The sequence below is a fragment of the Prunus persica genome, chromosome G2 (assembly GCF_000346465.2).
Source record: "Prunus persica cultivar Lovell chromosome G2, Prunus_persica_NCBIv2, whole genome shotgun sequence".
Taxonomy (NCBI): Eukaryota; Viridiplantae; Streptophyta; class Magnoliopsida; order Rosales; family Rosaceae; genus Prunus; species Prunus persica.
Window position 1 is genome coordinate 12,221,576 of NC_034010.1, and position 72,089 is coordinate 12,293,664.

The 72,089-nt window shown below is 38.2% G+C and overlaps 4 protein-coding genes across 6 annotated transcripts; 3 read left to right on the plus strand and 1 right to left on the minus strand.

Annotated features, from left to right (window-relative positions):
• Positions 10,155–14,024, plus strand: LOC18780739. The gene is made up of 9 exons (XM_007211904.2): positions 10,155–10,656; positions 10,739–10,836; positions 11,038–11,278; positions 11,404–11,501; positions 11,585–11,650; positions 12,960–13,049; positions 13,322–13,390; positions 13,478–13,584; positions 13,749–14,024. The coding sequence occupies exons 1-9, from the start codon at positions 10,301–10,303 to the stop codon at positions 13,836–13,838; spliced, it is 1,215 nt and encodes a 404-aa protein (XP_007211966.1). The 5' UTR covers positions 10,155–10,300; the 3' UTR covers positions 13,839–14,024.
• On the plus strand, positions 14,887–17,483 carry LOC18780908 (GDSL esterase/lipase At5g03610). The gene is made up of 5 exons (XM_007213946.2): positions 14,887–14,979; positions 15,117–15,323; positions 15,876–16,150; positions 16,652–16,958; positions 17,168–17,483. The coding sequence occupies exons 1-5, from the start codon at positions 14,916–14,918 to the stop codon at positions 17,383–17,385; spliced, it is 1,071 nt and encodes a 356-aa protein (XP_007214008.2). The 5' UTR covers positions 14,887–14,915; the 3' UTR covers positions 17,386–17,483.
• Positions 23,191–25,810, plus strand: LOC18781089 (GDSL esterase/lipase At5g03610). Its single transcript, XM_020557727.1, has 5 exons — positions 23,191–23,251; positions 23,364–23,570; positions 24,101–24,381; positions 25,043–25,349; positions 25,580–25,810. The coding sequence occupies exons 1-5, from the start codon at positions 23,191–23,193 to the stop codon at positions 25,795–25,797; spliced, it is 1,074 nt and encodes a 357-aa protein (XP_020413316.1). The 3' UTR covers positions 25,798–25,810.
• Positions 40,038–54,579, minus strand: LOC18780760. Of its 3 annotated transcripts, XM_020557729.1 has the most exons (8): positions 54,143–54,579; positions 53,303–53,785; positions 52,985–53,134; positions 47,763–47,858; positions 47,527–47,574; positions 47,171–47,386; positions 46,959–47,038; positions 40,038–40,792 (listed from the first exon to the last, which is right to left on the minus strand). In XM_020557729.1, exons 1-8 carry the CDS (start codon positions 54,513–54,515, stop codon positions 40,181–40,183), a joined length of 2,058 nt encoding a protein of 685 aa, XP_020413318.1. In that variant the 5' UTR covers positions 54,516–54,579; the 3' UTR covers positions 40,038–40,180. The 3 variants fall into 3 exon arrangements, with proteins under 3 accessions (XP_020413318.1, XP_020413317.1, XP_007212683.2); XM_020557728.1 differs by having other exon boundaries at positions 46,959–47,386; XM_007212621.2 differs by lacking the exon at positions 47,527–47,574 and having other exon boundaries at positions 46,959–47,386.

A 72,089-nucleotide genomic window follows, 5' to 3' on the forward strand; every position in this document is an offset into this window, starting at 1 on the left:
AAATTATAATTTTGCCCTTAGGATAGGGTCACGTTAGTCACTTTTCGATCCATAAGGATTTTTGGGATTTGAGTGGCACTATTGTGTAGAGTTCGTTCTCACGAGTTCGCACACATGTAGTAGACTCAAATTGGAGTTTTAACGAAGAAGTTGTGGTGAACGGAAGTGCAGTGGCACAACTGTTAATTTTTCAAAGTTGAATTTTAAAAACTAACCAACTCTCTCTCTCTGGCACAACTGTTAATTTTTCAAAGTTGAATTTTAAAAACTAACCAACTCTCTCTCTCTGGCACAACTGTTAATTTTTCAAAGTTGAATTTTAAAAACTAACCAACTCTCTCTCTCTGTCTCTCTCTCTCTCTTTCTCCGTTGCGACACGCCGGATTTCAGACGGCATTTCAGGCCCCATCCGACCACAGTTTCTGACGAAACCACCTCCAAAATTCTCCTCTCCTCCTCCACTACACAGCCCACCCAATTTCTATTATTGATTTCGTGCCGTGTAGCGACTAGAACGAGGGGAAAATTCATAATTTTTTCGACACCGGCCACGGCGTTTCAAGCAACCAAAACTGTCGAGTGAGGTATGATTTTTCATCCTCTCAGTGTGTTCTTAATGTTTTGATAGTTGGTTTGGATCGATTTGAAGCCGTGAGTGTTCGATTAGAAACCTAAGTTCTGTCCGCCTTTGGCAGCATTTTTCGACCACTTCCCGGCCAAATTGGAGGTCGACCCAGTTGTATAAGTTGCTCCCCGAGTTGTCTTGATCACGTACGTATAGGTATTGTTGGGTGATTTGAGAAATTTCCGTCGTCAGAAATTTCTCAAGTCACCCAAGCGCTGCCAACTTGTGTGGCATTGCGTTGAGCATGGTGTGGTGGCCCAATTATGTTCTGATTTAATCCTCATGTTGTCTTGAGCGCGACGGTATACTCGGATTCAAATTTGGTTATCGTATGACAGTCGAACGAGTTTATGCTTATTAGGCGATATCCAGGTTTGATATGTTTGGACCGTTGGATCGGTTCCAATTCCACGTATGTTGTTCTTTGTACCTCTAGGATCGTGTGAGAACTCACGGAACGAAAATTGGAGTCCCGGATACTCTGAGTCAATGATTCTAAGGTTAAATAAACCGATGACCGTCCGATTGAGAGCAATCCGATCGCTCGATAGAGACCAGACTTTCAGGACGTGTTTAGTAGACCTTGTTGGACCTCTAGGAACTTTCGGATTTGAAATAAGAGGTCATGGGCCCCGTGGGCCCAGTTGACCAAAAATGGAAAATTTGACCAAACCAATGGTAAAGTTTGTTTTCCAGGGGAGACTCTACCGAAATTTCGGTAGAAGTCTCGGCCCTCTTTTCCTTTGTTTTAGAGGAAGAGGATGTTTGTAATTAGTAAGTGGGCTCGACATCGGTTGGATGTCGAAAAAACCACAGGATTCGTTACGGATTTCCAAGAATTTGGGGCTGGTCCTATATCACACTCCAGATTGGCTCCGTCGTAGCATGATATTGTCCCCTTTGGGCCTCCCCAATGCCCTCAGTGCTCGTTTGGTATGTCGGACTGTACTGGTTAATATCTATCGGTAGTATTAATATGTTCCTGAGAGTACTGTCTGTTTATCCAATGGCGTTTGGTACTGTTTTGGATAAATAGTTTGGCTAAGTTATATTATGTTTGGTGATGTTTCGAATAACATCGGATAAGACAATTTTTTTACAAAATATTATTTGATAATTTAAGTGAAAATATAGACAGTATAATTTGCACATATATAATTAAGAAAAAAAAGAAGAAAAGAATACAACAAAAGCAGGCAAGAAGAGAATCAACAACTAGCAGTAGCAACATGGAAATAACCAGAAAACAAACCAACAAAACACCAAAAATAAAAGAAAAAAAATTATAGCAAGAAAAACATAGTTGCATGTATTGTTCTAATCGCTGACTTGGGATGATAATTTGATTATTGAGTTGGATACCTAGAGAAGATGAAATACATAAAGAAAAAAATACAAGAAAAACTTAGCAGCATGTATTAGGTTGGATACACAGCCGCATGATGATTATTTGATTATTTGATTATTGAGTAGGAAACACAGCCGCATGTATTGTTCCACTACAACAAGGAAAAAAATGTCAAAAAGGAAAAACTCATAACCTAATTTCCACAAAAAATTAATAAAAGAGGAAATATATAAAGAAATAGAAGATGAAGAAAGAAGAGAGATAGAGAGATATATATATATATCTATGGATACTTGGAGAATAGTGGAGAGAATAACCTTGGAGACGATAGCAAAGAAGAACCCATGGAGAAGAAGATGAAAATAGCGTCGTTGGATTATTCACTTGAACATGTGTGTTCTTTTTCTCTGGCTGTATAATTAAGCGTGTATTATCTAAACGGGGGTGTGTGAGTTGTATTCCTTAGTCAGGTAAGGTGAGTATTAAAAGCTCAACCCATATAAAATAGTCAGGTAATTAAATAATACAAGTTGACACCAAACACCTAACATGGACTATTTACTCATATCTAGAGTCTAATACGGTGTACCAAACGAGCCCTCGCGGTTTTGTTTCTGGGAACTCACGAGCAACTTCCCAGCGAGTCACCCATCTTAGGATTGCTCTAGCCCAAACTCGCTTAACTTCAGAGTTCCCATGACTCTAAAGCCAGTGTGCTCCCAAAAGGCCTCGTGCTAAGTAGAGGTGGGTATGTACATATAAGCATATTACCCCTTCTCCGTCGGTTGATGTGGGATTACAATCTTAGGGGCCTGACGTCGTCGTCAACACACTCGCACCACACGGCAGAGGGGCTCTGATACCATTATATCACACCCCGAATCGGCTCCACCGTAGCACGATATTGTCTGCTTTGGGCCTCCTTAATGCCCTTACGGTTTTGTTTCTGGGAACTCACGAGCAACTTCCTAGTGGGTCACCCTTCCTGAGATTGCTCTAGCCCAAACTCGCTTAACTTTGGAGTTCCCATGACTCCGAAGCTAGTGAGCTCCCAAAAGGCCTCGTGCTAGATGGAGGTGGGCATGTACATATAAGGTACATCACTCCCTCTCCGTTGGTTAATGTGAGATGTTACATCCTGTCATAGAACTCTTGAAAAATATACAAATACAACACATGTACACAATGAATATTTTACTCACATAATATAACAAAATAAGTAGTAGCTATTTTATTTGCATACCTTCATTCCTTTTCTTTTATTAGTATGTTTTTCTTGAGATATGCTCTTCTTTCCTCCTTGTTTTCTCTTTCTAACAATTTGTTCCATTTTAGATTGCTTCCTTTTAAATGGTGGTCGACCTTTGCTTCTGACTGCTAACAAGTTTGAAATTGAAATTTCATTAACACAATTGTCAAAACTCCTACCAGTTGGTGACTTGGGAGTTAGTTGACTACTCCCACAAACGTTGTCATGGTTAGACAATTGCTCCTTTAGTTTTTGCATCCAAGCCATCACAATCACACACTTTTCTTCAGAATCAGTTGCCAACTCCTTAATCTCATCAAAGGTCTTCTGCATCTTATCACATTGATGTGCTTCAAGTGTGGCATTTGACTCATTATAGCTCATTTTAATCTTTGTGTGACGTCTTATCACATCTTTCCTCCATCTTCACAAGATGTATTTATCTGGAATTAAATCCATCTTATGCTTAATCAAGACATAAATGGCATGTCTGCATAATATTCCTCTAAACTCAAACTTGGAACAATTGCACTTAACTTCGCAGTCAAATTCATGGAATATATATGTAAAGTTTACTCTCTTTTTTCCCCACAAGTATCACATCTTTAGATATTTTATACTTTAAAAATGCACCATCTTCCTTGGTATCAACTACCTCACAATACATTTTACCTGTTAATTCATCTTGGAATTCCTTGAATTTTGCAGTAGTGTAAACATCTTGAGCTTGTTTCTCCATAAAGTAATGGGTGCTACATCGGATATCTGCAAAGGAAGACTTACAATCTGCTTGGTTCTCTTTTTCTACCTTAGTCATTAATGCATTTTCATATTATTCCACTAATTGCTTCAAGGTAGTCTTAGAATTTATGTGGTCATCAAAAAAGGCATTCATACTCTCACTTCATTGTGTGGTAAACATGCCTACCCAAAAACTTCCTTTCACAAAGCTAGTCACCCAACGACGTCTTTCATCATATTTGCCTCGTAACCAATCATTACTCTGTAACTCATACTTCTCAATCATCTCTTTTCAACGATCTTCAAACTCAATATTGGTCAATGAATCATACACAATGTTCTCTAAGGCAAATTTAATAGATTCATAGTGTTTATAACTCTCTTAAGCTTTTCATGAAGCTTCTTCATTATATGCCATAAGCACCAACGATGCCTAGTGTTAGGAAAGACAATCTCAATAGCATTTTTCATGGCCCTGTCTTGATCAGTAATTATCCCACATGGGGCATGCCTAGACATGCATGCCAGCCACACTTTAAATAGCCAAACAAATGTCGCAATATTTTCACTTGAAATTAGTCCACATCCAAGCAAAATTGAATGTCTGTGATGATTGAGGTACCAATGGAGCAAATGTCATGTCATACTTATTCGTCAAGTGGGTCATGTCAAATGTAATAGCATCACTAAATTCCTCATATGCTTCTCTACTCCTGGAATCTGCCTAAAACAAATTCTGTAACCGACCACTTTCATCTAGATCAATTGTATAAAAGAAATTTGCATTTTGAGCTTGCATCTTCAAGAAATACTTTTGAATTGCAGTTGCATCTCCTTCCCGAAGCTGTAATCTTTTAACTTCGTTAATATAATTTCTACAATCCTTTTCCATGAATGGCATATTCTCATGCCCTCCGGCTTCAACTACCATTGAATTATAATTCTTATTTACTTCTATTCCAGCTCTATCATTCACTTCAATCTTCCTTTTCATATACAAACTTATTGCATGATTCATTCGAAAATATTGAGCATTGTCTGGATTCAATCCATGATTCTGATCGAGTTTGACTGAGTTCACTTTCCACCTTCCATCTAAGCATATACATGCCCTAAGTTGAGCCTTGCAATTGCATTTTATGCTTGGATATAGCTTTAGGACATTGCCTACAGTACTTTGTGGGATCCCTGATCGAGAACATGATAAAGTCACATATTTCAACTCCCCACAATCTCCTTTCTTCGATGATCTCTTCTTCATTGGGAAACCTACTCGATTTGCATATATTTTTTTTATAATAATCAAGCATCTCGTTAGTTGTGTTAAAAGTCATATTTACCTTAGGTTCTTGTGTTGTTTCTTTTGGGCTCATTGTATTCTCCAGTCTAGTCTCACCAATCTCAACCTCATCATTTTCTTCACTCATCACCAAATTTGAATGGCTTCTTGAAGATTCTTCCATCCTAAATAATTCCAAATATTAATATAAACTTCCTGTAATACATTGTTCACCCGTTTTATATTTGTTCTTGTGATGGTAGGGTAAAGTTCCCTATTGTCTCGAAAACCATTGACTGGTCAACAAGTAAACTTTCTTTTGTGTGCGAGCGTGCCACTGCTAGCAATGAAAATCCTAGCAGACTTCTTAAAAATAGATAACTTGCGTCTCAAGTTATTGATTTCTAAATAAGCGATTGTGAATTTGGGTGAGGAATATCTCCCAAGTAAGTTCTTTTCTTGCCTCAGACTAGTGAGTACTTCACAATTTTTCACAGTAAAAAACTGGTAGTTCTGGCCAGAATAAATGATAAGAAAGTGACTGTTTTCTGACAGAACTGCCTTTTTACAAAGCTCAAAAAGGAAAGGCCAACTCTAAAAGGACAAAAAGAGCGCTGGACTTCAATTTTTGCATGGATAGATTCTTCTGATCCGGGCTGGACTAGATATGTCTATGCTGGATTGAACTATCAACACCTTCAGCTGTGAAGTTTCGGCTATAAATCGATACCAACATTCGAGTGTGACAGAGCTTTAATGTATTTCAAGCCCTAGAAGGCTTTTTGAACTGGCAGAATTAGGACTTCTTCAGTCTGGAATGGGCAGAAATGGCTGGTTTTGATGATTACTACAATGTGGTACCTGTTCTGCTTGATCAGGGCTCCCCATAAACTTGTTGAGGTTTTCATATTTGTAAAATCCAAACTTTGCTTGATTTGGCTTATGCTGAACCAAATTTGTAACGAGAGAAATCTCGCTTTGAATGACTATTTCTCTGAAACTGAACTGAGGTTGGAGATTCTAGATTATAGCTGACTTGTTTCTTGTGGCTCGATGAGTTTTTAGTTGCTTCAGTGTTTTGAAGGCTTTTGAGATCAAGTGATCATTTTGAGTTTTTTGTTTTTGATTGATTTTTTGGCTGTCCTTCATCTGTTCACCCTCTCTCTTATTTTATAGGAAATGTTGGAGTGGGGTTTAATCTTTGAATAATGGGTGGTAGATCTTTTCAAAAAAAAGAATTTCTCTTTTCAAAACCAAAAAGGAAGGAAGTCATATGTATTTGGCATATGAGAACCATCAACAATCAGCTTTCATAGAGGTTTTTTCCTTGCTTTTCTGAAAGAAAACCAACTCTCTTTGTTCTCTGTTTGTTCTTTGTAAGGAGAAAAACTCAATATGCCATGATGGTCAGTTTACTTTCCTTGTTTGAACAACTCCCTTGCGCCCTACTTATCTCTTGAAATCGTAGTCTGCTTATCTCTTGGAAAGGCCACCTGCTTTGGTGCAGAGTTTCTTTATATATATAAAAAGGGATTTTGATCTTCTTCCTTTGGCTGCAAAAATGGAAAAGTCCTCCTGTAAGACCTGCCTTCATTAACTCTCTATCAGCTCCTCTGTGATGGTCGAGATTTTTGACTTTTTCAAAGTCAGGTAGTCACGTGGGCTTCTTTGAGAATAGACATTCAAAAAAGATATGCTGACTTGCACTATGGGTTTTTGAGATAAATGGTGAGAATTTAGAAGCTGGGCCCAATCCAATTCTTCTTTAGAAATTTGTCGATTTGCTTTGGTGATGAATTGCCATTTTTAGTTGGCAATTTTATTGACTTATTTTGTGTTTCTTACACCTCTGCCACTTTATAGAAGATATGGGCCTCTTTGGTTTGGTTTGGTTTGGGTTGCTTTTCTGGAATCAAGGCCTATTCTTTTTCTGTTTTGTGGGCTTTTTATTTTGGACTTGGCGTGTCAATTTAGGCGCAAACATACATATGCAGTATAATACCAATTAATTTAAGATCGTATATACGTGTATGTAATTTAAGAGCACTTATACAAGAACAATTATGATAGACAAGAACAAGGATGGGTGCTTAAATAAGCAATCCCTCATGCAACATGGTTTTCTACATCCTGCTTATTTAGTATTGTATGGCTGAGACAAAGCGATTGACCTTGGAAGGATTAACAACCCATTGTTGAGACAAAGCGACTATCCTTGGAAGGACTACCAAAATAATATATATATATATATAAATATTATATACCTGGGTACAATCTAGGATCCACCTAGATTAGGAAGGGAGTGCTGTGGAGACCCGATACTCCCATCACATCCACGTTCCAACGACACTCCTATCACAGTGCAGCAACAATGGAGGAAGAGAGTGCTGTGGAGATGCGAGGAAGAGTTGAGAACAGATGTGAGGCCACTTACCAGGGACGTTAGGGTTTTTTATTTTATTTTTTCAATTTTTTTTAAAGGATTATTGAAAAGAGAATAAATATAAAATAGAAGACACATGACAACTGTTGAGGCCCAAAAATTCAAGGGTTAGACCCAGGTTTATTCTTAGCCCAGCACAAATAATTAATCGCAAAAGAGGCCCAATCAGGACATAAGAGAAATTGGAGGACGCACCTACATAAGCCATAGGCCATGTGTCACGCCAAGCAAGCATGCACAAAAGGGCCAAAATGCACCGGCTTTATAAATTCACGCTCACCAACCTAATCTGATGCTACTTGACCCGATCATGGCTTATCGTGACATAATAAAATTCAAGCACAAGCAGGCTAAATAAACACGCAAGGCCATGTGAAAAACTGCTATTTTAATACCGAGCCATGCTACAGGCTTAAGTAGGCTCAAGCCACGTAATTAGCCAGGGCTTACTGAGAAGGTTGTGGTGTAGATGGGTACGAGTGCTTACAAGGCCCATTGAGGGGTCAAGGAATGAGAGTTTTGGGCTGCTTGGGAGCACCAAAACTCAAGCCCGTTTCTTGGGCCCAAGCACATGGGCTAGAATGAGAGAGAGAACATGACCCAATGCCTTAGAAAGAATACAGTGGTTTGCTTAGAAAAGCCTATGTTAGTTATAGCACCCAAATACTTTGTTAAAAACGCAGCAGGCAAACTACGTCCAGCAGCCTGACGAAAACAAGCTCACTGGTCGCTATAGAATAGAGTACCACGGACCCAACACTTTAGGAAAAGCCCAGCCTAGTGTTCTACAAAATATCTAGCCGCGTATTCAGCCTTTGTCCAAAGTTCTATGACAGAGTCAACGGAAGCCACTGTAAAAACCAAAAGAAATTCGTACGAGCAAGAGGGATACTCGTTGGGCAAACGATCTGTCCATTCTCTCTTTCCTCTGTTAGCTCCCATAGGAAAGCCAGGGAAGAAAGTGGGTGGCGCCTCACCCCTATGGAGAAGTCCAGCTGCATCAAACCCTTGGAACCCCAAAGGGCTCATTACCCACGCGCCTTGGATAGGAAAATTGCACCAAATATGATCGAATGGGAAGAAGTGAAAAGAAAGGAAGGAAGATGCTAGATAAAATTAGGGGTTCCTTGTGCTTATAAAAGGGAGCTTCCACTACCCAGAAAAACAATGATCTAGAGCCTGACCAAGCTTTGTCAAGCAACTGGGAACTTACTCAAGCCACCCAACCTTCTTCTCTCGTTGTTTTGTTCTTCCCTTGAGATAGAAATCTTCCTAATTTGCCTCTTCCGCATTTCAACCCTTTGTTCTCTGTAGGAAACTCATGCTTTTCTCTCTCTCAAATCGCTAAACTTGTGAAGGCTTAGCTCCCATGCCACAAGCTCCTCAAGCCAAGTCACACATTAATTTGTTATGTTTATTTGGCTATTGGTGAAAAGAACCTAAGAGTGTTTTTCTAAAGTTTCATCAAACTTTTCAAAGACTCTTTTGGGAGCTTGGTTCTTGAACTCAGGCACCGGGGGAATTTTTCTCCTTGTAGCAGCCCAAGCCCATTCGTCAGGCTGCTGGAACAAAAAAACTCCTACAACAACATTCATTAATTGATATGACATGATACATTGCCACATAAGGTGGTCAGCTTGTGTGTCTAAATAGCATTACTCTAAAATGAGAGGGAAAACTAAGTAGAAAACCCCATTTGGTTCATGGAAAAGGAGGCTTGGGAATGTGAATTCAATTGCTTTCCCATGTTTGGTAAGTCCAGGCATGGGAAATGCTTGCCTGACACATAGGAAAGTAGGGAGGAAAGTGAAGCCCTCCTCTTAACTTGGGTTTTGTTTTCCCTCTTCATGGGAAAGTTAAGGAAAATGAGCCAACATTCAATGCATAATTTTCATGACTATTTTGTCCCTATGAACAATTTATAATTACAACGTATCATTAAATGCATTCTTTTTTTTTATTTGATTTAATATGGGTATAATTGGAAAATTATACAAACTTTGTTTTCCATTCCTACTCAAAACAAACATGGGAAATGAAACAAAGTGAAATCTCCCGGTTACTTTCCCGACATTACCAAACGTGGAAAAGGAATCTTTCATTCTCATTCCTTAGGAAATGACATGGGAAATGATTTCCTCTCAAATTCATTCCGTGAACCAAATGGGGCCAGGGAGTCTCTGCGACTTATTCCAAACATGAAGAACCCGCAAAAAAGATTGTGGTAGAGATTCGACATTTAAATGTAGGTGAAGATCCAATGTCGAGACGCATCCACCTGTGATGAGTGGAGGAAAAATCATTACAAAACAAAGACAAATAAAAGAAAGAGAGAGGGGAGGAAGAGAGGAGAGGAGAGTGAAACCTCACCGTAAAAACGGTTATAAAATATTTTTTGGAAGAGAGGGGGCCGGGGGCATGAACTGAATCTTTATTATTGAAATTGTTAAAAGTAATAAGAATATGGAATGTTATTGATAAGGAAGAAATAAATGAATAAAATTGCTACAGCAGATTTGTCTGATTAGACAATAGATAAGCAGAGGATTATCCAGCTGCTGCAGAGAGAGCGCTTAGTTCCTCTACTCATGAAAATGAACCCATAGCAGGCAGCCATGGAGTCTGTGTCTCCCTCCGCAACATTCATCGTATCCACAAAATTCTCACTGAAACCTCGCAAAACCCAGTCCCAAACCCGCACTACGAACCTCAGATTCCCCATCTCACCAACCCATAAGAACCCATTTACTTTTTCTTCTGTTTCTCACAGTTCTTGTAGTTGTTTCTCAGTTAAAACATGTGCAGCTTCAACATCAACAACAGCGACACCTTCCACTTCTCTTCCTTTATCTTCCACTTCCAGTGACAAACGCCACTGGGTTGTGCTCATGGAGGCTCCTCCACAAGGGGTCAATTCAAAACAAGAAGTTATTGAATACTATGTTAAAACCCTTCAAAGTGTTTTGGGCAAGTGGGTATGCTATAAATTCTTTCTCCAATATGCCATTGCTTAGATTTTCGCCTGAATTGTATTTTAATGTTTTTGTTTTCAGTGAGAAGGATGCTCAAATGTGTATATACGATGCTTCTTGGGATACCCATTTTGGCTTTTGCTGTGATATTGAGGAAGAAACTTCCCACAAGCTCGCATGTAAAGTTATATCATTTTCACTGATGTTTTATTGAATTGGTTTTTGCTACAGACTGGATGTTTGTGTTCTTTTTTGATTGTCATGAAATGAGTGCTTCTGAGATGTTCTGTTTGAAGAGATAATGAACTTTTATGAGGTTTGGTCATTCGTTATTGCTAATGTTGTTGAATGACTTAATTATTTGTATGTAATTTGTGTAGGTTTACCGGGGGTTTTATCGGTTAAGCCTGACCCGGATTATAGTTCTGCAAAAAAGGATTATAGCCCACCAAATGTTCAATCAGGTTTTATGTCTTACCCTCAAAGTGGAAGTACTTTCTTATTTCCTCTTTCCAACACCAAAAGGTGGCTCGTTCGAATGGATAAACCCAGCATTGGGGTTGTTACAAAAGCACAAATGGTTGATTATTATGCTCAGATACTAACAAAGGTCTTGGGGAAGTAAGTCTTAGATTCTGAGCATCAATGCTGTTTGCGTTCTTAAACTACTTTGTTTTTTCTAATTGGTATGGTAACTACTTTGTTTTTTCTAATTGGTATGGTGCTGTATTTTGCTCTTTTGGTAGTGAGAAGGATGCACAAATGTGTATTTATCATGTTTCCTGGCAATCTAACTTTGGGTTCTGTTGTGAACTTGATGAAGAGTGTGCACGCGAAGTAGCTGGTTAGTGTATGCTCCTAGTTTCTCTATGCCACATTTGTGTTAACAATTGTCTTCTCGAGGACTAATGATCCTATATGCTGCAGGTGTTCCTGGTGTTTTATCTGTCGAGCCTGACAAGAATTGGGAGTCGGAGAACAAAGATTATGGAGGTTTTCTCCTCTTCTAACTTTTATAAGATCTTTCTTGAATAATATCTACTTATGGTTATCGTCTTAGAATCAGATGTAATATCTTCTAACTCGTTGCTAGGTTAGGCTTTGCTTCTTGATTTGAATGCCTTTTAAACTGATGTTGCAAACCTAATGTCTTCTTTTCATCTTCAGAGAGCTATGTCACTGACGAGATAACTTATAGAGCAATACAATTAAATTTATTGAGTAACTTTGGATATCCGTAGAGAATTGTTTCTTACTACTTGTTGAAAAATTTAAATGTGTCATTGTAATTTTAGTCCAAAAGGTTGGACTTAGAAGGTTATGCAGATCGATGCCCAGATGACTTTGTTCCTTGGTCAACAAATGAATAGGAATGGGGAAGACTTTGATAATGTATAACACCAGAAGATTTTCAGAGCAATTGTTAAGATTGTGAAGGTGTATGACCTTGCAATAGAAATCACATAATCCCGCAAACATAGAAATATTTTGAATTTTGATATGGGCGAAAATGGTGTAAATGAGATTAACCACAAGGAGAAAGCTGAAGGAAATAATTGCTACAGCTGAATTTGTAGGTTATCTGACACCATGAGATGATGCAAACCTCATTTCAAAGTTAAATATTACACATCGTGGAATGTAAAAATAGAAAGAGCTTGATTTCATGGTATGTGAAAGTCTTGGAGTCTTGCCAATAATTGTCAGAAGAGACCTGTTACTGATCATAGAAAGAACAGATTCAGCGGATAACAGGTCATGGGTTCCTGGTCCTGAATATTTTTTCGTATAGAGTTCTTCAATACATCATTTTGGTTACTCATTCCTTAACAATTCTTAAATATTTGGGAAGAGGCTTGGTAGTATCTGATAAACTGATGGAGCTTGACGTGTGTTGAACTATAGTTTTCCGTTAAATTATTAGCTTTATTCCTGATCCCTTGCACTAAAGGATGCCATCTTTTTTACCATGTTTATCAAGTAGTAGGAAACCCGGATTTATTAGTGATTTCAAGAAAAAAAATTCACCTGAGTCATTTTTGTTTATTGCTGATGGTTTATATGAAGTTAAAGATTCCTGAAGGAACATGAAATGGGTTGTTAACGACCTGACATTAGTATTCGTAATTACAAACTATTATGAATTATTTTTTTTAAATTTTCTTTTTAAGAGTGCAATGATAGTTGTTTTTATCCAACATTATTCAGGTCCTTTTCTATTTAATGGAACCAATGCTAACCATTACAGCAATAGGTTCCACCTGTAAACAATGTCAATTTGTTATGAATATGTGTTTCTCAGGTAATAATTTGCAGAGTTCTATGGATCTGTCGACATCTGGAGAGGCAAGTGAAACAACCCCGACAAAAACAAAGAAACTTTTTGTTACTGGTATGTTGCAACTTTTATTCTGATGTGAAACATTGATGTTCTTTTATTTACATATAATTGCTTGCTTGTTAATCTGATTCTTTGGAAGCCTAATATTTTCAAATAGACAATCAAAAATACCCCTGTAATGCTAACTATGTTTTAACTCTTTACTAGAGTTATCCGTTTTAATTTTTCAAAAGATCTTGATATTCTTCAATATGTGTAGCTTCTTTTTCCCTCTCATTGCATATTCACTTGAATTTGCTAAAAAGATTTTAGTTTCTGAACAGGCCTATCATTTTATACATCTGAGAAAACCCTCCGAGCAGCATTTGAAGGCTTTGGTGAGCTTGTTGAAGGTACTGCACTTTTTTTTAAAGCATAAAATGGGGTTTTCAATTTGATGGCAGTATATGCTCATTCTAATTAAATGTTTGCCTCAACAGTTAAAATAATAATGGACAAAATTTCTAAAAGGTCCAAAGGTTATGCATTCATAGAATACACCACGGAGGAAGCTGCTAGTGCAGCACTCAGAGAGATGAATGGCAAGGCAAGTTTCAACATGCTTTTCATTTTTATAAACTGATTCAAATAAATCAAACACGTAGGCGTAGTCTTTCTTGTCTTTGGTTTACATGTTTTACATGTTTATAAAACAGATCCAACACTCTGAAGAGGAAAGCTTAGCCTATTTTTTGTTGATGATTCTTGCAGATCATTAATGGGTGGATGATAGTTGTTGATGTTGCCAAGACTAGCCCTCCAAGATACAGCAGGGGTCAGAGCAGACCAGCAACCAGATGAAAGAGAGAGAAGGTTATGGAGAGATTTGTCACTAAGAATTGAATTATTTTGTGACCAGCATCCTAAATATTGACATTGAGTTCATATAAGGAACTTCGTCAGTACCACAATATTTTTGCATCTTCAAAGAATTGACCTACATATTTTCAGCTGCAATGTTAAGAGTCTATGGGTTGAACTTGCCCCTAAAAATCGGCTACTAAGGACGTGTGCTCTTAAACCATCCGGAGATCCGCTAGTTTTCCGCCATTTTTCCGAAGTAGGATCTGGAGGCCTAAAATGCAGCACAGTGGTGTTCAGCTGTTGGCTCCTTGTGCCTTTATACTTCTAAAATATGGCCCAAATGGCCACCACAAGCTGCATGGTGATCTCATTTTTCCTCCCATTTGGGCCTGGATAACGATGTAAGGCTCCAGGCAGGCCTTCACAGAATGCAGGCCAATAGCATCGAGAGTCAAACTAGGTAGTTGACTATTTAAGGACCACAGTCATTGGTTTAAAAGTTTAAGGACTCAAATTAAGACTTTTGGAAAATTCAGGAAACATTCATGATACAAATTCTAAATGGGGTGACATGTAACTCATTTCATCCGCTCAAGTTATGAAGACTTTTAAATCAAAATAATTTGTTTGGCCTTGAAGTAAGTTTATTTATGGATACTATAATTGTTATTTTTTATTATAGAGAAATAGTACCAATAAGGTCACCAAATTTAGAAAAGATGCCCAACTTTCCAAGCGTTGCAACGAAATTGTTGAATTTAAAAAATGTTTATAGAATGGAAAATTCCTCAAATAGTACTAATAATGTCACCAAAATTTAAATGGAATGAATTATATTATAAGGATTCAGAGCCTCTGCATTTAAAATCTACGTATTTTTCTGCATTTCACTTAATTTTAATCATGGTAATAATCTACGCATTTTCGCAACCCCCTTTTCTAAGCTGTAAAACCTAACCTATTGCCTTGCATCGTGCTCATATATATATAAGACTGCCAATTTCTTCCACCACAATATCACTTCATATCATATAGTTCTTTATTTTTCAACACATCCGAAATCTCTGCTTTTAAATGGAGAAGCAAGCAGCCATAGCCACTTCTTGTCTCTTCCTTTTATACATCGCCACGTTTACAGGTTAGTGCTACAAAAACAAATATACATGTTCTTGATAATCATATATTAACTGTAGCCACAAATTATTATTTAGACAAAGAAAAATGTATTTATATGGTCATATTTACTCTTTGTCCCTTTTTGCCTTTGATATGTAGTGGCAGAAGTTCTTGAATCACATCATCACCATCATCGTCATAACCATCATGGTTCTGTGAAGCTTTTCGTTTTTGGGGACTCGTATGCTGATACTGGAAATACCGAAAAATCTGTGTCTGCTTCATGGAAGGAACCTTATGGCATCAATTTTCCGGGAAAGCCAGCTGGTCGATTTTCAGATGGTCTCGTGCTTACTGATTATATAGGTTCCTTTTCTCTCTCTTAAGAGTATTTTCCTCAATCCAAAAATATATGTTAGATCATGAGTGTATGTTTGCCTCTATAGTTGAATTTTACTTTTTCTAGTATGTTTGCATGTGAAATATTTGACAAGAAATTATTCTTCATATATTATTTAAACATGGACAATTTAAATATATATTATATAAATATTTTTAGGTCTATTTGTTTGGGGAAAAAAAACACACACACACAAAAACAAATTTAGACAAGAAAATCAAATATATATCTTTGGATTTACATATTCCCTATTAGACACATTTATACCCTTCGGAGGTGTAAAGAGGATGTTAAAGTGGCTTTACACCCCCAAAAATGCACCCCTAACTATGGATGCTTTGACTACTAGATTGGGATTTTGAGTGCATGATTTTGTCTATATTTTAATTTGTAATTGCATTATTATTTGTTTAACCAAATTCTAAAAACAAAAAGAAAACAAGAAAAAAACCAGTATTTTATTTTATTTTAATTTTGTTTTATGAAATGCCTCTCTGAGATGTTGCAATATTTCGCAGCTTCCTTTTTGGGCATAAGATCTCCAGTGCCTTACACATTGAGAAAATTTGTGAAGAAATCAAAACTAGAGTCTGGGATGAACTTTGCATATGGAGGGACAGGCGTTTTTGATACAGTGTTTGGTGGACCAAACTTGACCACCCAAATCGACTTTTTCCAACAGCTGCTTGAACAAAAACTCTATAGTACCAAAAATGACGTCGTTGACTCGTCCATTGCTCTCGTATCAGTTGCGGGTAACGACTACGCTGCTTATTTTGGCAACCACACTGAGGTAAGTGGTTAAGCTAACTCTTATCTGTTTGTTGACATGCATGCAATTAATGTGTAGGCAAGTCGGAAAGCTTTTTTTTTTTCTTTAATAATTTAAGAGAGACGTGTACAACACATGATTTTCCTTAATAGATTCTGTAACAGAGTTAGCATATGGAGCTAAATCATGGATTTTGAAAAATCGAGATGACATCTTTTAAGTGTTTTTTTTTAATATAAAAAATTGAAAAATAACGTATGAGTTCATGTGATATTTCTAAAATTTTACTTAACTATTAATGTACGGTGCAATTATCGTATATGTTCCTTGTCAATAATAACCAGATGTCATTGATAACATGATGGGCATTCATAGAGCGTTGGAACGCTTAAAGAAAACTCATGTACATGTTCTCAAATGTTTTTGAACTACATGATATATTGCATGGCCATAAATATACATGATATATTGCATTGTGAGGTGACCTGATACTAGATGGCACTCGTATCTTCCAAATGACAGGATTTCGCAGCGGCCACCAAATCCATTATTAAGCAGCTTGCTGTGGATCTAGAGCGTATATATGGGTTGGGAGTGGGAAAAATAGCTGTTACAGCAATAGGGCCCCTGGGATGTCTGCCGCGCATGACTTCCTTTCTTTCATATCAGAATTGTAGTGAAGTTGCCAATCTGGTTTCAATTTTCCATAACCAGATTTTGCGTCAAAAAGTTGAAGAGTTGAACAAGGAGACTAAGAAATCTTCATTTTTAATCTTGGATCTTTATAACGCGTCTTTGTCTGCAATTATGCTCCCAAAACACCATCAAGGTAATTAAGTAATTAACTCTTTGTAATGAACGGTAATTTTGTCCTTTCTACTAGTATGACTTTCGGATATGTCACATTTAGTCATCAACCTTGCTCACCACTTTTCTAATAGAGGTCGGTACCGACTATGTGGATCCTCCTCATCTGTATGTAAGGTGGTCCAGAAATGTGAACTCATGTATATTACTTGAACTTTTTTTGGATAGCAGGATATTCGACACTCCAGATTAATCCACTAAAGCCGTGCTGTGTTGGGGTGAGCAATGAATACTCATGCGGGAGTGTGAATGAGAGTGGAGCAAAGAAGTACACTGTATGCGATAAGCCCAAACTTTCTTTCTTTTGGGACACAATTCACCCTTCGCAGAATGGCTGGCATGAAGTTTATTCCGCTATAAAATCTTCTCTTCGTCAATTGTATTTGTGATTTATTGTGTAGTTTAAATATTGGCCCTAGAGGGTTGGTTTACCCAATATATCATAATGATATAAAAGAGACTAATATGTGGTTGGATTTCTTGATAATTTATCAACTTCTTTGCATGAGAGAAGAACAAATAGTGTGATTTTAACCTAGCTAGAATAAGAAGTCAGCAGATAAGATATAGTGATCTATAGAAAAGCTTAATTAGCATCCGCGCTTAATAAATATGCATTCGCATATCTTCCTTGTGTATAAAAATAAAAATAAAAATGAAAACGCATTCGCAACGAGCTACAGTGACAGTCAGAGCTGGCCTTTTTGGGGGTGGGCGAGAGGGTGGCCATGGGCCTCCAATTAAGGGGCCCCAATTTTTTTTAATATTATATATATACTATTGTCCAATTTATTATATATAAAAATAAAAATAAATACATAAACAACACGCAATTAAATTAGGTTTCTTCGTTTCCTCTTCTCAGAAGGTTTCTTCGTTTCCCACGCAAAAACATAAACAACATGTGCTTGAGGAGGGCAATTCCTCTCCTAGTTAGTTTCTCCATGGAAGAACTCTATTTAATCCACCCATATCTTAATAATCCACCACCATATTTTTTCTCCGTTTTCCTCATCTCTCTTCAATCCACCCATTATTTTCAATTTCCCTCATTCTTTTTTTCTCATATCATATTGTGGCTCTAAGAATCAATCTCACACTAAAAAGCTCACAAATTGTCTTTGAAATTGATGGTGACCAAGAGGGGAGGAACATGAGAAATTGAAAAGGTAATCATATTTATAATTTTTTATATTATATATTTGTTCCTATCCATCAAACTATTTTTTCAATTTCTAGATTATACATAGACAATGACTTTGCTAATAAGAGACTTAGACTCTGATTTATAACTGACCAGGTAGGATTATGCTCTATAATTGTTTATCGTAAAATCATTATTCACGCGCTTTGTACGGTACATAAAATCATTTTATTTGTTGTTTTTTTGCAATTGTATACTAAGGGAAGGGGCCTCATTTAGTTTATCACCTAGGGCCACCCAAAAGTCAGGGCGACCCTAGTGATAGTGTAATGTACTTTCGAATTCCACATTTTCTTAGTTAAGCTAAAATGAAGTATTTCAACATGTCTTAGTGCCCGTTTGACATTGCTTATTTGAGGTGATAAGTGATCTTTTAAAAATTTTGAGAAGCCCAGCCCGTTTGGTGAACTATGAGAAAATCACTTATTGTTGAAAATTACTGTGAGAGAAAGCTATAAGTGTAACACCCCGACCCCAAATTTTCCCAAATTTAACCCTTATTTAATTATTTAATTATTTAAGGGTATTTTAGTCATATCTTTAACCGGAGAGAGTTTGGGACCGTGACTTGTATTTTTGGATAGGTCGTACTGAGACGAGTTCATAGACACGTAGTGGGCTCGAATCGGAGTTGTAACGAGAGAGATATGGTCAAAAGAAGCCCAGTGGCACAATCGTAAATATTTCAAAATGGAATTTTTTATAAAATCTGGTTCTCTCCCTCTCTCTCTCTCTCTCTCTCTCTCTCTCTCTCTCTCTCTCTCTCTCTCTCTCCCCCCGTGGGTCTCTCTCTCTCCTCTCCCTCGCGCGCGACAGCCGGCCACGTTTTGGCCGGCCGTGCTCTCCTCCGGCCACCAATGATGACGGGACCGGTACCAAAATGACCGGGCCGTCGTCCTCTTCCTACCCCAGCCAGCCCCCGCCTCCAACCGCCGCAATTTCGCCGGAATTTGGAGAAGAAGCGGCCGACGTCGCTGGATCTTCACAGCCGCCGATCTCTCTCCTCCGGCCACCAATTCCGTCGACCCAGGTATGGATTTTGAACCTCTCGAGCTACTCTAGCTGATAGTTGGGTTGGATTAGATCGATTCTTAGCGTAGACAACTCGATTTTCGAATTGAAAATCGGCCGAACTTCAGCCGCCCTGATTGGCCATTTCCGGCCACTTTTTAGGGTAGGTCCAAGAACAAAAGTGGCTCTAAATAGGGTGTTATACCTAGGGTAGGAGTTTGGAGCCATGGTTTTGAGATTTTCCGGCGAAGCGTTATCGCTTTGGGTACCCACGCGCTGCCGGCGCGTGCGGCGGCGCGTGGGCACTGTAGAAAATTAGCACTGTGTTCCAATGAGATCCTTACGTTGTCACGAGTGCGTAGGATTTCGCGGATCTCAATTCGGACGTCGTTTGACTATCGAACGGATATTCGCATATTGCGCGTTATCCGGGTTCGATAGGTTGGGACCGTCGGATGGTCCCAAATTTAATATATGTTAATCTAGGTATTTATAGGATCGTGTAGGAATTCACGGATCATGAATCGGAGCCCCGGATGTTCCGAAAAATAATTTTAAGTTCATATTTTATATTAACCGTCAGATCGTGCGATCGTGAGCAATCCGACCGTCCGATCTGAACCAAACTTGCAGGACAAGTGTCCTATACCTGGTAGAACCCATAGGGACTTCCGGATCGGAAATTGGATGTCGTGGGTTCCGCAGATCCGGTTGACCAGGGTTAGAGTAGTTTGACCCTTGGTTGATCGTGAGTCTCCTGGAGTAATCTCACCTTTCTAGGGGGGATTATCTGGTGCTAGACTATTGTGGAGGGTTACACAATATTAGAATTATTTATATAATTATATATGGTTGTACAAGGGTACAACAGAGTCTAGAATGTCAGTTTGGAGTGCTATACGCACTACTTTAGGTACCTCCCCGGATGTTGGATTCACTACATGCACCACCAAGTGAAAGTCAGGTCCCACGTGGCGTAGGTTATCCGGCGTTGGGACAGACCCCATACGTGGCGTTGGTTGTACCGGCGTATGGGGAGATTCGTAATATGATGTTCAGGTCTCACGTGGCGTAGGTTATCCGGCGTTGAGATAGGCCCCATACGTGGCGTTGGTTGTACCGGCGTATAGGGAGCTATTGTGATATTGTGTTGAGGTCGCACGTGGCGTAGGTTATCCGGCGTGTCGACAGACCCCATACGTGACGTTGGTTGTACGGGGAGACATTGTGATATGATGTTGAGGTCCCGCGTGGCGTAGGTTATCCGGCGTTGGGATAGGCCCCATACGTGGCGTTGGTTATACCGGCGTATGGGGAGTTATGTGATATGATGTGCACGTCTCACGTGGCGTAGGTTATCCGGCGTTGAGACAGGCCCCATACGTGGCGTTGGTTGTACCGGCGTATGGGGAAATATAATGATAGTATGGCATGGTCGCACGTGGCGTAGGTTATCCGGCGTGTTGACAGGCCCCATACGTGGCGTTGGTTGTACCGGCGTATGGGGAGATTATATGAAATCCAGAGAAATGAAATAAGGTATCGCCCAAGTGTGGAATTGGGTTTTAGGGAAGAACTACGTGTGGCTTGATCCGTCAAGGAGGGTACGTAGGCAGCCTAAGGTTATTAGGTGCAGCCGCAGACTAAATATTAGTCATCTTTGGTATTTGAATTGTTTGATAATCGTTTAAGAATTATTGGAAGGCCGAAGGCCATTTGTGTGAATTGCATGAATTATATTGTGCATGCTGCTAGTTGGGAATATTAAATGCGTTTTCATGCAAGTATAAATTTTGAGAAATGTCCAATTTATAGGGAAGACTCTGCCGAATTTTTGGCAGGAAGTCTCGGTCTTTAGTAAGTGGGCCTGGCATCGGGAGGATGTCGGGAATTCCAAAGGGTTCGCCTCGGGTTTCGAAAAAATTCGGGGCGGATCCTTAAAATAAGGAAAGCAGCTAACGAGATGCTTTCATTTTCTGATTATGCAGGAATCAGTTTCGAAGCGGCGCTAGGTTTAATAATTATGCGGGAATTATTTTCTGATTATGCAGGAATTAGTATCAACAACACTTTTAACAAAAAGTTTACCAAATGCCAAACTGCTTTCTCTTACAGTTGATTTCTCTCACAGCAAATCTAACAACGATTATTTTCACAGCATAGCAATGCTAAACTGGCCCTTATTGAATAGATTAACTGTTCAGTTATTTGATTTCCATACTAGGTTAATATACAATTATATTAATATTTTACAATTTACTAGTATTTTAGGGGACATATTATGCCTATTGATATAATTTATTTATTTTGCCAAAGTTAAGAGGGGATGAGGTTTTCTTAGACACACTGCGAATGTGTCATGGAGGTTCTTTAACCTAAGGAAAGCAGCGTGTAATGACAATGTTAAGGTATCTCAACAAGAACAAGAAAAAGAAAAAAGAAAAGTGAGTAGGATAGCTAAGACCTTAGATAAAGAAAAAAAAAAGACGATTACCACGGGTCTCTTTAACAACCATTCCTAGATTGAATCGAAGATCAGGACCAATAGCATCTATGGTATTATTGAAAGAGGACAAAGGACGGCCAAGGACAAAGAACAGTCTATTTCCTGTGCTATCAAGAATGAAAAGGACGGGAAGGAGCAGAAATTGCGGGATACTGTAGAGATAGAGGGCTATGAGACTAGCATAGCCCCCATCAGACAGTTGAGGGGGTAGCCCATAACTTAGTTTGCTCTCTAGATCATTGATCCTGGAAAGGATTTCCTTCCTTTCCCTTCGTCTATTCTCGTCTCTAGAGGTCTTGACAATACCCTTCTAGAGGAACTGCATAGGCTTATTCATAGGATCGGGTTGACTATACAGACTTGTAAACTTAAATGAGCAGCGTGAAAACTTCACCAAAAGCTTGACCTGGTGTAGCCCACAATTTGCAGGACTATTCCAGTGAGTCCTCCTATGGTGAACAAAAAGATGAACCCTACAGCAAATAACATAGGTCTACTACTTTACAAGTTAATACCCTTTTCATTGGATTAGATGCCGTTGTGATGATGCCTATTTTTCTTAGTTGCAGTATCTTTGTGGTAAAAAGGGGCCACCTGAACAAAGGTATGATTTGGTTATTGAGGCCCATCCAAGTACAGCAGTGTTTTAGGGTTTAGGGCGAGGTACATCATAAATATTTTTACGGTTTAAACCCTAAGCTACATCATATAAATTAAGGAGTGAGCAAAATTGGATTAACAAAAAAAAGACAATAATTTCTAGGCTTTGAATTAAGTTTATTTATGGTGCGTTTGGATGAGGAAATTTAAAAGTACAAAAGAATTTATAAATGACGGAATTTAAATTGAAGGAAATTAATGTTCTAGAATTTGTAAAGTTTACTGTTTGGGTGACGGATTTAAAATACGGAATTTAGTCTTTATTTGTAAAGGAATATGTTTTAAAAACTTAATTTCTCTTGGAATTTGAGAAATAACTACTTTTAGATAAAATTTGAATTTGGGATTTATGACCTCCAAATTACTTTTTTTTTTTCTTTCCACAATTTCTAAATTTCTATGTTTTTTTAATCCAAAACGGGAATTGATTAATGTCAATTTAGAAATTCTGACTTTTATAAAAATTCCAAATTTATTTCCTTCATCCAAACACACTGTTATAGAATGAATGTCAAGAAAATATGAAACGAGAAAAGATACACAAAAAACTTTCCAAGTGCTGCAACGAAATTTTTGGATGTCATAAATGTTTTCCATCTTTTATACAACGGAAAATGAAAATGACACTAAAGTCACCAAAATGAATAAATATTCAAACAAAAAACAAATCCGTTTTTTCTTTTCCTTTTCTAAGCTGTAAAACCTATTGCTATTAAGCAGGGTACATTGTATCATGCCCATATATGTAAGAACGCCAGTGTCTATTTCTTTTCATTTTTTTCTTTCAAGACACCCAAAAATCTCTGCTTTCAAATGGAGAAGCAAACCACCATCGCCTCTTGTCTCTTCCTTTTATACATCGCCACTTTTACAGGTTAGTTCTTCATAACTAAATATATATATGTTCTTGATATCAGCCTTTATATTTTTTTTTAGACAAAAGAAAATTGTATTTATTTGTCCTTTTTATTGCTTTTAATATATAGTGGCAGAAGTTCTTGAAGCCCATCATCACCTTCATCAGCACAACAGTCATGGCTCTGTGAAACTTTTCATCTTCGGGGACTCTTATGTTGATACAGGAAATATCAGAAAATCTGTGTCTCCTTCATGGAAGGAACCTTATGGGATCACTTTTCCCGGAAAGCCGGCCGGCCGGTTTTCGAATGGTCGTGTCCTCACTGATTATATAGGTTTGTTTCCTTTCTTTCTCAAGAGTATTCTCCTCTTTCCAAAAATTTATGTTAGTTTATGGGTGTAAATGTCATCTTTTCCTCCATTAACTGTAGTTAAGTTCATGGACCAAAGTGCGACAATGAGCAAAATTAGGAGGCAAAGTTCAATTTTGGTTTTTATAGTATGCTAACATGTGAAATATTTGACATGAATTTAATCGTCATTTATTATTTAGATATAGAAAATTTAATTGTGTTAGTAGTACTAGGTTGGGATCGTATTGGCATAAATTTTTTTTTTTTATGGGGGAGCATGAATTTTAATTTGCTTGAATTATTGTTTAACCAAATCTTTTTATACAAATGAAAATCTACTCTAAACTAATTGAATTTACGAAAAGGGGATTCGGACTTGACTACAAGAGACCGGACTCACTGCTCTAGTCAACTGGCTTAACCCAAGTCTGCATTGTTTAACAAAACTTTAAGATAAAAAAAGAACCAATTTTATTTTATTTGTTCCTCTTTGACGTGTTGCAAAATTGCAGCTTCCTTTTTGGGCATAAGATCTCCGGTGCCTTACGCATTGAGAAAATTTGTGAAGAAATCCAAACTAGAGTCTGGGATGAACTTTGCATTTGGAGGGACAGGTGTTTTCGATACATTGGTCAGTGGACCAAACTTGACCACCCAAATCGACTTTTTCGAACACCTGCTTCAACAAAAAGTCTATGTCAAAAACGACGTCGTTAACTCGTCCATTGCTCTTGTATCAATTGCGGGGAACGACTACGCTGCTCATTTTGGTAGACCAGGCCACGACACAAAGGTAAGTGGTTAATCTAATGGTTTTATTGTCGTAAGTGCGTTTTGGTACAATGTTCTGCTATTTAAATTTTTTGTTTCAATATAATTCTTCAATTCTATTAGCTTGTTCTTGTTTTGTAGTTGTTTATATTACTCTCTTGCATTGGTGTATTAACATTTCTTCTAAGTAATATCTAATATAAAAAGTTATTAACGTAATGGAATTTTTCTTCTAAAAAAACTATAAAAATGTCACTTGAGCTTATACACCAATTTCAATAATTATTTAGTGACAGCAGATAAATCATGGATTTTGAAAAATTAAAGTGACATTTTTTAATATATATTTTTTAAATACAAGCGATAATCTACTCTAAATTAATCTATTATTTTTATATTGTAATTATCATATGTCAGTAATCAATTATAACAAGATGTCATTGTTGAACAATAGCATGATGTTTGTTTTTCTCGAGGAGTTATGTTTTTTTTTTATACATATATTTAAATTCAAGATTCCATCATTTTCTAGGGAACTTTAATCAAATACAAGATTATTGAAGGGTTTAGATGTTTCCGAACTATGTGGGGTTCTTGGCATGTCCACAAATACATACATGATATATAGAATTTTGAAGAGACTTTATACTAACTTGATCACATTCGTATCTTCCAAATGACAGGATTTGGCAATGTTTACTAAATCTATTATTAAGCAGCTTACTGTGGATTTGAAGCGTATACATAATTTGGGAGTACAAAAAATAGCGGTTACAACAATAGAGCCCCTAGGATGCCTTCCCGGCATAACTTCCTCTCTTTCATATCAAAACTGCAATGAATTTGCCAATATGGCTTCAATGTTCCACAATCAGATTCTGCTTCAAAAGTTGGAGGAGTTGAACAAGGAGATAAAGAATTCGGCATTTGTCGACTTGGATCTCTATAATGCGTTTATATCTGCAGTGAAGCCCCAAAAACATCATCAAGGTAATAAATCCCTTTTCCGCGAACACTAATTGATCCCTTCTACTTGTATTATTTTTGGATATTGCTATTTGTTTTACATTTATTCATCACCCTGCTCACCGCCTTTCTAATAAAAGTAGGTACCATCTATGTGGGTCCTCCTTAAATACGTTTATAAGGTGGTGGTCAATAAATGTGGTCCTACTCATGTATATATGTCTATACTTGATCGCATTCTTTTTTGGTAGCAGGATATTCGACATTTCAGATTAACACTCTAAAGCCATGTTGTGTTGGGGTGAGCAATGAATACTCATGCGGCAGTGTGGATCAGACTGGTGCAAAGAAGTACATTGTATGCGATAACCCTGATGTTTCTTTCTTTTGGGATATGGTACACCCTTCGCAGAATGGTTGGCATGAAGTTTATGCCACTATAAAACCTTCTCTTCATCAATTGTATTTGTGATTTATAGTGTAGTTTAAACTGTGCCCCTAGACGGTTGGATTGCGTGAGAATATTGATTAATGTTTTCTTTGCATGAGAAGTAGTAATTAACTTCAAACAATAAGATTTTAAGCGAACCTAACTTGAATAAGAAAGAAAGTGACACTATAAAACCTTAATAAATATCCATTCGCAATCCATTGAAGGGGTTCACTAAAGATGAGCTTTTTATTTTATTTATTTATTCATGCAAATAGATATTTAACAATGTATTAATATTTTAGGGGACATATCATGCCTATTGATCTGAGCTGCACTATCTCTATGGTAAGTAAGGAAGGTGCTGCCAGAACAAAGGTTACAAACTCTTAACAACTATCCCACACTAGGCCTTTATACCCTGAAACTACATCTCTGTATAAGAATTCTATGTAACTTAAGAATTTTATGTAATTTTCAAATTCCACTACTACAAAAAGTGAAAAAGACGACCAGAAAACAACGACGGTCTAAGTGAAAACCGTCGTGGTTTATAAAAAGACGACGGTTCTAAAAACACCGTCGTGTAATACAACCTTAGACAACTAAAAAATGGAGTTTCAAATGGCTGTTCAAAAACAACGACGTACATAATTAAACAACCGACGTCTATTTGAAACAGATTTCCGCAGTGTAAAATCAATGCCAACAAAGAACGGCAGAAGTTATGAATCGACCGACGTAGAAAGTAAAGACGACGATTTCAATAAAAACTGCCGTTTTTACTCATAAAATAACACGACGAGGTTTTCGTATAAGACGCCGTATAATTACAAACAAATCCACGGCTTTAAAATATAAAATATCGCCGTATTAAATTAATTTACAACGACGGAAAATATAAATATATCGACGTCATTCTCGTATAGTTCTACGACGTTATCTTTAAATCGTACAATAAAATTTATCGTCGTATTTATTCATTTTATACGTCGTACCTTTAATTTTAACGGTCGTCTTAATAAGAATTTTTGTTAACAATTTTTTTCTTTGATTTTCTTATCCTACGTCGGTAGATCTACTTAATGACAAGAAGTGAAATAACCACGACGTTTATATAGACACGCGACATAATCAGATTTGTCTGAGATCCCAAGGGTTACGAAATCTTACCAGATGGAACTCTGTTCCACATCATAATCTTAATAGATGACACAGATTTGCAAATATTGCGTCGTGTTAGTTTACAAATTCTAGAACATTAATTTCCCTCATTTTAAATTTCCTCGGGAAAGAAAAATCTATTTATCACGCTTTGGAATTGAAAACTAAAACTGAAAGAATACGGGAAAAAAAACTCTATTTATAATTTAAAAATAAAATCCACGTCGGTTGTAGTACACTTAACGACGTTTAACAAAATAATCTATGTCGGTAATTATAAATCTACCGCCATCTTAACTTAATATAGACGACGAGAAAAGACGACGGTAGAACAGAAAACCGCCGTTGTTTCAGTTTCTTTAACATATCTTTCTGCAGGACTTGTATAGTTCAAAGCATTGACAATGTCTTCATCATATCTCCCAGAAACTACTGATTCAATTGCTCATGCTTTAGAGGCCATCTGAAGCCATTTCTATTCTTTATCGCATTCTTGAAACCCATCTTCTTCTTCTGAAGCTCTACGGATAAAGGAAGAGGCTATCACAAATCCGACGGATCTTCTTAGGCAAGAAAATCAAGCAGAGGATCAGGCACATCTGATCTTCAGATTTCCCTGAGAAGCGAACTTTCCTTCTACAGCGAGTGGAGGCCAGGCTTGCATCTCTTTTGATGGAAAGCAAGGAGTATTCAGAAGCACTAAGTGTCCTATCAGGCTTGATCAAGGAAGTGAGAAGGCTAGTTGACAAGCTTCTTCTTGTGGACATATATTTGATGCGAGTAAGCTCAATTTCTCTTTGAGAAAACATCCAAATTATTGTCTTTGAGACATGAGAGACTGAGAGAGGAAGAACTTGGAACCTTAAATGTAAACCGAAAATGAATGAAAGCGACAAATTTATAGAATAAATTTTTAAAACCAACGGCGGTCCTTACAAAAACACCGCCGTTTAAATTGTAAAATCAACGTCGGTATGATCGACGTATATTACAGAAATCCACGTCGGTAAATTAATAAAAACGACGTGTTAAATAATCTACCATGACGCGAGTTATTACTTATGTACTTTAATTTTTGAGTTTACTACGACGGTACCTACAAACTACTGTCGTATTTATTTACCACGTCCGAAGTTAAATGTACCGTCGTATTTTGTAATTTATACGTCGTAGTTATATGTAACCGCCGTATTATTTTTTTGAAATGGTTTTATATGTAAGCAACTTTTCGTCTACTTGACTTACACATTAGTTGTTTTTATATTCTTATTTTATTTAAATCTGTCATCCAAAAAAGAAACTTTACATATTGCAGAATATTAATTTCCTTCGTTTTAAATTTCCTCCGGAAAAAAAACTCTATTTATAACGCACTGTAATTGAAAAATAAACTGAAAGGTCACGGGAAAAAAAATTCTATTCATAATTTAAATATTAAAATCCACGTCGGTTATATTAAACCTAACGACGTTAAATGAAATGATTCCACGTCGAACGAAAAATATTGCGTCGTGTTAGTTAAAAACGACGTAGTTAAATGTAACCGCCGTATTATTTTTTTGAAATGGTTTTATATGTACGCAACTTTTCGACTTACACATGCACTGTTTCCAAACCCGATTAAAAATTTCAATCTCCCAGAGAAACCTTTTCGTCTTTTTTCCTTGTCAGAGCATTGTCAGAGTTTCTCATCGTCTTCCTCTCGTCTTCTTCGTCGTCTCTGAACTTAAACATCGATCATCTTCCTCTTGCTTTCATTGCACGCAAAAGGTAAGCTTTCATTTTCACTATTTTGGTTACTGTTTTGCATGCTCATACGTTTTTTGTTTGAAAAATCTTTTTACCTTTTTTCTGGCCAAAATCATTTTACTTCTTTCCAAGTTTGATAAAATATACAGACAAAGAGGGAAAGTTTCCAACTTTGAAGACAACTACCTCAACTAAATAAGACGACGGTAGACCACGACGGTTCGTCAGTTGTTCTAGCGTCGTCTGAAAATTGACAAAGTTGTTTTTAAAATAATAGTCTTTTTTTATATGCTTGTTTAATTGCAGGTTTGATTTCGCTGAACAATGGTTTTTGTTTTTCCCTTATTTGATAAAATATAAAGAAAAAGAAACTAGGGTTGGTATCTAATATAGACGACAAAATATCTTATTGTTTTACGTCGTGTGAATGTTAATACCACGACGGTGTATTACTATTGACGTCGTATGAACATAAATACCACGACGTTATATAAATAATAGTTTTACCACGACGGTGTATTACTATTGACGTCGTGTGAACATATATACCACGACGTTATATAAATAATGATTTTAAACATTTATTACGTCTGAGATTATTTCATTGCGTCGTCTAAAATCATATCATACGTCGTATTTTTTTAATACCGTCGTTTGTGTTCTTAATGTTTTCCTGAAATATTTTCACTTGCAGTTTTGTCTGTTAAAATGGTTTCTCAACAACAAACTAAGGATTCTGGCTCCAAGAAGCTTGGAATGGTAGCTCCTCAAGACAAGTCTTCGAAGGAGATGAAGTCTTCGAAGAAGATGAAGTTTACTTCATCATCTGCTGAGACAGAACAAACCAGCCAGACAACAATCTCTGATGATTCAAAGACTGGTCGAGGTATGAGCACAATGCCTCGTGTTGTGAAGAGAAAGCTTCAGAAACTGAGGCCAATTGTTGAGTACAATAAAAGGGGGAAAGGTGTTGGCCAAGCACATATTGAGATGCAGTCGTATATTGGTGTGTTGGCACGCTCCAGGATCCCACTTGTGGACAAGAAATGGTCCCAAATCCCCAAGGATATAAAGGAGCAGATTTGGGAAGCAGTTGACATGGCTTTTGTTGTAGGCCAAGGGGGCAAGACCTCTATTTTAGCTTCTGCTTCCAAGAAATGGAAGGATTTCAAGTCTACACTAACGAGGCATTATATCCTTCCATACACCAATGACAGGGAGAAATTAAGCCAACCCCCTGAAACATATAAATTCATAGAGAAAGCACAATGGGATGCCTTTGTAGCTTCAAGGCTATCCAAAGATTTTGAGTCTGTGCATTCTCAACATGCACAGATTAGGGAGAAACTCGAGTACAATCATCGATTGTCTCGAAAAGGATATGCTGGATTGGAGGATCAATTGGAGGAAACCATGCCTGGGGTAGAAATTGATCGATCTACCTTATGGAAGAGAGCTAGACAGGACAAACATGGTAACATCCCTGATCCAAAGGTGGCAGAGAAAGCAAAATTAATTGTAAGCCTACTATCACTCTGTTTTAAATTTTTATTAAACTGTGAATTATTCTTATTACGTCGTATGTTATATTTTGCGTCGTGTGAATGATATTACCACGTCGAAAAGTTTTTAAAAACGTTGTTAAAGGTCTAAATAGGAATCACTACTATGTTTTCTGTAATTATAGCATAAGACGTCGGTGGTTCATTTTCGCGTCGTGTGAATGATATTACCACGTCGAAACTTTTTTAAAAACGTCGTTAACGGTCTAAATAGGAATCACTACTCTGTTATCTTTAATTATAGCATAAGACGTCGGTTGTTTATTCATTTCGTCGTTTTAAATAAATAACCACGTCGGTATAACTACCGTCGTGATAAGTTATAATAACGTCGGTTTATACGTTATTGCGTCGTGTGAAATTATATAATACGTCGTTTGTACATAAATAACCGTCGTGTGTTTTTTTGTTTATCTTTTTTTAGGATGAATTGCAGAAACAAGTCTCGGAAGGCAAAGTCAGAGTAGATGGCAGCAATGATGTGCTGACCATGGCTTTGGGCCCCGAGCATCCAGGCAGACTGAGGGGAGTTGGTGCTGGTGTTTCCCCAAGGCAATATTTCAATTTGCCCAAACCACAGAGGGTGAGCTTTGACGACCGTTTGAAGGACAGTTTAAGAGTTCTCCTTCAAGAAGAGACTAAAAAGATGGAGGCTAAGGCAAGGGAAGAGGCCTTAAGGATGGAGGCTAGGACAAAACAATTGGTAGAGGCTGAGAGGGAGCATTTCCTGAGTCAGCTTTCCCAATTAATTCCCAATTTTGATCCAAGCATGCTTAAACCAAGAATTAGCCAAAGCCCCAAAAATCCAATGTCTGACAAAGCTAGCTGCTCTGGAGGTGATGTGAGATCCCTACATTTGGAGGATGATACTGCCAAAATGGGGAAACATCAGCCAGATGAAGAGAAGGAAGAAGAAAAAAGAGATGAAGAGAAGGAAGAAGAAAAGGAGAAAGAAGATGAAGAAAAGCATGACGACAAGGTATGTTCACATAACTTTGCCTTTTTTATTTGTTTTTCAAAATTTCAGACGTCGATATTTTTATTTAATCCGTCGTTTGTTTAAAACTTAGACGGCGGACTTTTTTTAAGACGTAATAAAATATTTAAACGACGGTTTTTGCACCGTCGTTTAAATGGTTTCAGACGACGCTTTATTCATAAAACCGTCGTCCTTATTGAATTACCACGACAGTTTTTTTACCGTCGTTTAAATATTTTTAAGACGACGTTTTATTCCTTAAACCGTCGTCTTTATTGAATTACCACGTCATTTTTTTTATTTCTTTAAACAGGTTATTGAAGTTGGTGCTTATTCAAATATGGAGGCGCCATCTTCTTTAAAAACCCTTTGTCGTTTTGTGGAAACGACACTCCTGCCTGAGGATAAGACACTCCAATTTACAATTGATAAGGAGGTGTTTGGTGGTGAGCGCGATACCTTCCTCCTGCCTGAAGATATTACACAATTTGCAGGCATGGAAGAAATTGGAGCTACTGTATTGGCTGTATATATGAGGTTTGTACTTCTAAAATAATACCTCGTTGGTTTATATATTGAGTCGTCTTAACTAACTAACCACGTCGTCTTAACTAACTACCGTCGTGATAAATACATTATAACGTCCTCATCTATTTCAGTACATCGTGTGAAATATTATAATACGTCGTTTTTTTATACATAACCGTCGTGTTTTTTTGTGCTGACTTGTTTATATTATTTTATGTATTTAGGTACTTACACGATGTTTTGAAACAAGCCAATATGTGCAGCATGGTTGGCTTTATCGACCCTGCTACAGTTAGTGCCAACTCTGGCACAATAACTGAAAGATCACGACTGGTAGCAGCTCGACTTCAGAAGACAGACGGTGAACAGATTTTCATGATGCCTTACAATCCAGGGTTAGTCTCCTTAGGATTTTGTTTTTATGATTTTCAATAAATGACAGCTTATAAACTAACCACGTCGGTGTTTTATTTTATTTAGTCGTTTGAAACTACTAACCACGTCGGTATTTATTTATCGTCGTGATAAATATATAATGTCGTCGTTATCTACTTTATTTCGTCGTGTGAAATACTATAATACGTCATTTTTGTAAATAACCGTCGTTGTTATATTAATTTTGTGCAGCCGTCATTGGATCTTGCTGATTGTAAGAGCAAAGAAGGAGACCGTCTATTTTCTGGATCCTCTGCCAGGTCATCGTGTGGTCGACGAAGAGGCGAAAAACATCGTGAATAGTGCTTTAAAAATATATAATACCCACATAGCCCGAGCAGGACGTAAAAATGTAATTTGGAAAACTCTCTCAGGCACACCAAAGCAACCCAGCAATGTCGAATGCGGGTATTATGTGATGCGCTTCATGAGGGACATCATCATGGATCCTTCCTTGGGGTTTAAGAATAAGGTAAGAAGAAATTACCTTCATACATTTCACGTCGTTTTTTGTATTATCAACGACGGTCATGTAAAATTAACGTCGTTGAATGGATATACTACGTCGGTTATGAAAAATATCGTCGTCTGTGATTGAATTTCTTTTTATTTATAAACCCTAATAGTCATTGTTTATGCAGTATGCCAAGGGAAACCAGGAAGCTTCATACCCCCAAGAAGCCATTGATGAAGTCCGGAATGAATGGGCAGAGTTTGTTTTCCAAATTATTAAACAGGGCAATTATTGAACACTTGATATTTATGTATAATGTACAAATTTTCTCTATAATATGTAATGTAAAAGTTTGTTGAGGTTTTCTTAAATTAAAAAAAAAAAAAACATACAAATTGCTTAACCGACGTGTAATACTTTTCCAACGACCTAATAAAGTCAAAAACCGTCGTATTTTGTTGTTTCGTGTTTTAAACAAATACGACGTAAAAATATAGTTAGACGACGTTCTTTGAACAATTGAGTCGTTTATGGTTTACAACATCTTCAATTTCTTAAGGGTTCAGGGTAACGACAGCGGTTACGTCGTGGAATATATATTTTACGTCGTATAGTTAAATAGCCGCCATGGTTTCTCATTTTAACGACGTCATTTTAACGACGTCATTTTAACGACTTAGTAGTCTATTACAATTTAAAACGTCTATAATTTATTAACACCGACGTGGTTTGTTGTTGTGGTAAGAATATTTTATTATTTTTATATCAAAATATTCAAAATAAATTTAAAATAAATCAGAAAATTGAAAAGTCATCTCCTATGAAGTCATTGATATATTTTCTTCCACATAAACCTTGAAAAAATTCATTTTGAATAACAAAAATTTAAAATGACCATCCAAAACAAAATTGTTTTGATGAGTCATAAAATCACTTCTAGTTTTATGGTTTAGGGTTTAGAGTCTAGGGTTTAGAGATTAGGGTTGTTATTTATTGGGGTTTATTTTTAAAGTATAATTTTTGGGTAGTCTAGGGTATATGTTAGGCTTTAAAACCATAAAACCTTTTATAAACTTAATTTTTTAAATTGTATAATTTAGTTTTATGGGTTTAGGGTATTAATTTTTAACGACGGTGGTTGCGTCGTGGAATACATATTTTACGTCGTACAGAAAAACATACGACATGGTTTACGCTTTAGACGACGTCATTTTAATATGTAAGTCGGTTTATATAATTTACAACGTCTTTAATTTATTAACACCGACGTGGTTTTTCAGTCGTCGTTATATAAAAAATTCAAAATAAATTTAAAATTAATCCGAAAAATGAAGCTTCAAAATGAACGGCCTTACGTTCTTAATTCGAAAAATGAAGTTTCCGTCGTGGAATATTAAATTTACGTCGGTAATTGTAGAACTTTCGCCTTGGTTTTTCTTTCGACGTTTTAAAACGCGCGAGCTCTAAAAATTTTCGCGCGACCTAAATTTTTTTAGATTTGGCTCTTATTCTTATACTTCGAACCCTGAAACCTAAAATTTTCAGATTTCGCGCGACATAACATTTCGCTCTCTCACTTCTGCTCTAATTAAAAGTTGCACTCTCCAGGCTCCGTCGAATCTGTGAGCTCGTCCAACCTGTAAGTACAAACCCTATCTTCCCCTTGTAAATTCATTGAATGATATTAGGTTGTTTTGTTAAAGGGGTTCATGACAAGATCAAATAAAGGTGTACTTTTGCTGTTGGAAATCCAGCAAAAGTACACCTTTATTTGATCTTGTCATTTTCCGCTCTGGAGAAGGTGCAAAGTGCACCAATGATGGGGAGCAAATAGTACCTACGAAGGAAGAAACTGATAATGAAGATGGAGATTCGAGTGATGATTCTAGTAACGATTCGAGTTATATTAGGTTGTTTTGTTAAAGGGTTTTATGTGTATGCTTTGCGATCTGTTAATAATGTGCTTATAGGTATGGGTTCATGGATTTTCTGTTTAATGGGTTCATGGATTACATTATCTGTTATGTTGAATTGGGAATGGATTTATTGTTTTCATGCTTGGTTTCATGTATATGTTGTGTTCTTAATGGGTTTTGTGTTCTTGAAAATAAACTGAGACACGACGAATTTTAAGGCTTACGACGACGATTACACGATGGTTTTTTTAAACTACCGTCGTTGTATTACTTATACACGACGGTTTTTTCATAAACCGTCGTTTGTATTACTTATAATAGACGACGTCTGTTGAAAATCCGTCGTCTATATATGCCAAATACGTCTGTTTTTGTTTAAAACCCGTCGTCTCTGTTGTGTATTACTTGCGATTAGATCATTGTATAATCTGCTATAGTGATGGTCATTGCCTGTATTTTCACTTTATTATAGATAATAGGTTATAGTGTCGGAGATGGATAAGTCATGGATGCACTCGGATAGAAGATCGAAGGCATATGAATTTGGGGTGGAAGCATTTTTGAACTTTGCTGTAGAAAATCTTCTAACTACAACACATATCCGTTGTCCATGTGTTAAATGTGTTAATTTGAAGTTGTTTGGGGTTGGAATTATAAGGGATCACTTATACTTTAATGGAATTGACCAAAGCTATAAGAATTGGACATTTCACGGAGAACCTTGGGAAGCAACTACTAATGCTAGTAGAAATGTTGAAGAAGATGATGGCCATAGTAGGTACAGTTTTGTGTCTGAAGAAATTGATATGGATGATAATGATTTTGGTGATTTTGGTTCGGATCCGTATGAGTTTGCCAATGTGATTGGGGATGGAGATCAACCAGTGTACCCTGGTTGTAGAAAGTACACGAAGTTATCGGCATTAGTGAAGTTGTATAATTTGAAGGCAAAACATGGGATGAGTGATGTCTGTTTTACAGAATTATTGATACTTCAAGGCGATTTGCTTCCAGAAGGAAATACAATACCAACCTCCATGTATGAGGCTAAAAAGACTTTGTGTGCATTGGGGCTGAGTTATGAGAAAATGCACGCATGCCCCAATGATTGCATCTTGTATAGGAAGGAGTATGAGGATTCAACTAATTGTCCTACTTGTGGTATCTCAAGGTGGAAGGAAGGCAAAGATTTAATCTTGAAAGAGGGTGTGCCAGCGAAGGTGGTGTGGTATTTTCCCCCAATTCCAAGGTTTAAAAGGATGTTTCAATCACATGAGACAGCTAAGAGTTTGACTTGGTGGCATGCTGCTAGAAAATCAATTGACGGTCAGATGTCTCATCCGGCGGATTCCCCGTCTTGGAAACTTCTTGATGATAAATGGCCTGAGTTTGGTAATGAGCCGAGAAACTTGAGATTGGCTCTTTCATCTGATGGATTCAATCCCCACAGTTCTCTAAGTAGCAGATATAGTTGTTGGCCGGTTATCTTAGTTACATATAATCTCCCTCCATGGCTGTGCATGAAACGAAAGTTCATGATGTTAACCTTATTGATTTCCGGTCCTAAACAACCCGGAAATGATATAGACGTCTACTTGGAGCCTTTGATTGATGATTTAAAATCCTTGTGGGTTGGGATTAGAGGAGTGTATGATGCACATAATGGAGAATACTTTACACTCAGAGCTGCATTAATGTGGACAATTAATGATTTCCCCGCCTATGGAAACTTATCTGGTTGTGTTGTTAAAGGATATAAAGCTTGTCCAATATGCGGCGATGATACACCTAGTCACAGGTTGAAAAATGGCCACAAAATTTGTTACATTGGGCATAGAAAATGGTTACCAATCAATCATCCATATAGGAGGCAACGTGCAGCTTTTAATGGGAAACCTGAATATGGCATACCTCCCGAGCCATTAACCGGAGAAGAAGTGCTGCATATGGTTGAAAATGGTGACAGAGTTTGTTGGAAGAAGAAATCAATATTCTTTGATCTCGAGTATTGGAAATACCTTCCTATGAGGCATGCCCTAGATGTTATGCACATTGAGAAGAATGTTTGCGATAGTATCATTGGTACATTGCTGGAGATCCCTGGAAAAAATAAAGATGGGATTGCTGCTCGATTAGATTTATTGAACATGGGGGTCAAAACTGATTTGCAACCCGAGTATGGAGAAAGACGTACTCGTTTGCCTCCTGGGCCTTGGAATTTGTCAAGAGCAGAGAAGAGAGAGGTTTGCAATTCTTTCTATGGTATGAAGGTCCCTGAAGGTTATTCTTCAAATATTAAAAATCTTGTATCTTTACAAGATTCAAGACTTCTTGGCCTTAAATCACATGATTGTCATACCTTAATGCAACAATTGCTCCCTGTGGCAATTCGTTCTGTTTTGGAGAAGCCTGCAAGGTATGCAATAACTCGTTTGTGCTTCTTCTTCAATGCTATATGTGCAAAGACTGTTGATGTTTCCAAGCTAGATAAGTTGGAAGAAGATGTAGTAGTTACTCTGTGTTTGCTTGAGAAGTACTTTCCCCCTTCATTCTTTGATATCATGGTTCATCTAGTAGTACATCTTGTCAGAGAAGTTCGTCTATGTGGGCCAGTATATTTTAGGTGGATGTATCCGTTTGAAAGATATATGAAAGTGCTGAAGGGGTATGTTCAGAATCGTACTCGTCCCGAAGGTTGCATTGCTGAGCGGTATATAGCTGAAGAAGCGGTAGAGTGTTGTACTCAGCATTTATCTGATGTTAGTACAGTTGGAGTGCCTTCAAGCCAAAAGATGGGACTTTCAAAGCCATTATCAGGTTGTACAGTGAGCGTAGTTGATCAGGACCTGTTGAATCAAGCACATCTATATGTCTTGGAGAATACGGAGGAAGTCCTACCTTATATCGAGTACGTATGAGCTTTATTCTTTAAGTTTCCATTTTAAATTATTTCTTATGTTTATCTTCTATATTTAGGACCGTAATGCTTGAATTTTTCGTGTCATGTAGGCAACATATGATTCACATCAAGACTGCTTATCCAAAATTTAGAAAGAGAACAAAGTGGCTGCAGGATAAGCACAATAGCACTTTCATTCAATGGCTACGCTTCAAGGTATATATTGTTGAATAACATATTTCTCTTTTAATTTTCTTCTTATTTATATGTTAGATTGAATTAAGATATGATTAATTTGCAGGTTCAAAGTGAACTTGAGGAAGACAATCATGGCGTATCAGAAAATTTAAGGTGGCTAGCAGCTGGTCCAAACATGTCAGTGCCATTATATAGGAGCTATCTTATTAAAGGTATTAAATTCAATATCAAGGCACAAGATGATGTGCGGACAACTCAAAATAGTGGAGTTTATTTACTTGCACATACCATGCAAGTTGCTAGTGCCAAGGATAAAAACCCAATTCTCTCAAATATGGGTTTCTATGGTGTCATTCAAGAAATTTGGGACCTTGACTACCAAAAGTTTACAATCCCAGTCTTTAGGTGTGATTGGATAGATAGTTCTGGTCTTGTAGTCGACGAACTTGGATTTACCCTTGTAGATATGAGTAAAATTGGACATAGGAATGACCAATTTGTTTTGGCTTCTCAAGTCAAACAAATATTTTTTGTTGACGACCCGATGCATCGTGGTTGGTCGGTAGTGTTATCAATGCCTAATAGAGAATATAATGATGTTATTGGTGATGAAGTCTTAGGTGATGTGATAATTGAGTGTGAGCCATTTACTAGAGGGATGCCAAATATTGACACATTTGATGAACTGGTGGGTGAGTTAGGCGGTCAAAATATTCGAGATGGGTGTGAAGATATATGGATTGAATGATGCTTATGTAATTGGCAGTGTATGACATTAATTTTGTAATATATTGTAATGTGATTTCTTCACTTTCTACGTTCAAATAAAACACGACGTTATTGTGAACCAGTTATTCAGCATATTTACCGACGTCTTAAAGCAACGTAACAATGAAGAACCACGACGCAATTGTGAAGCAATTATTCAGGATATCACGTCGGGGAAGGATTAAGAACCGCCATGTAATTCAAAATAACACGACTCCAATCCCATAATACCGACGTCTAAAAAACGAGATATATAATCTGAACGTTAAAAAATACGACGTCATCATACATTTTCCACGTCGCAAGTTCTTTTATAAACGAAGAGGAACGAAATGAATTCCGACGGAAATTCATTATAACCGCCGTCTAATAACAATTAAACGACGTTATTTGTAATACGGCTCTCATCATAATCAACGCCGTCTATATGTTCTGTAATACGGCTCTCATTTATTTGGAACCGACGTTGTTTAGAAGTTCAACGTCGTCTATATTATTAAGTGCGTCGTGAGTAATGATGATAGATATAAATACAACGTCGACTATATAAATGCCACCGACGTTGTTTCGCATTTCAACGTCAACTGTATAAATACATACGTCGTAAATAATGACACTGACAACTATTTCCACGTCATCTTTTTTAGAAAAATCGAAGTGGAAAATTTATTTCACGACGGTTGTTTGTAAATAAGAGACATAGTATATTTCAATAACGTCGTCTTCTCATGTATTTAAAGACGTCATATTTTTTCTTGTCGTGTAAATTATATTTAACGGCGTAGTATTTTAGTTGTCGTCGTTGTATGTATATCTTGCGGCCTTGTTCTTTTAACATGTGTCATATTTTTCCTTTTTAACGACGGTGAGTTGTTTGAGTTGGTCGTCTATTCTCATCCTCGACTATTTTCTAGAACTTTAGCAGACTAAACACGTCTGTTTTTATTGTTTTCCGACGTTGTTTTATTTAACAACATCTAACATTTATCGTCGTTGTTTGTTTATGAAAATATGACGTATAAATTTTGTAATACGACTCTCATATATTTGTAACCGACGTTGTTTCATTTTTCAACGTCTACTCAATAAATACATACGTCGTAAATAATGACACTGACAACTATTTCCACGTCATCTTTTATCGAAAAATCGAAGTGGAAAATTAATTTTACGACGGCTGTTTTTATATATGCGACGTAGTAGGTATCAATAACGTCGTCTTCTAATGTATTTAAAGACGTCAAATTTTTTATTGTCGTGAAAATGATATTTAACGGCGTCGTTTTTTTATTTTCGTCGTTGTATGTCTATCTTGCGGCCTTGTTCTCTTAATATGTGTCATATTTTTCCTTTTTAACGACGGTTTTTTTAGAGAGTTGGTCGTCTATTCTCATCCTCGACTGCTTTTTTAGATCTTTTTGCAGTACAAAGACGTCGTTTTGTATTTGTTGATGACGTTGTATATTTTAACAACGACGGTGATTTAGCGTCGTGGTATATGAGGGAAAAGATGACGGTGGATTCCACGACCATTGAAAAATCGAATACACGACGGTGATTTACCGTCGTCTTTTTGCTTTTTTGTAGTAGTGTTCCCTCATCCAAATGGAGGGTACGTAGCAACACCAACAACTCAATCACTCAAAAATCACATTAGAAGGGACGGGTGAAAGGGAGGGGAGAGATGTAAAGGTTCTCCTATTCAACTAGTGTCTTCCCAATTGAAGAACAACAAATACAAAGTTATACAATTTTTCATATAGCATCAAGAATTTATATCCACCGTCTCACTTTCTTGTCAAATATCCCTCCTCCGTATGTAGAAATGAAAATCTCAACAAGAAGGGGAAATTGCATCCAAATAAATAAGGTGACTGGAACGCTGGCGAGGAAAATGATTGGAATGACAATCCATAGTCTTTCATGGAGCATAAGGAAAAGAGCAGAACAAAAGGCAACCATCATGGAAGCGATGGAGATCAAGAGTGTTGAAAGGCCAATTATCATCTTTGTGGGTAAGGATTTTAGGAAATCGTCTTCTGCATATCGTGATGTAAGGATTCCCAAAAACATCAACACTGAAGTTGTGGAAGAAAAGAGTGATATAGCATCTGAAACTATAAAAACCATAAACATCTTTTCATCTAAGAACAAGGGAAAGCCTGTTCCTCCATTGTTTCCACCAGGAACTGTGAAGGCTGCAGCAAACATGATGGTAATAGTGAGAGCACCTACAACCGTACAAGAAGTTGCTGTATCTTTCATCCACTTTTCTCCTTCTTCCTTCAATTTATTATGGTTCTGGGTAAATAGTTCATGGGGTCTCATACCCTGTTTATTGAAAGCTCCCACTCCCGAGGGTAAAACTACAAGACTTTTCACCTCCTGCATTTCATTAAACAAATAAACCTCAAGTTCGTTGTGGCTACCAAGTAACTAACTCTAGAATCACTGCTTTTATGGAAGGCAACATAACACATGAAAGAAATACGACAAGGAGCATTGTTGACCACAACGTAATAAAACTTGTCAGGATTTCATTGTTGTTTGCTTGTTTACTACCTATTTTTTATGAAGCAAGTCAAATTTTTGTAGTTACTAAATATTAGTTTGTCGGGATCTCACCTCGTGCATTTCATTAAATAAAACCTTTCAATAAGAGAAAACAAAACATAACAAGCTCCTGAGGAGTTTTGTAAAATTATTAGACATAAACAAACTAAAAAATATAGCCACTTGACTGTATCCACCCTGACATATCAAAGAGAGCCATAGCACCATACCGACTAAACCTGAACCCTACGCAGCCTAGTGACATCCTCGCCTTGTGGCTCCAAACCCATGTCAAACGCTGAGAACTGGAGCCAAATCCTTGTTGGTACTGTTAGTGTTTTTCAAGTATGAATACTCAGAATTTGCAGAAGGAAACAAAAGGGAAAGAAGCAAGAAGAAATTACCAAAATCTGTCTGCTATACGTGTAGCAGCAGAGTGTTCATTCACTTCTCTCTTTCTTACAACCTCACACGCATAGTGTGAGGGATATATCTGTTATGCACAGTAGCTGGATCTCTTACATCACAAGATGATCTCAGCCGTTCACTTAGGCAACCAATAGGAAGCTTACACTTGTCATAAAAGGAAATAAAATGGAAAATGAATTAAACTAACTCTTAAGTCAGCTTAAGGCTTATAATTCAATACTCCCCTTTAAGTCATGAGCTGATTTAACTCCAAGCATACTTCTAAGGTAATTGAATCGATCCTTAGCCAAGGATTTGGTGAAAATGTCAGCTAGTTGTTCCTTAGTAGGACAATACACCAAGTCAATGATGCCTTCTTGAAGAGCATCTTTGATGAAATGATATCTTCGATTAATATGCTTTGTCTTCTGATGAAACACAGGATTTTTAGTGATGGCAATTGCAGATGTATTGTCACACTGCAATGGAGTTGCTTCTGTCTGAAGTTCTCCAAAGTCTTCTAACACGAATCTAAGACAAATGGCCTATGCAGTAGCCTCAGATGCACTTATATACTCTGCTTCTGCTGTGGACAACTCCACACAATTCTGCTTGACTGAAGCCCAAGAGAAAACACCGCTACCAAAGGAGAATGCATATCCAGAGGTGCTTTTGCTGTCATCGATTGATCCTCCTCAGTCACTATCACAGAAGCCAATCAACATTGCATTCATGCCTTTCACATACTCTAGACCATAGTCTAGAGTCCCCTTAATGTACCTTAGCACTCGTTTAGCAGTTCCATAGTGCTTATTTGTAGAGCAATGCATGAAACGAGCAAGCAAGCTAGAAGCATACATAATATCTGGTCTAGTGGCAGTTAGGTACAAGAGGCTACCTACAATGCTTCTATATTGCTCTTAACTTGCTGCTCCACTTCCATCATCCTTAACTAGCTTTTCAGTAGCTACAAGAGGTGTGGTTACAGACTTGCACTCATTTAGGCCAAATTTGTTTAATAAAGAACCTGCATACTTCTTTTGGTGAATGAATATGCTTGAGTTCGTTTGAACCACTCCCATGCCAAGAAAATGATGTAGAAGGCCCAAATTTGTCATCTCATATTTCTTCATCATCTCTTCCTTGAATTCATCTAATAATTCTTTGCAGCTCCCTGTATACACAATGTCATCAACATAAATAGAGACAATGAGAATATCTCTATCTTCTCTTGTCTTGGTATACAAAGTAGCTTCACTTAGGCTTTTTTTAAAACCACATTGCATGAAGTAGGTGTCTATCTCTCCATACCAAGCTCTAGGTGCTTGTTTTAGACCATAAAGAGCTTTGTGCAGCCTATATACTTTATCTTCCTTGCCCTTGATCACATAACCCTCTGGTTGGTCTATATATACCTCTTCTTGCAATACACCATTTAGAAAAGCTGATTTTACATCAAGCTGGTACAGCTTCCATTCCTTCTGAGCAGCCAGGGCAATGAGAGTTCTAATGGTGTCCAATCTAGCCACAGGAGCATAGGTTTCATTGTAATCCAGTCCAGGTTTCTGAGCATACCCTTTTGCAACTAACCTTGCCTTGTTCTTTTGAACTGAACCATCCAAGTTTAGCTTGCTTTTGTAAACCCACTTGACTCCAATAACTGGTTTCTCAGTTGGTCTATCAACCAATTCCCAAGTACCATTTTTCTCAATCATTTGGAGTTCATCTTCCATAGCTTTTAGCCATGCCTTGTCTTGAGCTGCCTCTGCATATCTTTCTGGTTCAATGATGCAGAGATTGCACTGTGTAAGCACATCATCTAACCTTCTCCACTTCAATGGTGAGTGATCATAAGCTTGAGTGTTCCTTTCTTCACTGCTTATGTCACTTGAGATATGTTGTGATGGTGCTTGAGAGGATGATGGACTCATTTTATATTGGGTTTGAGTCTGAGGTGTTAGTGCAACATTCTCAGCTTTATCTCCTATAACGAAGCCATGGTCACTTAGACTTTCATCAGGAAATGGTGTCACAGCTTTGCCATAGTGTTCTGTCTAGTTCCAATATCCTTCCTCATTAAAGGTGACATCTCTTGACAAGGTGAGTTTCTTGGAGATTGGATCAAAAATTCTATAACCTTTCTCACAGGTTGCATAGCCAACAAACACTCCCTTTACACTTTTGGGTTCCAGTTTGTGTCTTAATTCATTAGGCACATGAACATAACACAAGGAGCCAAAAACTTTCAGATAAGCAATGCCCGGCTTTCTTCCACTATAAGCCTCAAAAGGTGTGACATTGTTCAAAGCCTTGGTAGGACATCTATTCAAGATATATACAGCTGTGTGTACAGCTTCTGCCCAAAGAAAGTAAGGTATTTCCTTCTCATGTAGCATAGACTTAGCCATTTCAACCACTGTCCTGTTTTTCCTTTCTACCACTTCATTCTGCTGAGGAGTATAGGCCATTGTGAGCTGCCTTTGAATCCCATGATCTTCACAAAACTTTATGAACTCAGAAGATAGAAATTCTCCACCTCTGTCACTCCTCAAGCATTTCACCTTATGTCCAGATTGCAACTCAGTCATGGATTTAAATTTCTTGAAACAATTGAAAGCTTCAGATTTGTTTCTTAAGAGATAGACCCAACTCATCCTTGTGCAGTCATCAATGATCAACATGAAATATTTGTTGCCTGCAATAGATTCAGTTTTCATAGGCCCACAAAGATCAATGTGAACTAACTCAAGTGGAGAGCTTGCCCTTTGAGCTTGATTCTTTGGAAAAACATTTCTGTGTTGTTTTCCAAGTTGGCAGCCTTCACACACACCATTTTGCTCTTCCAATTGAGGTAAGCCATGTACCATATCTTTGTCTCTCAACTGCTTCAGTCCTCTAAAGTGTAGGTGTCCTAGCCTTTTGTGCCAAGTCCATGTGCTATGTGTAATATTAGCCTTCATGAGTAGTTGATTCTCAGCTAGAAAAGACAGGGGATATCATCTGTTCTTCTTCATTTGAACTTTGATAATGAGGCAGTTCATTAAGGAGCTTTCAAACACCTTGCACATTCCATCTCCAAACACCAAACAATATCCATGCACATCTATTTGTCCAACACTCAACAGATTCTCTTTCAATCCTGGAAGATACATTACTTCTCTAATGTATTTTCTTCCTTTTGTTGTGTCAATGACCAGTGAACCCATGCCAGCAACATTCACAAGAGCACTAGTTGGCATCTGCACTTTTCCAGCCACATTTGTCCTTACACCAACAAGCAAATCCATATTTCCAGTCATATGGTTGCTACAGCCACTGTCAATGTACCAATCCCCATTTGGTTTTGAGTCAGTGGTAGCACAATTTGCATAGAACAGATTTCCAAACACCTCCATTTGACTTGCACAGTTTGCCTTCTGCACAGCCTTCTCTGTAGTGCACTCTCTAGCCAAGTGACCAAACCTGTCACAGTTGTAACACTTTGGCTTGCCTTTATACCTGCATTCTCTAAAGTGATATTTAGAGCACACCTTGCATTGGGGTTTTACAGCTTCTTGACCTGTAGATAAACTGTGAGTCTGTGCAGAATTATTCCATTGAGGCTTGCCTTTCGGTTCCCAAGGCTTGCCTTTTGGATTCCAATTTTTCTGAGCCTTGGATGGACCAGAATTAGCTGCAGTCTTATTCTGACCTTTTGAACTCACTGTGAATGAGGCAAAAGCTTTCTCAGTTGCATCTGCATTGTGCAACTCAAATCGTTGCTCTTGACTCTTCAGAATAGCAATTACTTCTTGCAATTCCACAGTCTCTAGACTCTTAGTGTTTTCAATCACTAAGCAAATGGGGTCATGTACCTTGCTAAGACTAATCAAAACCTTTTGCACAAGCCTCTCATTGGAGAGCACTTCACCATATGTTTTCATTTGATTAATCAGATCATTCAGTCTAGTAAGGTAAGTAGACAATGACTCACTATCATGCATTCTAGTATATTCAAATTCACGTCTGAGATTTTGAAGTTTTACCAATCTAACGTGATCTTCACCATAAAATTCTCCATACAGCAGCTCCCAAGCAGCTTTGGCAGAGTCTGCATTTGCAATTCGTGGGAAAATCTGATCTGAGACTGCATTTTGAATAATACCCAGAGCTTTTGCATCCTTTTGCATCCTTCATGAGGATTGCAGCTGTTTTCTCATCATCTTCTTCCTCTGAGGTCTCCTCAGTTGCCTTCTTCTTCTTCTTCGAATCTGAGACTAGGATTCCCTTCTCTACCAGATTCCAAAGCCCATATGATTTGAATATGGTCATCATCTTAATCTTCCAAAACTCATAATTTTCACCAGGGAAAATTGGGGTTCTCACCTCTGAGCTTCCAAATCAAGCCATGGTTGGTCTCTGATTCTTCCGAAAACAAGTTGTTTTCAGATTTTGGGAGCAGCTTCGTGAGCTTCAAACGAGCCTCCAAAATTTCCCGATGATTCTTCCTCTCACAGATTGAATGCCCAGCTCTTTAGATAATCAAATCTGGCTCTGAGGCCGTGTTAGTGTTTTTCAGGTATGAATACTCAGAATTTGCAGAAGGAAACAAAAGGGAAAGAAGCAAGAAGAAATTACCAAAATCTGTCTGCTATACGTGTAGCAGCAGAGTGTTCATTCACTTCTCTCTTTCTTACAACCTCACACATAGTGTGAGGGATATATATGTTACGCACAGTAGCTGGATCTCTTACATCACAAGATGATCTCAGCCGTTCACTTAGGCAACCAATAGGAAGCTTACACTTGTCATAAAAGGAAATAAAATGGAAAACGAATTAAACTAACTCTTAAGTCAGCTTAAGGCTGATAATTCAACAGGTACATGGCCAAAAGACAACGGCTGTCATGACAACAACTGATTCCACACCACAAAACCAAAAATACAAAAACTAGAGAGCTGAGCGGAAGAACTAGGAGGGGGAGTGGAGGAAGGGGAGGGAAGGAGGGAGGCCACCGACCCACAAGAGGGCGGCAACATGGGTTTTCTTTTTTCTTATCCTTAGTGTTTTAAATAAGCTCTTAAATTTTCTCTTGTTCGCCTGTTAATATAATAAACGTGAAAAAGGGTTGGGCCTGCAACTTACTTCATATTACCTAGAATTTTAACCTACGTTTCCCAACTTGAAACAAAAGAACATTTTAACCTTATCAAATATGCCTTACAGTATTTCTTGGCATATCAAATATGTGGGCGTGGTGTCACATTTTTAACCTTTGGATGAATTTTATAATACATGTTTAGAATAAAAACAAGTAGATCGTAGCAGAGAAAAATGTTTTCATGAGTCCGAACTGCCTCCTTCCCAAAATCATTCAACCAGACCGCAAAACCTCCCATCCTCTCATCTAGTGTTCCCACCTCACTTTCCATATGGCACCTCAACTACATTAGAAAGCCCTACCAACCTAATACTGCCACTAGTTTCATCGACAACATATACCCACAACGACATTTACAAGCTACCACTCCAGCACCTCATATCCCACAACACAACTAGCTCTAAATACAATTAATTTACAAGAAAGATATAGAATGAAGATATCTAACCTTGAACCATTGTCTTTCTCTCTGCATTTGCAAGGCTGCACCTGAAATACGGTCAAGTTTTTCTGTTGGAGATAGCATCCCTGCAAGATGTAGCATATCATTTCCAGAAGCATCTGCAAATGTTGCAATAAGATTTCTTTGACCAACCCCATATATGAGGCTATATACTTTTTCCTGGCGACACTCAATTGAATAGTGAAATATGTTCCTACCCATAGAATTGATTTGCCACAATATATCCGGATCTACTTTACATAAACGAATAATGAACTCAATAATCCCACTTCGTACAGCTCGGAATATTGCTGCATAGACGAGGCCATCTACCATTTCTTGAGTGTCTAGATGCTTTAACACTTCACCCATGTAATCCAAAATATCTAGGGATCGAGCGTGGATCAATTTCATTTCACATATGCGGTTGATTCCTAGGTTGATGTTGGAAAAAATGTTACAACCAGTTTTTGTAGAAATAAAATACGTTGATAGAGTTTAAATAAGTGGATCAGAAAATCAATGTACAAAGACACCAATAAATAAAGATGGAAAAGAATGTTTGCATATATACCTAAAAGCTTGCAGAGGCTTGAAGAAGGCCCTTGCGTGAAACCGAAGACTTCAATGCAAATTCAAAAACCATAAGATAAATATGCCTTGTTTATACAAAGTATGAATGTGCTTTGCTATATGATTCACAGATTCTTATTAAGATTTTAGTTATTGTTTAACTTCTTATCAAACAATAATTTCTTTTTGTGGCAGACTATGTCATGATCAACTTCTTATCAAATAGATGTATCAAACCTGAGAAACTGATATTTTGGTTGCCCAGTTTCTCTTCTAGATTTTCAACATTGACGTGAACATCATGCATGGCAGGAGGATGTTGTATGTGTATACCTATAAAGAAAAGAGAACAAAGCTCAGTCAATATAATTAATAAATATATTTTTTGGACATGTAAGATCAATTTCAATAACTATTATCTTTTGTGATAATCTATATATATAAAGCAAATGGTAGGGAATGATGAAACATTCAAAATACCAGAAAATTCCCTTGGTTAATTCAAATATTAAGAATTGAAATTATTAATTAAATGAGGATAATATGGTAAATTCACTTTTTTCATATTTAAAAAAATATAATTAAAATGTTTTCTTTTCTTAATTCTAAAAATAAAATAAAAAATAAAAAATAAAAATCAATTGCCACATGCGCGAGCATGTGCCAAGGAGCTAATAGATGTTAAACAAATAAATGGACCATTATGGTAGGGCCCTCGGGGTAATGTGATCTAGTAATTGAAATCTTTATTTCAAGTAAAATTTAATTTCCTCTTTGAATTTTGACCATAATGGCTTCAGATCCCAAAATTTTAATTCTCTTTGAATTAAGGACAAAAGCATACGTAAGTTTAAATGTTCATAGAAATAGGGGAGGAAGGCCAAAACTTAGGATATTTTTCAACATTGGAAATAAAAATACCACTAGACAAAGTACTAACTAATACTTTTGAATTTTATTTTGATAACTAAAGATAATAACACCTGAAAAATCCTACAAAACATATATATTAAATTAGTTATTCTCTCATTCGGATGTCCGCACATTAAGACCGTGCAGATGCCATTAAGAAAAGCAAGGAGGGGTAGTAGAAAATATATAGCATCCGCATGGTAATAATGTCCAGACATCTGCATAGGAGAATTTTTGTATATGTAATATCATACCCCTCATATCGAGGATGTGCAATAACAGTGTAGATGTGCCTTGGTCGCCGACTTGTATACGAGGGTCGACCAACCTATAGTAATTTAGGGACGTCCGATTTAGAATTTGCTCCATTTCATACCATATATTATCTTTTCCTTCAAGTTTTTGATGCCATCATTAACAAGATTTGTTCTTTTGGGAATTTCAATGGTAAAAAATCACATGGTCAAAATAATATTTCTAATTATTCTAAATCATTTTAAGTGAAAATATATGTTTTGGAATTTATATTATTTTAAGTTAAAATGCTCAGAAACTTAAATATTAAATGTTTAAATCAAACGTAATGCCACAGAAAATTAATGACAAAAAAAGAGTAGGGGTTAACCAGTATTAAACAATTTAAGTTGCAATCTCAAATTCTGAGTCTGCAAGGTTGGAGGAAAAAACTATTTGTGTCCGAGCAATACATGAATAGTTGTATTTTGGAGTGTGAAAATTTAGGTATAGCCCATTTATATTGTTGGATGTAACGACTTGGTCCTAAATAAATGTTTATTATTAATTAAACATAAAAAAAAGTCCATTTTTGACCCTAGAATATTATATTTGGTTTTAAGTTGACTTTTTGATCGGGAAGGAATTTGGGGATTTCGATTGTACCGTTGTGTAAAGCACGGCGAGATGAGTCCGTAGGCACGTAGTGGGCTCGAATCGGAGTTGTAACGAGAGAGATAAGATCAAAATACCCTCAGTGGCATAATCGTAAATATTACAAAAAAGGTTTGATAAAAGTCAGAAAAGCCCTCATCTCTCTCTCTTTCCTCCGCGCATGCCCTCTCTCTCCTCTCCTCGCGATAGCAGCCTCTCTCTTTCTTCGAATCTCCGGCCACCGGCCACAGCTGCGGACGGGACTAGTACCAAAAGGACCGGCTCAGTCCCGGCGTCACGACCCAGCCCTTCCCCGACATCGGCCGCCGCTTCAGCCGCCGAAAAATATGGTTTTTAGGCCGATGTTCGTTCGAAACTTCTCCGGCTCCGATCTCTCTCCTCCGGCCGCCATTGTTGACGATCAAGGTATGGAAATTCATCCATTCTTCATAATCTAGCTGATGGTTGGGTAGAATTGCATCGATTTTGAGCGTAGGTAGCTTGATTTTCGAATTGGATTTTGGCCAGTTTTGGGATCGCGATTTCGGCCACTTCCGGCAAGTTTTTGGGATAGGTCCAAAAACAAAAGTAATTCCAAATAGGGTGTTATACCTAGGGTAGGAGTCTTGAGCCGTGATTTTGAGATTTTCCAGCAATGCGTAATTGCTTTGGACACCCACACGCCGCTGGTATGTGTGGTGGCGCGTGGGCACTGTAGAAATGGGGCATTATGTCCCGATGCGATCCCCTTGTTGTCATGAGTGCGTAGGTGTGCTCAGATTTCCAATTTGGTTGACGTTCGAACCCCAAACAAATTTCGCATATTGTACGTTATCCGGGTTTGATAGGTTTGAACCGTTGGATAGTCTTGAATTTAATATATGTTAATCTAGGCATTTATAGGATCGTGTAGGAATTCACGGATAGGGAATCGGAGCTCCGGATGTTTCGATTTAATAACTTAAAGGTTATGTTTTTCAATAACCGTCCGATTGTACGATCGTAAGCGATCCAACCGTCCGATCCGAACCAAACTTGTAGGATGTGTATCCTAAACCTTGTAGAACCTATAGGAACTCTCGGATCATAATTTGGAAGTCGTGAGCCTTGTGGGCCAGTTGACCAAGTATGGGTAATTTGACCCTTGGTTGACTGTGAGTCTTCTGAGGTAATTTTACCTTCCTATGAGGATTATAATGACCCTAGTGACAGGTCTTGAGCTTTATTGAGCTATGTTGACTAGGTTGAGACTTCTAGAGTGTTTATTATTATTGTAGGAAACTCTTGGTAATAATTGAAATTATGAAATTTATGTTTATGTGCTTGATCGTTGGTCTAAAAATAACATTATTTTTCTGATTAAATTACGTTGCAGTCTACTATAGACTGGTATCACTAAATTGGGATTACCTCTATTATTAGTTTAGAAAATTAAGAGTATGTCAGTTTGAAGTGCTATACGCACTACCCTAAGTACCACCCTGTGATTGTCAGGTCACCCGTGACGTAGGATTTTTCGGCGGGATGACAGAGCCCATACGTGGCATTGGAATTTCCGGCGTATGGGGAGATGATATGATGGTTAGGTCACACGTGGCGTAGGATTTTCTGGCGTGATGACAGAACCCATACGTGGCGTTGAAATTTCCGGCATATGGGGAGACTGTGTGATTGTTAGGTCTCGCGTGACATAGGATTTTCCAGCGTTGAGACAGACCTCATACATGGCGTTTGGGATTTCCGGCGTATGGGGAGATGATATGATTGTTAGGTCACACGTGGCATAGGTTATCCGGCATGATGACAGACCCCATACGTGGCGTTGGAATTTTTGGCGTATGGGGAGGTTATGTGATTGTTAGGTCTCGTGTGGCATAGGATTTTCCGGTGTTGAGACAGACCCCATACGTGGCGTTGGAACTTCCGGCATATGGGGAGATTATGTGATTGTCAGGCCACCCGTAGCGTAGGATTTTCCGAGGGGATGACAGACCCCATACGTGGCGTTGGAATTTCCGGCGTATGGGGAGATTATGTGATTAACAGAGAGATGAATAAAGATATTGTATGTGTTTGGAATCGGGATTTAGTAGGAAGAACTACGTGTGGCTTGATCCCTCAGTGAGGGTACGTAGGCAGCCTAAGGTTATTAGGTGCAGCCGCAGACATAGATGTGATTGTGTTAGGAGGTTAAAACCTCGTATGTTGGAGTTGGAAAAGTTAGATGATGTATGTTGTATTTAGTATTCATTTGGGGTGGGCACTCAAACCGGCGAACCGAAAATCCAAACCGAACCGCACCGAATCAAACCGAAAAAAAACCGAGTTGACCAAAAAGTCAAAAACGGAACCGGACCGGTTTGGACCGGTTCCGGATCCGGTTCCATGTCTTCAAAAACCGAACCGGGCCGAACCGAACCGGTGAAACTAAAAAAATATATAATTTCAATATATATTTTATATTTAATGCTATATTTTTAATTTCACTAAAAAAAACATAATATTTATCCAAGTTCAATGTCAAAATATCTCTCTTTTCTCACTTTAATATTTATTTTTTATATGAAATTGAATAATTTGTTAATTTTCAAGTAAAAAAATAATATTTCAGTTGAGAATTGTATTAAAAAGTAATTTAAAAAAATAATTTTTATAATTCGGTTCAAAACCGAACCGGAACCGAAACCGGGCCGAAACCGGTTCAAACCGAACCGGACAGTTTTTGAATTTTTTTTATTAAAACCGAACCGAACCAAACCAAATGAATAGTATTGGATCGGTTCTAATTTGAGGCAAAAACCGGTCCAAACCGAACCGTGCCCACCCCTAGTATTCATAATTCATATTTGAGTTTATTAGTTGCCTTGCCGAAGGCAATATTTTGGCTTAAGGGCTTTGTGGGTAGTTTGGTTTCGCTTCGATTTTTGTGAGGGCCGAAGGCCGAGTTTGTGAATTGTATGAAATTATATTGTGCGTGCTGCCTTTTGGGATATTAAATGTGTTTTAAGCATGTTGAAATTTTAGGGTAAAGTTCAAATTACAGGGGAGATTCTACCGAAATTTTGGCAGAAAGTCCCGGTCTTTAGTAAGTGGGCCCGGCATCGGGGTGATGTCAGGAATTCCACAGGATTCATCTCGGGTTCCGAGGAATTCAGGGGGGGTCCTGTCATTGGAGATGGTCCAAATAACTTAAACCCTGGATATTATACAATTCGAACTAGATTGTTTTTCAATAATCTAAACCGCAACTTCTAGATATTCCTTCACAAATCATGTCAGCAAAAAATCAATTGAATAAGAATCCATTTGATCAGTGAACGAATGGTTGTGATTTTAGTGTTTTCATGGAGCATCATGTTTGTCTATTTTGTTTATTGCAACTAGATGGCTTAACGATTTTTGATTTGTTGAAATTTTTTGTAAGGATGATTTATGATTGAAGACTTGGAAAGTAGGCTGTTCATAAGATATATATGCTTCCAAGATTGCTGCTTATATTCCTTTTATAATTTCTATTTTTTATGTAGGTGATGAGCTTCAGACTTAATTGCAGATGTAGTACCCAAAATGTATTAGTAGTGTAGATGAACTGTTAGCAAAATATATATGGGATATAATGAATTTGATAGTTGCGAGAGAAAAAAGAGTGTATTACTAACCATCATAGATCCACTTTTCCCAGAATTTTAGCCGCGTTCCACTCGGAAAGGCAGAAGGGATATCAGCCAAATCAAATATAGGGGATCCTCCCCACGGACTTTTAGCAATTACCAATCGTGGGCAACGCTGAAGTAATTCCCACGCAATATCTATATATGTTAGAGAAAATAGGAACTGTGAAAGTTAAAAGCTTGAGTAATAAATGAGTAAATAAGAACAGTTACCCGATATCCCGTATTCGAGTCCCCCTATCCCAATATTGATTGTATAAAATAAATAAATATATAATGTGGGTCTGGGTTGGTTGAGAGTTTTACCAAATTGTTTGGCATAGAAACAAAAGCAAACAAGTCCAGCGCCATAAGGGCCATTCTCTGGCTTTAGGTCTTCGATCGGAGTGAGGGAGTAGAGATAACGAACGATAGCCCATAAGTCATTCTTAGCAGCGAAGAGAATTGGTGTCAGACCGTGGGACTCTTCAACAATGCCAAGTAGTTTCCTGTTCTTTGTAACCATGCATTCAACCATTTTGAGATTTAATCTTGCAGCAAGATGAAGAGCTGTCCAAGTAACATCTTGCATTTCCAAGTCTTCCGGTGTCATCAACTGAACCAACTCTTCCACAATATGCTCATGTCCGAAGGTGGTTGCAATGTGAAGAGCTGTTCCTCCTGTTGAATATCTTGCTCTTATTGCATTGGGATCTCGGGTAAGAAATTCCTTCGCTTTACGCCAATCACCGAGCTTAACAGCAGCGAAGAAAGGTTGATACGGATCATGCTTGGCAGCAATTGCAGCATCTGTCGAGTATATATGTGTTTGGACATTAATGCTTCTCCGTTTACCATTGTTATATCAAAATAACAACTCATATCAAAATAACAACTCTAAACTAAAATCATATCATCCTTGTTTTAGTAGGCTGAATAAAGTTGATACAAAGCTTTTCTAATTTGGAAAACAGGTTTATATGTTTTCAAATTTAGTCTTTGCAAGAATGGAGAACAGTTTAAGAAGTTGCTATAAGTAAACTGGAAATCATACCATCCTTGTTCTATCACCCTTAAAATCATACCATCTTTGTTTTACTATGTGTTGAATAAAGTTGGCCCTTGATATTGTCTAATAAACTACTAGTAGTATTTTTAACAATATACCTGGGTTGGATGATGAGTTTGCAGACTGAACAAATGAATTAATTAGGAGTGATGGTTGCGGCATGAGCTTTTTGGCCAAAGTATCCCAAGCAATTTTGGCTGAACTAATCTCCTTAATCATCGAAAAAGCATCAGGCCCGCACGAAACTTGGATCGTATGTAAAGCTGTTGCATTCTTCTTCCTCCAGGCCTTGAACTGATCATCAGCTTCTGCTTCTTGTTCTGGTTTAGGAGGTTCAGCTGTAGCCTCTACTACTTCCCAAAGGTCTTGAGCCACCAAATAATTTGTAACCAATGCACTCCAATGCTCGTAGTTATCTTTGTTAAGAACTTCGACAACAATTGCATCAGCAGGAACCACAGTTTTCACCATTCTTACTGCTCTTCACAACCAGATATGAGCGGCCGAAAGCTGACCAGGCTTGCTATTTTTGTTGTTTTATATTTAGGTCTCAGATAAAATTTTACAACTCAGCTAGAAGAGTGAAGGATCACATCTTGAAGTAGTGTGGTTGAGTGCATTGGTGAATTAAGAATCAGGTATTTATTCTTTAATTACTTATAATCACATTCCTTCTTTTTCTTTCTCTTTTATATCTGGAGAGTGTCACAAGTATACTAATATTCCATCTCTTACGTATACCCAAAGAAATTAAAAGAGAAAAGGAAAAAAGTCCAAAGGATTCTGCATAATGAAGCAAATCATGAAAACTTCGAGGACTAATGATTATTGCTCTATAAGCCTCTGAAATTATCATATATGTCAGTAACTAAAGTTGTGCTTATAAATTCCAGAGCTCTTCTATATTAATGTCTAAAGGAGCACACATTAAGAAAAACGGAGTTTACAGAGAATTTTCAACCCCAATCCCCTTGCATGAATGAATATGATCAGCAACGAGGGTGAAGGCTGTTAACTATATCAAGTTTTTACACGCCAAGAATCATAGAAAACGATCAAGTGATTGAAGTCTACCAAGAAATGATAAAATTACAAACGGAACATTGTCTTTCAATTGGATAAGTTTCTTATGAGGAGGGGAATTGCGTCCATCGAATTAATTATATGTGGTTTCTTATTAGATGGAAACCAATTATATATAGACATGGCAAGCAAATACATGGAGAAACAAGTTCAAGGACGAATTTAGGAATTTTTCTGAGGGCGGGCTAATATTTTTTTTCTTCACATATTGTCAATATATAAATAAACATCAAATTAAACACAAATTGTCAAACATCAAACAAACATTCAAGGGCGGAACCATGAATTTTTTAATGAGTGGGTTAGCTAAAGTTATTAGCTTAAAATCTATTGATAATTTTTTTTTTTGGTACTAACAGTTTCTAAAGTTTTTCTATGAATAAAAGTATACATTAAATCATATAAATCATATAAATCACGCTAATTGTAAACAGAAGAAAAAAAAAAGGAATCATAGCCATATTATTCACAAAAGGGTGACTTTTATTTAGAAAAATGCTTCTCTTTAGGAGATACGTTAATGGAAAAGGATTAAAATTGATGTTTGGGGCAAAGTTTAACACCAAATATAAATGTGGAAGACCTTTTACTTTGACTATTGGTGTGGTAGCACTGGCGGACCCAGAAATTTTTTAGCGGATGTGCAATTTTGAAAAGCTAAATAACTCTTTGTGGATTGAATATCTAAAGCTTTTTACCTATATGAAAAATTGTTTTATGTAAAAATATTGTTGAAGTATGAAAATTGATTTTTCGGAATAATCATTTCTCAAGATAATTTTTGGCTGCTTCACATCAATAAGAAAACTTGATTTTATGGGATTTTAGTATGAAATATATATTGATTTAATGATTCATCATTTTTAGTCTAAATCGTATTTTGAACTAAAACCGATTTTTCATATTTAGATTTGGTGGGAATTTGATTTTCTAGTATTTTTATTTGAATCCAAATGGGGGATACTTCTTTATTTACATTGTAAAATTAAGCAAATGGAGTAATATAAAAATAAACGAAAGTAAAAGAACAAAGACATTTACTTAAATGCTAAAATGGAAATAAGGTAATCTGTACACCTGGAGTGCACCACCACTAGCTGAGCAAATGGGCAATTTGAAGCACATACAATGGTTTTTCCAGCGAGGAGAGGTGCTTAATAAGTTCGCCACTGTGTGGTAGGATATGCAATTGTATATATTTTTAATTTATTTTTAGTTTAAAATATTAGGCTATATATGTTTAATTTTTTTTTTTCCCCAAAACCTTCCTTGGGCTAGTTCTGCCCATGTAAATATTGCATTGCAAAGGAAATAAAAATAGCTTACCTAGTGAAGTGGAACCCTTCATCCCTTGAGTGAATCTAAGTCTTTGATTATTGAATCTGAATCAATATCCACAACATGTTCTTTTTCAATGTAGACAATAAGGGAATTTACAAGATAGTCCTCCATCTTGTTGCAAAGTATAGTCTTAACATGTTTCATAGCTAAAAATGCTCTTTCTGTTGTTACTGTGGAAACTGGAAAAGTTAATACTAAATGAATCAACCTATGAATCAAATAATATGTCTTTGCTCTGTTTGTTTTAATTAATCCTTGACACAATTCAGAAACAGTAGACATATTTTGAAAGATATCAAGATCTTCTTGATGTACTTCAAACTCAAAAAGTTCTAGCTGACATCTCAACAAACGCAAGTTTTTTGCAGTGAAATTTGCATAATAAAACTTCTCTGCAAGCTTGCAAATATCATCAATCTTAAATGCTTTAAAATCATTGCTATAGTCCAAAGCAAAACTATGAATAAGAAGTTCCATTGTTCCTTCACTGAATCTACTCTTTCCCTCTTCCTTATGAGACTTTGATTCCTTCTTGATTGAAATTCCCACCATTTCTTTTGTATTAAATATCTTGTAATTTCCACCATTTATTTTGTATTAAATATCTCATATTGTGTTTTATTATTTTATTAGGTCAGAAATGTGCTAATATTAAAACAAGAAAAGACATGCACGCCTGGTGTAACATCCCACATCGACCAATGGAGAGGGGGTGATGTGCCTTATATATACATGCCCATCTCCATCTAGCACAAGATCTTTTGGGAGCTCACTGGCTTCAGAGTCATGAAAATTCCGAAGTTAAGCCAGTTGGAGCTAGAGCAATCCCAGGATGGGTGACCCACTGGAAAGTTGCTCGTGAGCTCCCATAAACAAAACTATGAGGGCAGAGATGGGGGCCTAAAACAGATAATATCGTGCTACGGCGTCTCGGGATATGATAATTTGGTATCAGAGCCACTCTGCCTTATGATGCGAGTGTGCCGACGAGGACGTCGGGCTCTTAAGGGAGGTGGATTGTAACATCCCACATTGACCAACGGAGAGGGGTTGATGTGCCTTATATGTACATGCCCACCTCCATCTAGCTTCGGAGTAATGGGAACTCTGAAGTTAAGCGAGTTGGGGTTAGAGCAAGTTAAGCGAGTTGGGGTTAGAGCAAGTTAAGCGAGTTGGGGTTAGAGCAATCCCAGGATGGGTGACCCACTGGGAAGTTGCTCGTGAACTCCCAGAAACAAAACCGTGAGGGCAGAGAGGGGGGCCTAAAGTGGACAATATTGTGCTATGGTGGAGCTGATCCAAAGAATTTCTAAACTCCGTTCCCAATTTTTTTTCTTAGAAGCTTAGAGCCCATTTGATAACCATTCAATTTTAGTTTTTAGTTTTCATTTTTTGTTATTGGGTATAGAGGAAAAAGAGAGAGAATGAAAGTGAGAATGAGAGTGGGGACATAATTGGGAGAGAAGATGAGAGAGGAAGATGATAGGGAGGAGAAATAAAAGTGAAAACAAAAACTAAAAACTGAAATATATTTGAAATTGTTTTCACTTTCAAGTTATTGTTTTCACTTTTGTTACTGTTCCCTTTCATCCTCCCCTCTCTAGCACAAAAATGAAAACTAAAAACTAAAACTGAAATAGTTATCAAGCATGCCCCTAATTCTTCACCAAGAATCACATTATATTAGAAGGGCCATGAGGATGGGAAGGGAGAGCGACGCAAACCTTCACCAAATCAATTATATCTTTCCCAATAAGAAATGAAATAGATATTCAACTTCAAATTTTTATTATAGGATACAAAACACATACATAGCATGCACAATACATACAAGATATTCCAAGAAGTGCCAACAGTACGAAAGTTATACAATGTCATATACACGTGTTTGTGCAAATAATCTCACGGGAGAATATTCGCCAAAGATTCCTTCGTCTTCTCTGCTTCTCTCTCTCCCTGCAAAACAGATCGGAGTAAAAGGACCACACCCGGGGGGTGTTGGCCAAAGGCCCTCCGATGCCTAAGTCAGGTAGGGTGTTTCAAGAAAAACCGAGTGGCCAGAGCCGTGTGTGGTGGGCGGAGCCCTGTGTGAGAGAGAGAAAGAAAGGAGGTGGCTAGGGTTTTTGAGAAATAATTTATGCAGAGTTTCAGTAGGAATTTAGACGTACCTCTACCATTGTGTGTGGCTATGCTCTTATAGTAGTCTCGGAGGCTAGGGTTTCAAAGGAATAATTCCGTAGATGGAAGGGAATTATTCCTCCCCTTTTTGGAATTGATTTGATTAATTAGGGATTTGATTAATTAGGGTAAATCAAATCCCTAATTGTGGTAGGTATCAAATCAAATCCTGACTTAAATAGATAACTCCTCATTTAATTGGAAATTGGGGTAGGAATAGAATTAATTCTCGACCCGATTAGGTAATATTCTATTTAATTGGGTAATCCCCAATTAAATTGAATAATTCCCAATTAGGTCAAATAATCCCCAAATGGAAGGAATTATTTGACCTAGGGTTTTGATTTAATTAGGTTCCCACAACACGTACCATCAAGAATTTATGTCCATGGTTTCAGTTTCCTATCAAATATTCCTCTTCCATAAGTAGAAATGAAAATCTCAACCAAATAAATAAGGAAATTGGGACACTAGCAAGAAAAATGATTGGCTTAACAATCCATGATTGTTCATTGATCATAAAGGCCAGAAGAGAAGGCAACCATTGTAGCGGCAATAGAGATGAAAAGGGTGGAAAGCCCTATTATCATCTTTGTTGGCAAGGATTTAAAGAAATTAATTTCTGCATAACGTGATGTAAGGATTCCCAAAAACATTAACACTGAAGTTGTGGAAGAAAAGAGCGATATAGCATCTGAGCTTATAAAAAGCATAAATAACTTTTTATTATAGGAATATTGGAATGCCTGTTTCTCCATTGTTTCCACTGGGGACGGTAAATGCTGAAGCAAACCTGATGGTAATTATGAGAGCACTTACAACTGTACAAAAAGTTGCAGTTTCTTTCATCCATCTTTCTCCTTGTTGCACCAATTCCTTATGGTTCTTGGTAAACAGATCATGTGGTGTCATATTCTCGTCATTAAACGATTCTATAATCCAGGGTAATACAATAGTTTCCACCTCCTACATTTTTGTTGAACAAAAGATTCATGTAAGGTTATTACTCTATTTTTCCCACCAACGCTTGACTCTGAGAAATTTGAGAGACCATATAAACCCGAACCGTTAGAGTATAGAGGTAACAAGAACAGTAGAAAACTTGCATGCTGACCATAAAGTAACTAAATAAGACATCTTAATCCTACCTTTATTTCAATTTGTCTGTTTTTTTCCCAAAGTTGGAAGATTCAAATTTCTTTTGATTCTGGTTTTGTAGTTTCTATTAAAGTAACTACATATGAAACCAAAAACTACTGTCAATACATGAAATGACTCATTTTGGCCCAAACAATTTATGTTCATTTATGTTACAATTTGTATAAGTTGAAAAAAGTGTAAATTGATATAGACTTTCTTTATATTTGTTTAATAAAAAAGTGTATCTGTCTATATGTGGATGCAATGGATTGTACTCACTACTACAATTATGTTAAACTACGACACCCAATAGACGACTGTTTATATAAAAACTGTCGTGGTGCTTTAACAGACGACGAGTGTTATAATACCGTTGTGGTAAGGTACCTAATACACTGAGTTGGGTTAATTTTTAAAATTATGACGATAGCTTATGAGGACTGTTGTGTTTTTAGGAGGCGCTAAAAAACATTTAACTTTTAAGTTCGCGAGCGCAAAGCTTTTCAGAAAACCCACGCTCTCTCAAACATCGTACTATATCACGACCTTTCAGAAAACCCTTTCTCACATCTATGAAGCAAATCTCCCTCGCAGCCGTCCACTGAACTTGCCTTGATCGCCATCTCTGTCGCACCATTTAGGTCACCAAGCTTGCCGCGTTCGCCATCTCCCTCGCGTTGCCCATGGAAGCTACCCTTCTTCATCGCGACCATTTTTAAGCCCCTATCTGGATTCCCATCTTCCATTTCATAAGCTTTAGATTAGATCTTCTTCCTCATGGGCGAGAAAGGTACGGAGCTACTTTTCTAGGAGTTAGCTTAGGCTTCTTCTTATTTGTTGTCTAAAAATCCAATGCAGATTTTCATGATTTTTTTTTTTTTTGCAGCGAGGATATTTTGAATCCTTCAGTTCCCATGGCTCTCAGAGTCTCCGAGATTCTCATGGGTAGCCAAACTCTCTCTCTCTCTCTCTCTCTCTCTCTCTCTCTCTCTCTCTCTCTATGTATTCTCTTCGTGTTGTATGTGCGGCTGCAGTCATTTGACAGATCCATGGTTGAGAAAATTTCCGCTCAAAGCTCCCCAAAGCCGAACATCGATGCAAGTAAGGCCCTCCTTCTTTCCTTATTTCCTTTGAAAGTCTCTGATTTTAATGACTTAAAAAAAAACAGAAAACGAAGATGCATGCTTTACGGTTTTTAGTTCGTGAAGCATTGAAGCTGATTATATTGATTTGGATTTTTCAGGGCGTGTGTCCCCGATAATGCAACAAACAATTTCGATGCCGAGAATTTGATGGGAGAAGAATCTCAGGGACTGGTATTAACATTGAATTTGTGTTGTTTGTTGGCTTTGAATGCATTATTTGATGGAGCCAACATTATTGTTCATCAACTTGATAGCATTATTTACATTACAGTTCTACAAAGGCTGTCTCAGAGATGGTTTACCGGTACAACTGAAATGTGTGAAATTAAAGTAGAAGCAGTTGCCCCAAAACTTGAACTAGAGCTTGGAAGCCTTGTCAAAGCTGAGGCATAGGCATTTGGTCAACCTTCTTGGACACTGTACTGTCACTTATCAGGACCATCTAACTGCAGCTAGCACGGTATTTATTGTTCTTTAGAACATCTCAAATGGCTCTTTGGTGGACCATCTCATTAGTAAAGCTCAAACTAGAAGCAATTATCAGATCATCAAGAAAAGGGTATTAAAATACTCAAAGCAATTCTAATACACTGTAGTTTGGCAGATTGGAGAAAGGAGTGGCTGAAATAGCCACAGAGAATGGCTGTTACCATATATATGTATGTTTCTTTAGAAGAATTAAAGGAATCTTTGGTTTTTGAGTTCAGTATTCACTACTACATTTTACTCTTTGCGCGACGAATAACAAAACGTCGCGCAAAGTCTCATTTAGTCGCACTAATTTCAGCGCGACAAAAAATTCGTCGCGCACATTCCGTCGCGCGAAGATCGTGAAAAAAGCCTTTGCGCGACGAGGTACAACCCTTCGCCGCGCATAACTGTGCGACGGGTAAACCATCGTTGCACCAACGGTGTGGGGACGAAACAACTGTTCGTCGCAGAAATATTTGCGCGACGATAAAGTATTCGGCGCACGTATATTTGCGCGACAAAAGGAATAGCGCGACGAAAAATAATTCGTCGCGCAAAACTTGTTCGGGAGACGTATATGTTCGTCGCAGAAATATTCGCGCGATGAGAAAGTTTTCGTCGCCCATATATTTGCGCGACGAAAATCTCAGTCGTCGCGCAGAATATTTTGCTCGACGAAATCGTTCGTCGCGCAAAACGTGTTTGCGAGACGTATAGGTTCGTCGCGCAAGAATAAAGAGTAATAAAAAAGTTGATTTTTTTTTTGTTACATATGGGTTTGCGCGACGAAATGTTTTCCGTCGCGCAAAAATAATATTACAATTTTTTTTTTGTTTTTTATTTTTATTTATTTTTATTTTTTTAAAATAAAATTGGTTTTTTTTTATTGATTAAACAATGAAATTGCAATAAAAATAAATTAGAACAAAATGTTTTTATAAAATAAAATAAATGTATTACAAATAAATAAATGTTTATAATGAAAATAAATACACTAATCAAATAATGAAGCAAAATCAACCGGGTCGTCACCAGTATGCGGCTCGGAGTCTGGGCGTCCACCGGGGCAGTGGTCTGGTGGGCATGCTCGGGGTGGACGGGCTGGGAGGTCGACGCACGAAACTGCGGGATTGGAAAGCCTCCCTGTGCGAGGGACTGTAGAATCACCGACATCTGACCCTGAAGCTCGGCCACCTGTGCTGTCAAAGCAGTCGCCTGACTGTTTGACTGCGTCGATGAACGAGGTCTAGGTTTCTTCCGCCGAGCATTCCCCATCCCTCGACAATATGTCCCCGGCCTCCTCCCGAGAGTCTGATCCAACGTCTCCGTCAAGATCTGAAATCCAGCATCCTGTGGAGGAGCCACAGACTCGATCGGAGTCTCTGGAGGAAGTTAGGAGGCGGACTCCTGAAGAACCAACTGGCTCCTCTCCACCATCGTCATCTGTTGAACATAACATAAAATATAAATTAAAACATGCATATAAATTGAATGCGTAACATAAGAATTAAAATTAAATAATACTTACATGAAGGGACTCGGCCAACTCATTCCCGGGTCGAACATAAACGTCACCAAAGACGTCGATCTCTGGGAACTTGGACCCCTCCTAAATTGAACAAGAGAAGAAAAATATTATTATGAAAAAAATTAATTATTAAAAATGACATTAAAAATAAAATATAAATTATGTGATTATTACCCGTCGCCGTGCATCCATCCTATACGAAAAGGGCCTGGAGCCGGAATGGTGGAGAAGGGTCTTCTTCTTCCTATTACCCTTATTCACTTGGGCTTTATTCTGTTATACAAAAAATGAAACGTATTAGTTAAAATATAAAAAAATGAAATAATAATGAAATAAAAAAATGAAATAAACATTAATAAGAAATAAGTAATAATTAAACAAATATTATTAAAAAAATACCACATATTCGGGCGCTTAAAAATGAGCGCAGAGCCACTCCCAACTATCCTCCCGCCCCTCAAGCTCCTTCGGGCAACCCTCCTGAAGAGCGACTTGCGGATCATCAAAGGCCTGAAAATGGTGGTGCAAGTCGCTCTTCCACTGCTTGTACCTCTCAGCGAAGAGTCTGTTGATGTACGCCAACGACTCTTCGTCGAGATCCTCCAAGTTATAGTTTGTCTGCAATCAATTAATTAGATACGTTAAGTAATAGAAATATACACAATTTTAAAGAAAAATAATGAAAATGTAAGGTACATACCGACAACTGGCCGCGAACCTCCACCTTGATCTCGTCAGGCATGACCCTCCAAGACTTCCATTGCATCGAGCAATGGGTCCGCACGACGTGGCCAATGTCGGGGCCAAGGAGCTATGCAACTCCGCCGTCGGTGCAGCCCGATGGCGCTCGTCGTATCCGATGCTGATACGAATGTTGGTCACCCGGGTGACCTTCGCCGTCTTCAGCTGACGACACAGCCCTCGGGTGTTTTTCTTCGCTGCAAAGAAATAAGGTATTAATGTTAAATAAACAACATTGTCAAATTTCAATATAAAATTAACAATACAAAAGGGTAGTTATACCTGGCTGTGATCCCGAGGCACCAGTACCATCGGTCGATGTCGTGTCGGTGGTGTCAGCGGGCCGGTGCCACCGCCTAGCACTAGCTGGCTGCGCGACGGATGACGCAGATGACGCAGGCGCCTTGGACGCCCCGGGACCATCCAGCACGTGGTCCATCAAAGCTAGAGCAGTGGTCGCAGATGCTGACTGAGCCGGGGGATCCGAACTCTGTGCAGTCGTCATCGACCTACCACGTCTAATCAAGTCTGACATCTGCACATATAATTTCATTAAGAATTTAAACTAATTAATTAAAAGCATAGCATGACCTAGGATTTGGAATTTCGGAGTATCCGGGACTCCGATCAACGATCAGTCGAATCCGAAACGATCCTAGAAACACAAAGGTACAACTACGTGAGTTTGAGTTCGATCCAACGGTCCGAACATATCAAACCTGGAAGGCGAAATCCGATCAAGACTCAAACGGTAACCAAATTCAAATCCGATCAAACCTACGCGCTCGTGACAAACAGGGGATTGCTCTGGGACCCAATGCCCCACTGCCACAGTATCCCACGTGCCACCACACGCGCCGGCTCATGGGTGTCCAAAGCGATAACATTCGCCAGAAAATTCTAAAAACTAAGGGCCAAGGTTCCTACCCTAGGTTGAAAACATTAATTGGAGTCACTTTTGTTCTCGGACCTACCCCGAAAAATGGCCGGAAGTGGCCGGATTTGAAATTCCCAAACCGGCCAAAACCTAGGGTTTTAATTCCTATTTCCTATAGCGAAAATTCAAGAAATCCTAACCAACCATCAGCTAGAGCACAAAAAATAGTCGAGAAATCATACCTCAAGCGTCGGAAATGGTGGCCGGAGGAGAGAGAAATCGGCCGGCGAAGAATCGGGAAAAATCGACGAAATTGCGACGGCAGGCTCGACGGTGACGGCAGGGAGGCTACGGAAAGAGCGGAGGTGGCTGAGGTGACGGCGGAGAGAGAGGGAGCAACGGAGGAAAAACCAAAAACTGGGGAAGAAGGAGGCATCGGGTCGTTTCTGCAAATTTATTCGACTTTGCGCGATGAAGAACAAAATGCGTCGCGTAAAATGGTATTAATGAATCTTGCGCGACGAAAAATCCGTCGCGCAATGTCTCCCACAACACCAAATTTTGAATTGGGATTAGGGTATGTGCCTTTTGCGCGACGAAAAGGCATAAGTTCGTCACGCAAAACACTTTCTTTCCGCCTAAATTTTGGGATTTTGGGTTTAGCGGGAGGCTGAAAGTGAAGGGTTCGTGCTTTTGCGCGACGAAGACAGTAAACGTCGCGCAATGAGAACCTTGCGCGACGGAAAATAATATATTCGTTGCGCAAAACACTTTCTTTCCGCCAAAATTTTGGGAGTTAGGGTTTAGCGGGAGGCTGAAACTGTAGGGTCTGTGCCTTTTGCGCGACGAAGAGTTAAAACGTCGCGCAAGGTTCGCTAACGAAAATGAAGGGTCTGTGCCTTTTGCGCGACGAAGACAGGAAACGTCGCGCAAGGTTCGCTCAGGAAAGTGAAGGGTCTGTGCCTTTTGCGCGACGAATATATGTTATTCGTCACGCGAGTTCAAGATTTTGATTCGGTTGAAATTTTCACTAAGTGTTCAAAGGGGATGGAGGGGTGAAATGTGTGGCCCAGATTGCGCGACGAACAGAAGATGGATCCGTCTCGCAATCTTGTTCACTTACACTTTGCGCGACGCATATATGTTATTTGTCGCGCAAAACCTAAAGCCTAAAATGTAAACCCTAAACCCTAAGCCCTAAGCCCTAAGCCCTAAACCCTAAAATAGTTTCAATGATCCAACCGGCAAACTTATTTTTTTATACTTGGAGATCGTATACGCCAAAAATCAAAAAGACCAAACATTCAGATATCTGGGAACGGGACAAAATATTTCGACGGTTATAAATGAAAAGTCATGATTTAACGGTTATTTTAACTCCGATTTTGATCATTTTTTACAGCAACATTTGTTGACCCTATATGAATACAATGACTGAATTTGATCTTCAATTTCAGATTTTTACACTAGGGGATACCACATAAACGTTAAGTTACATTTTCCCAAATGTATGAATAAATTTTAGGGTTTTTGGTGAATATATGATTTTGATAGCACACGCAGTCTACGAAACTAGTTTCAGTCATCCAGCCGTCAAAAATTATTTTTTTATACTTCGAGATCATAGACAGCAAAAATCGGACAAAAAAAAATTCAGAGATTAAGTAACGGGGTAAAACTTTTCGACGGTTCTAAATAAAAAGTGATGATTGAACGGTTATTTTAACTCCGATGTTGATGATTTTTTGCAGCTACAGTCCTTCACTCCATATGAATACAATGAACTAATTCGATCGCCAATTTTAAATATATATGTGTGTATATATTATACTATAACGTTACCCTAATATATATTTGCGCGACGAAGGGCCCCTTATCGTCGCGCAAAAAGACCATACTCGACAGAAGTATATTTTGTCGCGCAGTGTTGTAACTTTACGCGACGAATATATATGCGTCGCGCAAACTATGCGCGACGAGGTTGATTCGTCGCGCAAACTATGCGCGACGAGATTGATTCGTCGCGCAAGGATTTGGCGCCATTTCCTCATTTAGTTCAAATTGTGTATGCTTTGTATTTTTTGGAAAGGTTTTGTGTTCATCATTTTTTAACTTTGTATAAAGAGGGTTATATTATTTGTTTTACCGATTTTGTTTAACTAAATATTTTTGATTTTTTGATTTTGTTGTATGTTTTAACAATGTCTCACGAGAAGGAATAAACTTTAATAAACTCATGAAAACTTTAATAAATTTTAACAATGTTTTAACAATGTCCTTTTTGTTTTATAAAGTGAAGGAATAAACTTTCATAAACTCATGAAAACTCAATCAAATTTAGAATTGGCCATAAACCTCATTACGTCAAATATTTTGTCAATAAAATTTTCAAATTATTATTAAAAGGGTTTTATAACTAGATTTATTTAACAATGTTACATTTGTTGACATATATAAGGATTGGATATAACAACTACATATATTCAAAGATTTGTATTACACAAAATGAATACACTAACATAATAAATTTACAAATAAATTCATTATTCATCATCTGAACTATAATAACTTTCGTTATCGTCGCTATCATCACTCTCGGTCTCCCAATCTTCTTCCTCCTCCTCCTCTATAACTGCATCATTGGCGTTGCTAGGGCCCACTACAACATCGTATCGCGGAAGATCACCGAGGTCAATTGTAATTGACTGAATCGGTATTTCGACTGAAGACACTCCTTCTATTTGAAACGGTTCTTGTATAACATTTGTATCTCGAAGTGTTTCCGCATCATTTTCCATTGAAGATTCTAAATGTTGGTCAGCCACATTGTCGACGTCATTGTCACTTGGGTCTAGTTCTGGTATATCATACACGTTCCTATGATCCATCTTCTGCACAACTTTCCACCCACTCCCGGCTTTAGGGTCATCTAGATACACAATTTGGGACGCCATGTTTGCCAAAATGTACGGGTCGTCATCATACCAAGTTCTGTTAATGTTCACAAACAGTACTCCATGGTCGATTTTAACACTTCCCTCCCTATTTGGGTTGGTATCGAACCATCGACACTTAAACATGATGACTTGGTATCGATCTTTGTAAAGCAATTGCACGACATTTGTCAGTTTGCCATAGAAATCAATGTCCGTACTTTCGCCTCCACCTGGGACATGGACACCGCTGTTTTGCGTACACAACTTGTCATCTCGTGCGGCCCCCAAAAATTTGACGCCGATAACATTACAAACCGAGAACAATTCAGCGCGAATTGGGCCGAACGCCAAGTTATATAACTCATCACTGTAAGTGGGGGAATTCGATGATTTCAATTTATTCACCTAATAGTATACAAAACCATTGACATGTTAGTCTGACAAAATTAAATACTACAATTTATATTTGTCAATTACAAAACACTTATAACTTACAGAATCCAAAAACCATTGTGGAAATAATTCACGGTGTTTTCGGGCAACCAAATGTGATGGATATTCTCGCTTCATCATCTGTTCATGCTCATCTAAGTAGGCCATTATCTCATCACAATTGTTCAGTACGAACCAATGCGCTACCTCCATGTCATTTCTAGAAAACGACTCTCCTCGTCCAGGATCTCCAAATGGTCGTGCGCTTTGGGCAAAAACAGAAAGTTTTTCATTTCTCATACCTCCGTCATTATTGCGTTGAGGACGATTGAAAACCGTCTCCACATCTTTTAAATACATTCCACAGAAAGTAAGCGACTCATATTGAACCCAAGCCTCTATAATTGATCCTTCGGGCTTTGCCCTGTTGCGTACACTTTGTTTCAGCTCTCCGAGAAGCCTGCCAAAATAAAACGATATGATACAAATTTGCAAAGTGTCGATAATGATGCATACACAAATGATAAAGATTATATACCTTTCTATTGGATACATCCAGCGATAGTTGACAGGAGCAGCAAGCAATGCCTCTTCTGGCAAGTGAACCATCACGTGCATCATACTTGTAAAGAAAGTTGGAGGAAATATCATCTCAAACTTGCATAGGACTTGGACAATGTCATGGCGCAACTGAAACATGTCTGTCCTTCACAAGGTAACAAACTTTTCCGCATGCCAACCAGAAGTTACATCTTCCTTGCATATAGGACATGCCATATAACCCTTTGTGCTCCACCCAGAAACCATTGCATATGCTGGAAAATTATTCACAGTCCACATAACTACTGCTCGCAAAGTGAACATCCTCCCAGTTGATTTATCGTACGTGCGAACCCCGTTTGTCCATAAATCCTTCAGCTCATCAACCAGAGGCCTTAAGTACACATCAATTGACCTGCCAGGATCCTCAGTTATCAAAACAGTCATCATCATGTATTCTTTTTTCATGCATTTCCAAGGCGGCAAATTATATGGGAATGCGAAAATCGGCCAAGTGCTGTGGTGTTGGTTTAGAACCCCATACGGATTGAATCCGTCAGTGGCAAGTCCCAATCTAACATTTTGGGGATCAGCAGCAAACTCGGGGAACGTTCGATCGAACCCTTTCCATGCCTCCCCATCTGCAGGATGCCACATCACATCATCGTCTACCCGTTTTTCCTTATGCCATCTCATGTCTGTGGCAGTATGCGTCGACATATACAATCGCTGCAACTTAGGTTTAAGGGGCAGATAACGCATGACTTTTTGTGGTATCTTAGTCGTTCTATTCTGGGATGCCATTTTGAACCTCGACTCATTGCATAAAGGGCATGTATCCAACGTTTCATGCTCTTTGTAGAATAACATGCAATTGTTTTTGCAAGCGTGGATTTTTTCATAACCTAATCCAAGACCATGCAACACCTTCTGTGCATGTTTATGGTCTTTCGGCAAACAATTGTCCGTCGGAAGCATTCTCTTGAAAACCCCCAAAAAGTAATCGAAACACAAGTTCGACATACGATACTTTATTTTTTCGTGCATTAGCTCCACAATGGCAGTGAGAACGGAAAAGCTCTCGCACCCCGGGTATAACTCTTGGTTGGCATTTTTTAACAGTTTTTCATACTGTTCAAACTCCGCACTGTCTATTGGTGTAGGCACGTCATCTTCCCCTTCCTGATTGATGTTGGTCGATGCGAATGGAAAAGCATCTTGTATAATACCCATGACTTGATCATTAGTGAAAGGACCCGCCTCGAATTTTTCAGAACTCGAGGCGAACCCTTTGGAATTCCCAACATCCTCCCGATGTCAGGCCCAAATACTAACGACCGAGACTTCCTGCCAAAAATTCGGCAGAGTCTCCCCTATAAATTGGAAATTTCCCAAAATTACAACCTACATAAAAACGCATTTAATATTCCCAACTGGCAGCATGCACAATATAATTTCATGCAATTCACACAAATGGCCTTCGGCCTCCCAATAATTCCTAACCAACTACCAAACAATTCAAATACCAATTATGACTAACATTTAGTCTGCGGCTGCACCTAATAACCTTAGGCTGCCTACGTACCCTCACTGAGGGATCAAGCCACACGTAGTTCTTCCAATAGAACCCAATGCCACACTTGGGCGATACCTTATTGCATTTCTCTTGATTTCATATAAGCTCCCCATACGCCGGTACAACCAACGCCACGTATGGGGCCTGTCAACACGCCGAATAACCTACGCCATGTGCGACCATGCCGTACTATCATAATATCTCCCCATACGCCGGTACAACCAACGCCACGTACGGGGCCTGTCCCAACGCCGGATGACCTGCGCCACGCGGGACCTCAACATCATATCACAAATCTCCCCATACGCCGGTACAACCAACGCCACGTATGGGGCCTGTCTCAACGCCGGATAACCTATGCCACGTGAGACCTGAACTTTATATTACAAATCTCCCCATACGCCGGTACAACCAATGCCACGTATGGGGCCTGTCCGCATGCCGGATAACCTACGCCACGTGGGACCTAACTTTCACTTGGTGGTACTTTAGTGAATCCAAAATCCGGGGAGGTACCTAAGGTAGTGCGTATAGCACTCCAAACTGACATTCTAGACTCTTTTGTACCCTTGTACAAACATATTATAATTATAAATATATATAATAATTCTAGTATTGTGTAACCCTCCACAGTAGTCTAGCATGTGGGATTATTCCGGGAGACTCATGGTCAACCAAGGGTCAAACGGACCTGCGGAGCTCACGACCGCCAATTTCCGATCCGAAAGTCCCTATGGGTTCTACCAAGTATAGGACACTTGTCCTGCAAGTTTGGTTCAGATCGGATGGTTAGATTGGTCACGATCGCACGATCTGACGGTTAATAGAAAATATAAACTTTAAAATTATTATTCGGAACATCCGGGGCTCCGATTCACAATCCGTGAATTCCTGCACGATCCTAGAATTACCTAGATTAACATATATTAAATTTGGGACCATCCAACGGTCCCAACCTATCGAACCCGGATAACGCACAATATGCGATCGTCCGTTCGATAGTCAAACGATGTCCGAATTGAGATCCGCGAAATCCTACGCACTCGTGACAACCTAAGGATCTCATCGAGATATAGTGCCACTTTTTCTACAGTGCTCACGCGCCGCCGCACGCACCGGCAGTGCGTGGTGCCCAAAGCCGTAACGCTTCGCCGGAAAATCTCAAAACCACGGCTCCAAACTCCTACCCTAGGTATAACACCCTATTTGGAGCCACTTTTGTTCTTGGACCTACCCCAAAAACCGACCGGAAGTGGCCGGAATTGCGATCCCAAAATCGGCCGAATTTCAATTCGAAAATCGAATTGGCTACGCTAAGAATCGATCTAATCCTACCCAACCATCAGCTAGAGCATGAAAAGTAGGTGAGAAACCATACCTTGCTAGTCGGATTTGGTAGCCGGAGGAGGGAGATCGACGGCGGCGAAGATCGGACGACGCCGGCCGCTTCTTCTCTATTTTCCGGCCAAACCGCGGCGGCTGGAGGCGGGAGACGGCTGGGGCTGGAAGAGGACGACGCCCCGGTCATTTTGGTACCGGCCCTGTCCACGGCCGTGGCCTGTGGCTGGAGTTACGAAGAGAGAGAGAGAGAGAGAGAACCGACGGGAGGGAGACAGAGAGGTCGCAGGAGAGAGAGAGAGAGAGAGAGAGAGAGAGAGAGAGAGAGAGAGAGAGAGAGAGAGAAATCAGATTTTATAAAAAAATCTCATTTCAAAATATTTACGATTGTGCCATTGGGCTTCTTTTGACCATATTTCTCTCGTTACAACTCCGATTCGAGCCCACTACGTGTCTATGAACTCGTCTCAGTACGACCTATCCAAAAATACTAGTCACTGCCCCAAACTCTCTCTGGTTAAAAATATGACTAAAATACCCTTAAATAATTAAATAATTAAAAAAAGGTTAAATTTGGGATTGGGGTGTTACAATTAGGATCCATAATAGGTTCAACATTGTCCACTCTTGGGGCATTTGAAGACGAAGCATGGTCTACTTGTTCGCCGTGAAGGTTCCAAATGCTATATGTTTCAATCATTCCATTTCTTACTAAATGA

What these genes read in the sequence shown, in the direction of transcription:
- LOC18780739 (XM_007211904.2), top strand. Translation starts at nt 10,301, where the DNA reads ATGGAGTCTGTGTCTCCCTCCGCAACATTCATCGTATCCACAAAATTC. An exon ending in CTTCAAAGTGTTTTGGGCAA is followed by an intron (nt 10,657 to 10,738) that starts GTGGGTATGCTA and finishes TTTTGTTTTCAG; the next exon opens with TGAGAAGGATGCTCAAATGT. An exon ending in GGAGAACAAAGATTATGGAG is followed by an intron (nt 11,651 to 12,959) that starts GTTTTCTCCTCT and finishes TGTGTTTCTCAG; the next exon opens with GTAATAATTTGCAGAGTTCT.
- LOC18780908 (XM_007213946.2), top strand. Translation starts at nt 14,916, where the DNA reads ATGGAGAAGCAAGCAGCCATAGCCACTTCTTGTCTCTTCCTTTTATAC. An exon ending in ATACATCGCCACGTTTACAG is followed by an intron (nt 14,980 to 15,116) that starts GTTAGTGCTACA and finishes TTTGATATGTAG; the next exon opens with TGGCAGAAGTTCTTGAATCA. An exon ending in ATTTTGGCAACCACACTGAG is followed by an intron (nt 16,151 to 16,651) that starts GTAAGTGGTTAA and finishes TCCAAATGACAG; the next exon opens with GATTTCGCAGCGGCCACCAA.
- LOC18781089 (XM_020557727.1), top strand. Translation starts at nt 23,191, where the DNA reads ATGGAGAAGCAAACCACCATCGCCTCTTGTCTCTTCCTTTTATACATC. An exon ending in ATACATCGCCACTTTTACAG is followed by an intron (nt 23,252 to 23,363) that starts GTTAGTTCTTCA and finishes TTTAATATATAG; the next exon opens with TGGCAGAAGTTCTTGAAGCC. An exon ending in TGTCCTCACTGATTATATAG is followed by an intron (nt 23,571 to 24,100) that starts GTTTGTTTCCTT and finishes GCAAAATTGCAG; the next exon opens with CTTCCTTTTTGGGCATAAGA.
- LOC18780760 (XM_020557728.1), bottom strand. Translation starts at nt 54,515, where the DNA reads ATGGTGAAAACTGTGGTTCCTGCTGATGCAATTGTTGTCGAAGTTCTT. An exon ending in AAGCCTCTGCAAGCTTTTAG is followed by an intron (nt 47,387 to 47,526) that starts GTATATATGCAA and finishes ACATCAACCTAG; the next exon opens with GAATCAACCGCATATGTGAA. An exon ending in GAGAAAGACAATGGTTCAAG is followed by an intron (nt 40,793 to 46,958) that starts GTTAGATATCTT and finishes AATGAAATGCAG; the next exon opens with GAGGTGAAAAGTCTTGTAGT.